Genomic DNA, 72,089 nt, shown 5'->3' with positions numbered 1-72,089 from the left:
TTCCCAGCTGCGAACATCTCACCTTCTCGCTGGACTTTTCCCCCACCTGCACATTCTCGGGAACGCTTATCTATCGACCACCTGGCACTCCGACCAATTTTATAAATCAGCTTGCCCCAGAGATAGCCAATGGTGTCTGCTCCTCACCCAACTACACCATACTAGGTGACCTTAATGTGCACCTGGACGACCCTTTAGACCCAGCAGCCACCGAACTTAGCAATAACTTACTGGCACTTGATCTTTCCCAGCTAGTACAACAACCCACCCACGAAAAGGGTCACCTTCTGGACCCTATCTTTAGCAACTGCGTTCATCTTACAGTTAGCCCACCTATCACCCTTCCTTGGTCAGACCACTTCTTGATCCCATTCACTTGGGCACCAATTGGATCCCGCCCTTCACCTCCCTCCGCACTTAGCAGAGCCCGTAAATGGTCCCAACTTAATACCAACCTGTGGACCTCCACACTGGAATCCTCCGTTCCACGGAATAACTGAGATCCAATTGTCAGCAATGACAACTTCAACAACTGGATCACAACCTCTCTTGACCTTATCATCCCACTCAAGGACCTTCCATCCAAACAGAGACCAAAAACTGCCCCTTGGTACTCACAGGACCTGCGCATTCTCAAGAGAGAATGCAAGAGATTGGAGCGGAAATGGCGCCTTGATTACTCCCATACCAGTAAAACGGAATATCGGGCATCTATAAAATCCTATAAAACCAATATATAAAAAGCTCAAGCCAGCTACTTCGAAACTAAGATTAATGAAGCAGCATCCAAACCCAAGGAGATTTACCAGATTGCTAAAAACCTACTTAAACTCCCTGACAAATCACCAGATCCCCTGACCGCTCAAACCCGCTGCAATGAACAGGCTGACTACTTCTACAACAAAATAGCCACGATCTATTCCTCCTTCCCCGCTCCCCCACACCCCTCCCCAGAACAGCAGTATACCAGACCCACCCCCCCTCCCTCTTGGAATCCTTTCCGCCTTTGGAGCCTGCCAGCCTTGAACCCATAATACTACAAGTTAAATCCGGATCCCCTAGCGACCCAGCCCCAGCCCGCTTTCTTAAAACAATTACGCCCACCATCCTCCCAACTATCCAGAATCTGATCAATAACTCTCTTTCAACAGGGATTGTCCCCCCTAAATGGAAACAAGCTACAGTTAAAGCCCTCCTGAAGAAACCTAACCTAGATCAGATGAACCCGGGAAACTACCGCCCGATCTCTCTGCTACCATGGATCACCAAAGTCACGGAAAAATACGTCAATCAATGTCTCACTAAATTCCTGGAAGCAAACAGTTCCCTGGACACCTCACAGACTGGGTTCAGCCCCATGCACGGAACCGAGACTGCACTATTGGCAGTAACAGAAGGGGCTAGAAGGATCGTAGATGAGGGTGGCACTGCGGCCGTTATTTTATTGGACCTCAGTGCCGCCTTCGACACTGTGAATCATGACATCCTACGCCACAGAATGTCAGAGCTGGGAATAACATCCACGGCAGCAGCCTGGCTCCACTCCTTTCTTTCAGACCGCTCCTTCAGAGTCTGCGAGGGCAATACCATCTCACCCAGCAAACCTCTCAGTTGTGGGGTTCCTCAGGGCTCATCCCTGAGCCCCACACTGTTTAATATTTACATGCTCCCCCTCGCAGAAATAATCCGCCCGTTCGGCATTCAAGTCGTGTCCTACGCCGACGACACGCAACTGGTGGTCACTCTAACTCATCCCTCCTCCCACCCCAGTGAACTCAGAAGCTGTATGGAAGCAGTCTGCACCTGGATGAGCCAGTCCTACCTAAAACTCAACGGAGATAAAACTGAGCTAATGGTGCTGGGCAACTCCCCCCAAAAATCCATCGACTCTCTGTGGCCCCCGGCACTTGGCCCAGCCCCCCCCGCCCAGGGATTCCATCAAGAGCCTGGGCATCTGGCTGGATATCGCACTCACCTTCGGCCCCCAGGCAATAAAACTTGCAGCCACCTGCATGGGCATTCTCAGACTCATACGAAAGATTTTACCTCTCCTTCCTTTCAAGGCCAGACAGATCATGGTCTAGGGCCTCATCCTCTCCCGACTTGACTTCGGCAATGCCCTATACCTTGGATCCCCTGAATCCACCCTGAAAAAAATGCAGGTTATTCAAAACTGCGCGGCGCGGACCCTCCTGCGCATTCCCCGCCGGCAATCAGTGAAAACGGAACTAAGAACACTTCACTGGCTTCCAGTAAAAGATAGGGTCAACTTTAAAAGCATTTGCATCGCCCACCGGGCCTACTGGAGGAAAGGGGCAGTCCTCAACCACACCCTGATCACCCCATACAACCCTAACAGGCAGTTAAGATCGTCCCTTGCCTTCCAAGTTATCATTCCCAGATACAAAAGAGAAAGAAGTGGAGGGAGAAAGTTTTCTACTAATGCGGCAAGACTTTGGAACTCCCTTCCACTACCCATCCGCTCAGAACCAAACATCCTGCTATTCCGTAAAAAATTTAAAACTTTTTTCTTGAGGAACTAATCCCGACCTGCCTCATCCCACCGTATTCAGTTCTAGCGCTAGGATGCCTGCGGGTAGCTATCGCGCTTTATAAAAACGTATTCCATTCCACTGACAAATACATTCAGAAAGTCTCAAGTCTTCATGTTCCAGCTTCAAAAGTTGTTCATTGATTGTAGAACACCCAAGTAGAGTAGGCATTAAGCAGATTACAGATTTGTTTTCTGCAATTTTCATATATATATTCTCAGGAACTTAATTTTTATTTGGAAACAAATTGGAACTAATCGACTCTGCAAAGCTTCTCTGCCTTGTTCTGTCGGTACGCCAATTCTTATATCTTGAAGAATAGTACCATAATCAACATCATTTGCCTGTCGCATATTTGTAATGAGTTCCTTGTATTCAAAATATGACCAAATGTTTACAATTCCAACACTACCCAGAGACTTTCTGGTGTCTTCATGCGCAAAAACTGGTTGTCCTTTTTTCCTCCAAATAACACGTCATACTCTGTTTTAAGAATTTGCTGCATTCATAAATGCACAAAAGCAAGCATTAAGTTTGAGACCATGCTTACCTCATCAATAATCAGAAGTTTAATTTTCTTCAGCACTCTTGAAACTTCACAACAAGCTTCTCCGGATAGCTTGTGATATTCCAATTTATTTTCATGCTCCACAGGTAGCATCAGTAAATGATGTAATGTAATTCCTTTAACGTTGTGTGCTGGTAACCCAGTTGGAGCAGTTACAACACAAGCCAAATGTGAGTCAGGTGTTTTCTGTAGATAACTGGTGATTACTTTAAATAAGAAACTTTTTCCTGTTCCAGCTTGTCCACTCACATACATTTGGATAGGTTGAAAAGATGAGCATGTACATTCTTTCTTTTCATGAAGAAATCCATGATCAATCTGTTGTCTCACTTGCTGATATATTTCTTTCTGTTCAACATTTAGTTGTTCTTCCAAGTTTGCTAATTTCGTTACATCTTCTTGAGCTTAATGCATTACTGTTTCCACCTCATTCATGGCAATTGCTGCTTCATTTTCAACAATTGGTTGCCCTAGTGGATCTTGACTCAGTGGAGCAGAACTTTGACTGTCTTGAGAACTGTCTCTAGCAATCTCAGCTGCAATAGTAGCTTCTTGATCAATTTCTTTGTTCAACATTTTCACATAATTTGCAAAAGCAGTACATTGTATGGTATATTTACAAGCATTGAAGGAATCTTCATAGCTCTGAAAATCTCCAAGTAATTCCAATTCTGAACGCCACGGTTTGAACAGTTGCAAAGAGCTAAATAGTAAAATTCCCTTTTATCAGCAGTGTCGCAACTCAGCTTCCTGTGATGAATCAAATTTCCTTTAGTTTGTTTTACCAAACATCCTCCGCATCCAATCACTTCATATTTTCCATCATTAATGTTCTCGGTTGTATTCCTTTTAAAAGTATAGTTTTGCAGCACTTCATAGAGACGCATGTTCTCAGGATGATGACTTCTGTTTGGGTAATATGCGTCCAACATATTCGTTTTCAAAATATCTGTACTTTCTGGATCTTTTTCTGCTAAATACTCAATTTCTTGCACAGATTCCAGTGCCCGATTTCGCATTGCAGACCTAGACTCACCCAAATAATTCTTCTAGATTTGGAGTATAGACTTGCAGATGATTACCGATCTGAACATTCATATGTTCCAATTTCTCGATGGTATAACATCTTCAAACTGAAACTGTATAATTTCTTACTTACTCTTTTAGTGAGAAATCTCTTCCCACATTCCTTTCAATTTCGTCTTTTCTGATTTTGTAATCTAGGACGTTACATTTCGAGCAACAGCAATAGAATTGTCACCAACATATTGAATATCCCTGTTAGCATTCCACATGGACAGAATAACCGGATTGTAGTCATTTATGTATTTTGACTCTTCTCTTCTTCTTAAATTGTAGGTATGTTTTGGAGACTTTCTTGTGATGACATGCCGCATAGCTGACATAAAACTGTGCACTCTTCCTTTGGATATTACAGGACGTGGAAAACCAAACCGACATCGGTATAAAACTTGTCCTTAGACTTGTACTTTCGTCGACAGTATTTTCCACATCGATGGCTTTGGAATTGTAAGACTTGTTGTCTTAAGTTTTTTTCTTCTGTGCTTTTGAGTACAGCACATGTCGCATATTATTCAATAAAAGACAAAATAGTATAATCTGAATCTGTTCCAAATTTTGGGGCATCCTTGATCCATAATAGCATATGTATATGAGGAGCACCTCTTGCTTGATACTCCTTTCTCCAAAAGAAATCCACAACTTCTCCAAGAGGAGGATTTTTTTTATTGCAGATAAAAGACATCATAGCTTCAAATCTATGATTAAAATACCTGCATACATTACCAGGTTTCAAAGAGCACAATTCTCCAGGTGTCTTGTATTCAATATTTTTTATATTGGAATTTGCCTCTCGAAGAAATTCAAGTAAATCATCCCAAGCGTACTCAGCACAGCTTAGGGTAAGTAACCATGTAGGAGTTCCTAAGTTCCGTAGCATACATTTCAGTTCTCCATGACGACGGTACCAATATTAATTAGTGCCACGCTGACATAACATTAGATTAATCAGCTGAGATTCAAAATGATCATCCCTCTGGTGCACTTTATCCATAAAATCCTTAGCAGAAACATTCTGCAGATGTACCCCTCTTTTCACTATGTGATTGACTGCATATGAAAGTCCAGACAAGTCACTTTCAAACAAAAGATGAAATATATAAGGGATACATTGTCTAAATGTTGGATCTTCTGCATATAATCTTGTTGTCTGATATTCAGATGCAGGAATTTGTACAGGTCGTTCATCATATCGTCCTCCTTTTCCTGTTGGAAACAACTGAGGAAAACAATGAGCTTCCAAGCTCTCTTCCCATACACTCATGGGACTTCCCTTTGCTTTTTTCATTTGAAGCAACTCAATAGTGTTCCCCATCACTTCTTTTGAATGCAGTGGATGTACACTGTAATGTCCATAGATTTCTTCACTTCTTGACATATCCACTTTTTCAATTTGTCCACTTAACGTTGCAGTATCTTCTGCTAAAAGTATTTCTTCTTCTCCGATATACACATTTTTATAGTACTCATTGTTTTTTATGAAATACAAAGTCGCCTTCTGCACTTTCCTAACATCCACTAACTCCTGCCAGATTTTCTTACTCTTAGTAGGAACGCCATTAACTAGAATGACTAGTGGTTCATTTTCTACACACTCTACACCAATAGTTTCCACGTTTTTCTTTAAATCTAATGGTTAATATACAACTCTTCCTTTTAATCCTCTCTGTAAATCTAAAGGAGGCAATTTACCTGTTTTAGGCTCCAGACGAACAATAGCCTGAAACGGGTGCACACATTGAATAAGAATAGACTCATAGCTATTTAAATCTATAAATTCTGGAGGAATAGCTACCAACTCTAGATTATTATGGACAGCTCTAGCGGGCATTTTATTTTCATCTAATTTGTTACAATAATATTTACAGATACGCTGATCAGAACCCAAATCAAAACAATTCTCCGCCAACAAATACATTGCAAATTCCTTCCACTGATCTTTATTTTCTCTTTCACTTTTTAAATACAGATCAACAGTCCTAGTTTGATTTTCATAGTGAGTTCACAGGCAACAAATACAAGAGAAATGTGGCCTTTCACCTGAAATCACCTTACACTTTGTAATTTCACCTTCAATTTCTTTTGTGCAACTATGTTCAACATTCTCTTCAACATTTTCTTCTATTAATGTCTCAGTTTCTGCACTCTCTTGCTCAGGGCCAAAGTCACAAAACTCAATTTCATCACAAATCTTCTTTACATCTGATACTGACCCACACCAAAGAGCATTATTCAACTTATTTAACTTTATTGCTGGACTTTTTGCATAATACAATCTTCTGACTAACTTCCACATTTGAGTATGATGTACTGCCAACATCCTGAAATGGTGAAAAACACTTTGACATACTTTCCTAGAAAGACAAGCCAGAGAATGACCTTGCAAACCAGTATTTTTTCTCACTCTGCTAGGGTCTAGTCCTTGCAACATCTTAATCTTTTTTTAACACTTTTATTTACTATATTCTCATAAGAAATTATGTAAAAGATCAATAGATTTTTGTTGTACACTACAAATACTACTGCAATCCCACATGTACACTGGGGCTTTAGCACGTCTGCCTAGAACTTTATCAGCTATCATTTCTTCTACATTTCTGAGAACCATTTTCTCTTTGTCAATTGGACAACCGTTTCTAACCTCATAAGCTTGACCACTGGTGTCAATTGCATGCAACAAATCATTGGTCTGAAAATAATTCTCTTTGTTAAAGAAAGGCTCTGAACTTGAACTGTGTTTCCATTCACCCAAAAAAATCACAAAAATTAGTTCTGTTAATTACTCTTTTCCTCTTACTTTTGGCCGTCATTGAATAGATTGGTTTGTCTAGTGATCGAATTCTGTTTAAAACTAAAATAAATAGTTTTCTTTTTACTTCAAAAGCCTTTTTAACAATGGATTCAATATGGTTCTTTAAAAAAGTGTGATCTCTTATTATATAATCTTCAAATCTTTCAGCAAATTATGTCCTACTCTATTATAAAATATTTTCTTTCGAATCTCTTTATATTGATTTTCTCTTCTTTTACCAAAAGTCAATTTTTTTGATTCCTCATTTACTTTTTTCCTTTCCTATTATTTCAAATTGTTTTTCTCGTTGAATCGTCATCACTACTTTCAACAATTTCAACCTTATTTTTCAGTCTAGAAATCTTACCAGAAGATGTTCTCTTTTTGGCCACATTATGTTGCTCATTCAATACTTGTTGTTGAGTTTTCTTCAAGTAAATAACCTTTAGCTCTCTTTTTCTTTTTCTACCTTTTTCAGGCATGATAACGTTATTTTATTGATGATAAACAATATCTGTAAAAAATAAGTACAAGAAAAGACACTAAGGGCCCCATTAGGATAGCGGGCAGAAAATCAGCCCGACCATCATGGAGGCAGGAAACAACCACCGGCCGGACCGCGGATAAACCGGCGGTCCAATTAGGATCAACCGCCAAAAAAGAACGACAGCGGCGGTAGAGGGCAGACCAAAACCGCCCGACGCGGGCCGTGACATCCAAAAACTAACTGTGGCGGTCGGAAATGCTGCAGAAAAGCTACAACCTGCAGCAAGCAAAGCGGAGACACCACACGGGAAATTAGGGGGGAACAGCCTTTACAACGCGGGTATTACCACCCGCTACCATTACAACGCTGCTATTACAACACAAGTCGTTACAACGACTTGCGCTGGAGGGCGCTGTTGGATAGGGAATAGTTTAGTTTTCTATTCCAACACCTTCCCTACTGTAACGTGGGCTGGATTTGGAATAGAAAATTAAACTATTCCACTATCCAGCGCTTACAGCGCAAGTCGTTGTAACGACTTGCGTTGTTAAAACAGCGTTGTAATGGCACGCATGGTAAAAGCCCGCGTTGTAATGCCATACAACCAAAATTAGGATATCCCCAATGGTCCCGCGGTAAGATCCGCTGTTTCGGACCGCCGCGGTCGCACACAGGAGTGAATGGGAGAGACAGCGGAAGAGCTGCAGCATAGCCACCACAGCGGACGGTACATGAAAAACATGGCGGACGATGCCAAAACACCACAACGATGCCAAACTCTGCACAAATCAAAGTAGCCCTGCCCTCCAAATACACAAAACACATACCATTAAAAAAACAAATGCCCAGAAAAACATAAAATTCCCAGGACAACACCCACAACACACCTGACATCAAAATCCCATTTGGACACACCCACACAGCTGAGTATAAAACCAGCCCCTTTACTGACCACAATCCTTTGCAACACTCCAGAAGAGAAGGGCACACACCAGATATGACAGGAGAGGCAAAAGAACAAAGCACGCCACCACCACCACCACTACCACCATCACTACCACCATCACACCAGCACCAACAATCCCCCACCACACAACACACCTCGCACATCAACACCACACCCACCACACACAACCCTGCACCCACAAACACTTCAAACACCACGCACCATGGCAGCACAGAAAATGCCCAAATTCACAGAGAGTGAGTTGATAGTCATGGTCAATGAGATAGTCAGAGTGGAACCACAACTGTTTGGTAGCCTGGTCCAACAGACACCATTAGGATACAAATGTGGGAAAGGATAGCTCAAAGGGTCAATTCAGTAGGGACCACCCCGCAATCCCAGAAGGAGATCATAAAGCGGTGGCATGATCTCAAGAGGGTTGTCACAGAGAGGAGAAGCAAGAACCGGGAGCTGGCTGAAAAGGACTGGCGATGGTCCTCCTATTCCATCAAAACCATTTACACCAGGGGAGGAGAATGTGCATCCTGAGAGTCTCACAGGAGTATCCGGGGGAGTGGAGGCTGGTAAGTACAAACAAATGTTAACCAACACACTGATAAGTACTTTCTTGCACAACCCAAACACCATTGCTTTTTCCACCCTCAACTAACAGGTAGCTAGCCATCTTGCATGGGAGGCCTGTTTGGGGGTGGGAGGCTTGTACCATGATGCCCACCATGCCCCCTGCCCCACAGTCCTCCCCCAACACCACCATGGAGCATGTGCCAGTCATTGCACTGTTCACCCTCACCTAACAGGTAGGTAGCTATCTTGCTTGGGAAGCCTGTTTGGGGGTGGGAGGCCTGTACCACGACTCTCACTATGCCCCCTGTCCCACAGCCTACCAAGATGGAGCACTCCCCCAACACCACCCAGGAGCATGTGTCAGCCATTGCACTGTTCACCCTCACCTAACAGGTAGGAAGCCATCTTGCTTGGGAGGCCTGTTTGGGGGTATAAGGCCTGTACCACGACACCCACCATACCCCGTCCCACACCTGAGTAGGATAGAGCCCTCCCCCACCCAAAAGCATGTGTCAGCCATTGCACTGTTCACCCTCACCTAGCAGGTAGGTAGCCATCTTGCTTGGGAGGCCTGTTTGGAGGTGGAAAGCCTGTACCGCGACTCCCACCATGCCCCCTGTCCCACAGCCTACCAAGATGGAGCTCTCCCCCAACACCACCCAGGAGCATGTGTCAGCCATTGCACTGTTCACCCTCACCTAACAGGTAGGTAGCCATCTTGCTTGGGAGGCCTGTTTGGGGGTGGAAGGCTTGAACCACGACTCCCGGCATACCCCCTGTCCCACACCCCAGAAGCATGGAGCACTCCCTCCCACCCAGGAGCACCTGGAAGCCATTGCACTGTTCACAAAACAAACTTACAGGTAGGTAGCCATCTTCACTGGGCTGGCTGTTTGTGGGTGGGAGACCTGTATCACTACACACAGCACCAATTGCATGCAATGCATCGATACCTGACATGTACGAGTAATTGATGTTCCTCTGCACCATGTAATTACGCCCAGTATTGCACTTAATAATAATAGTGAAGATCTCTTAATTGTGTAGTGTACAGACAGTCGATGACATGCAGCTAACAGAATACTTACACAGTGCCCAACACTGAACATTCCCCATCTAATCCACAGGTGATGTAGAACTCGCTGCTGAGGACAACAATGACCGGCATAGCCAGTCTCCACCCCCGGTACATGGACTCTCGGATGTTGACTCCAAGGATAATTTGGACGATGAGCTCCAGGCCGGCCCATCTGGTGTGCCAGGGACCAACAGGTCCCAGCCCCCCATCCTCCCCACCACCACGGCTGCTGCAACAGCAACAGCACAGCAGACCCCTGCAGTCACTGCCTGTGCCTCTACCGCTGCCACCTCTGCCGCCACCACCACCACCACCAGTACCACCTGCAGCACCCTCCCTGTCCCAGGGGATGACCAGGACACACCAACAACTGTGGAGGGCAGGGAGAGTGTGCGTGGAGCCACAGTGGCGAGGCAACAGGTCCGTGGTAGCAGGGCAGGTGGGAGGGCCAGGGTCACCCCCAGACCTCAGGAGGTTGGCACACCATAGCTGGACCACTTCACCAGAGTCATCGGGGCATATGAACATGTCCAGGGACAAAGTGGCCGGTCTGACAAACTATTGCGTGAGCTCATCCTGCTGATGAGGTCCATCGACACACACATTGGACAAATGGTGGACCTCATGGTCCAGCAAGTGGCGTTAATGAGGGACAGGCCTGCATCCCAAACAACACCTACACCCCCTCTGTTGTGCAGCAGGAAGATAGTGCACCATCCTCCCCTGCGGCCACAGACAGGGGTGAATCCTCAGACGCCGCTGGCCATGCGGTAGGCCCCCCCACCAAAGCGATCAAGGAGGCGTCCAACTAAGAGCCTGGGAGTCTCTGGAGGCAAAGCACCAGCCACATGCCATTCACGGAGCCAGCCCTGATGGCAACCCTCTTCTCCACTGCATTGACTGTTTGGACTGTCCTTCCCCACACTGCCTTGTGAATGGCACCTGTATGTTGGACTGGGTCACCACATCCATGTGGTGTCTACTCTTGCATCTCATCTACCATGACTGTCAACTCACTGCTCCATCACCACCTTCATGTAAATATGCCCCAACCCCTCACATCTCAACTTTGTAAATAAAATACCTTACACACTTGAATTTGTGCAGTTTTGTTTTTACTGCAATATCTACGGTGTTGAAAATGTCCATGATGTATCCAAAAGATGTACACTATATAGTCCTGGAGAATTTCGAGGCACCTAGGGAGACACAACAGAACAACAGTCACTGGCATTAGTGTGGCATCACAGACATAACACTATACAAAACATCCAAATAAGTCTACAGGCAGACAACACAATGTGCAGCAAGTGTCACCAAACAGAGTTCTGTATACGCTCACATAAGAAATGTCACTGCCACATTTCCACACACAGGTGACTCAACATGTGCCTGTCTGTAACATCCGCGCATAGCCCTTCACAACAACAGCAATCACACCAGACAATGTACAAGTCGTACCTCGTCACCCACCTTCAAGTGAAGTAGCGGGTGATGAGCTGTTGACGCATGTCAACTCCTTCCTCCTCTCCACTGTCCTCATCACTGGACTCAGGGCCCAGAACAGGTGGGGGCCTTGGGTCCTCACCATCATCCAGGATCAGGGGAATCCCCTTGTGAATGGCCATGTTGTGCAGCATACAGCATGCCACAATGATCTTGCATACCTTCCTAGGCGAGTATGACAGTGCACCTCCAGTCCTGTCAAGGCAGCGGAATCTTGACTTGAGCAGGCCAAAAGTCCGCTCAATGACACGTCGGGTCCTGCCATGGGCCTCATTGCAGAGTCACCTGTGAATGACAAACACAAATTGCAATGTTGCACAGGCAGAGGGCAGCAGGTCACACACACATCACACCATATCACTAGGCATACTCACCCACAATCCAGGCACGCTTGGGAAGCAGATTTGCCATCATCCGGGGCACCATGCTCTTCCTCAGGATGTACGAATCATGGGCTGAGCCGGGGAATCTTGCACACACATGTGATATGGTCATGTCCGCAAGGCACACCACCTGCACATTGATTGAATGATAATGTTTACAATTTCTAAAAATTTGCTCAAACGCCTGTGGGGGCACCAGACCTACATGGGTGCAATCGATGGCACCAACAAAATGGGGGATGTGCCCAAGGGGATAGAAGTCACCCTTCACAACAGCCAATTATGCTCCTCTGGGGAAATGTTGGTATCGATCCTTATATATCATCATGGCTGCAAGAACATCCCTCAGCACCAGGCTGAACATGGGTTGCAACATCCCTGCAGCGCTGGCCCTGGTCTCCTGGAAGGAACCAGTTGCAAAAAAGTGGAGGGCTGCCATCACTTTGTATGTTGGTGTGAATGCTGTTGGGTAGTGGCGATGAGGGTGCAGGTGGGGCTCCAACAGATCACAAAGGGTCTTCAGTGTCTGTCTGTCGAAGCGGAATTTGCTAATGATTGCTATATCCTCCATGCCTTCCAGCACTGTCAGGTGACGTATGAGATTAGGCCTCCTCCTAGTTGAGATGTAAATGGACAAATGTCACTGACAACCATCATGAGATGGCCACAGCACATACCGTTAAGGATGTCACGGAAAACCAAAGACTGCCATGAGAGATGCGTGGCACACCAGGATACATGCGTGGACATTTGAGACACACAGAGGGCATACCTCTCCATTACAATACACACGTGCCACAAACAACACATAGGTCAATGTGAATGCACACATACTGAACCCCACATTTCACATGTGCACGCCTTGTACCGTGCCATCCACCAATGTGTGTAAAATGACCCTGACTGTCTCATACCCATCTGCTGTACCGGTCACACCTCAATGCATCATGTGAACTTGGCACACATCCACGACCCAATGATCACAGTAGCTTGTGTGCATGAGCTGATATGAAAGCACAAGTAAGTAACAACACCATACAGTGAGACAAGCCTTGCAAAGGTCAGCACTGACCCACAACACATTGTTTTCTTACACATTATTGACATCAGCTTAACACTGTGAAGCATCATCAACCATCAAAGGCATAAGTGACATGGCAGGGACCACAGACCAATGTGCGTCACACATAACAAGCGTCCACCTGTGGATTATATGGAATAATGGCATTGTGTGCCCAATGATGTGCCCTTAACCATGTTGCTGCTGTGTACTGATGCAGTGTTCATGATAGACATTGCCATTGCATGTGCCCCAAATCGCAGTAGCTACCTCCTGGCCACGGCGGTGTGACACCAGCACCACCCCTTTCACAAGTGCGGTAGCCATTGGCATGGAGACATGGGTAGATGGCAGTGGGCATGCTCCGCCACCCTAATCGCGGAAGCTACCGCCAACCCACGGTGGTGTGACACCAGCACCACCCCCTTCACAAGTGCGGTAACCATTGGCATGGAGACATGGGTAGATGGCGGTGGGAATGCTCTGCCACCCAAATCGCGGAAGCTCCCGCCTGGCCACGGTGGTGTGACACCAGCAGCACCCCCTTCACAAGTGCGGTAGCCATTGGCATGGAGACATGGGTAGATGGCGGTGGGCATGCTCTGCCACCCAAATCGCGGAAGCGACAGCCTGGCCACGGCGGTGTGACACCGGCACCACCCCTTCACAGGTACGGTAGCCATTGGCATGGAGACATGGGTAGATGGCGGTGGGCATGCCCTGCCACCCAAATCGCGGAAGCTACCACCTGGCCACAGCGGTGTGACACCGGCACCACCCCCTTCACAAGTGTGGTAGCCATTGGCATGGAGACATGGGTAGATGGCGGTGGGCATGCTCCGCCACCAAATCGCGGAAGCTACCACCTGGCCACGGCGGTGCGACACCGCCATAGGGCATGGCTTACAGCCAATGGGAGCGATGATTGTGGTGGCATGATGCAGTTTTGAAAATCGCGGAAGCCGTGCTCCGCCACCACGGAGGCAGTCATTGGATGCTTTTGAATGAGGCAGACCTGGACAACCAATTGTTGCAGCTTTGCACCTTACAAACGACCCCAGGGGCTATACATCTGTGGGAATGAGCCTCTCATTTCCACTGCTCACAGAGCCTGCTGCCTGGGACCCTCTCCTGCCTCAAGTGCCTGTTGCCTGGGACCCTCTCCTGCTGCTGCCTCAAGTGCCTGCTGCCTGGGACCCTCTCCTGCTGCTGCCACAAGTGCTTGCTGCCTGGGACCCTCTCCTTGTGCTGCCTCAAGTGCCTGCTGCCTGGGACCCCTCACCACTCACTTCCACCACAGGTGTTCCATGTCCACAGGGATGGCAAGGACAGAGAAGATCCATGCCAGTCCATTCACAAGCGACGAGCTGGAGGTCCTAGTGGACGAGGTGCTGGCACAGTACCCATGGCTGTATGGTGGGCCAAATGTAGTGGTAAGTCATCATTAAGGGAGCTGGAGGGCAGCGGGGTGTCAGACATGTAGGTGTGCTGCTGCAGTATGTGCCTGAGGCTGTGGGGTTGTGTCATACACTGACAAACAAGCTGTCTCCAGGACGAGGGAGTCCCAATGTCACTGTTTTCCCTGCTTGCAGTTGTATGTGTGAGTGGAGTGTGTTACATTGTCAGCCATACAGAGCCACATGATGTTGGACATGTAGGTGCCAGGACAGTTATTGATACTAGGCCCAGTGCCTGCCCACCCAAACGAGAACACATCACCAAACTTACATGGTCCTTGCTCCTGTTCATTCACACTGAATAGACGATATGCACCATCTCAGCCCTGTATAATAGCACACAAACACACTTCTGTTTATGGCTATTATGTTGGTGAGCTCATGTGCCCCGAGGCCATACACATTACAAACACATCTGTTTACAGGACATGCTCATTGAATGCTGCCCAGTCATGCACACAGTGCTTCTAGACACAGACATAGGTAGATATGTGAGGTATTTAGTGGGCAGACATGCATAGGACTGGTGATGTCTGCAAGCTACTAAGGGGGTACAGTGCAGTCATCCTGCATATGTGTGAGATTATCAGGGACCCTCTACGCCCTCATGTATGCATGCAATCACATCTGTTTAGCCCATGCAGAGTGCCCTTGTGAGGTGTCCCCCAGTTTGGGATGGAGGGAGATTACGATAGGTCCAGAGTCTGTGTCTTGCTACTTTACTGATAGATGTTGGTACATGACACTGTGTAATTGGTCCTTTACCCTTCTTTTCTCTCATACCTGCAGCTCAAGGTACACCAGCGTAAGGCCATGTGGAGGGCCATTGCAGCAAAAGTGCGTGCCCTGGGGGTATCCAACCGATGACGCACCCACTGCCACAAGAGGTGGGATAACATCAGCCGGCTGGCAAAGAACGTGGCAGAGATGACCATGGGGCTGCTACCGTGCACTGGGCGTTTGGCACGGCGCAACATAACACCACTGATGGTACGCATATTGGCAGTGACTAATCTGGAGCTGGATGCACGTCTGAAGGAGCATCACCAGCAAGGCTGGGGTGAGTATTTGTGGAGGGTGACTTTGGCTGCGAGTGGATGCATGTGTACAGGGGCTGTGGCAGCGGTGGCCAATGTGATGTTCATGTGGTGGTGCTGTGCTGTGTCATGTGAGTGGCTGCTGGGATGTGTGCCAGTGTCAGGCATTGGGCCAAACTGGCCTTACAAAGCTGATCCTCATGTGGTTTCTCATAGCCAGATGTTTTAGGATCTACATGGTCATTCAGCATTGGGATAGTGTGGGGAATCTTTTAGGGGGTGAACAGCAGGGTCCACTATCTGAGTGTGACTTCATGTATGCCTACTTTTCTAGCACCATGATCAGTGAGGCCCACACATCTGACAACAAGGTGCCCCAGAGTACCACATGGTGCTTGGTATGGCCTATTTGGCATTGTGGAATGTCATGTCCTAATAGGTGTGTGTGTTGTCCCCTCCTGTTCCCTGAAGGTTTGTCAGTGGCAATGAGTGTTGTCCCCACATCATGTCCCTAGGTGTGGGCAGGGCAAGTTGTGTGTCTGGTACACTTCATCCACGGGCAGGGTGCTGTGCTGTGTGGCCTCAACATGGCTCAGTCATGGCAGATATTCAGGGTTACAGGCACTGTTGTGGTCTATGTAGTGTGTTGCTGCAATGTGATTGCAGGGTGTGGTGGTCACCATGTTGATTTGGGCATCTCCTGTACTGCATTGATTGGATTGCTTTGTCCTGATGATGACACTAACACAACCCTGCATCTGTCTCTCATGCAGAAGCGCCAGTGGACACGGAGGAACTGGAGCCGGAAACAAGTGGTGGCGAGAGTAGCACCACAGCTGCACCGGAGGCCAGTGACACAGAGCTCACCAGCGCATCTGAGGAGGACCGTAGTATGCAGGAGGAATCCATGGCTGAGACACAGAGTACTACATCATCTGATGCCAGCGGTGATGCTTCCATGTTGGCAGGCACAGGGGATGGGGAGTCTGCAACATCATCTACCACACAGCGGCCAGTGCCCAGCCTCCCATCCACTTCATCTGGTGCTGCCCATGTCCGTGTCAGTAAGAGGGGACGAGTTACATTCACACCTGGCACTGCTGAGCCTGCACCTGTCCCCCCTGCTGCCCTCAGTGCGGAGTCTGTAGAGGTCCTGCGCAAGCTTTGTGTGGGACAGACCGCCCTGCTCAAAGCCTTCAGTGACCATGACAAGAAATTAGGCCAGGTGGTTGTCTACATGGAAGGCATACACTCTGATGTGGGTGGGCTACACCTTACAGTCCAGGCTTTGTCATCCGCAGTGACGCCTGCCCTTCAACAGGCATATGCTCCCATTCCTCCTCAGGTGCCTTTGTCCACCCCCCAGTCAGTGGCCACATCATATGACAGTGACCACGGTTCGCATGCGTCACAGACACGATACAGAACAAGGAGCACACAGCAGACACAACCCAAGTGGTCCCGCCCACAGACACCATCCCCACAGAAAAGCAGAGCCAGCCCAGAATGCAAAGACAAGAGCCCGTCAGGGAAGAGCAAGGGCGAAAAAGCAATGAGGCTGACATCAAGCTCACATGCCTCAGAGGCATCCCAGCAAAGGACTCTACTGTCCCAAAAACGTCATGCAGAGCTAGGCGTGCTGTGTCTGTGCCCACTGAGGAGGTGTTGTATGGCAAGGGTACACCTACGAAGGGGACAGGGCCACATCCCCCCACCACACCAACTCCAATTCCAAGCCCAGTGAAGCAGGTGGAGGAGGGCACTGTAGGGGTTAGCCCTGGCAAAGAGGCAAAGTAGGGCACTGTCGGGGCCACCGGTGGCAAAGAGGCAAAGGAGGGCACTGTAAGTGGGACACCTGGCAAGCATGGGAAGGTGGTCCAGAGGCGTAGCCAGACAAAGCGCTCCGCAGGATCAAGCACGTCACCAGAGGGAGTGCCAGTGTCTGCACATGATGCGGGGCAGTTGGTGTGTGTGCCTGTTGTGTCATCACCAGTTCCCATTAACCCCAAGACAGGGAAGCCATTTCATATTCCCAAGAAGTGGAAGGGCACCCCTCCAACCTCTCCCACCCACACTGTCACTGGTATGCATGACTCCACCTCCAAGTGCCACTATACCACCTGGTCCCAACAGCCCTCCAGCTTGCCAAACCACTGATAGCCCTACATCACCTGGGCCTCTGTCTCCCCAGTCAAGTGTTCCTGCTGTCCACGACACACAGCCAGCTCCAAGTCCGCCTGACAGCGAAATGTGAGTGGCAGTCCTCCTCATACACCTGTCTCTCATACAGGTGTGCTAGTCCTGCCCATTGTTTGCCACCTGGGTGTGTTGCTGGTCATGGAAGGGTACAGTCAAACACACCCACTGTGCAACTTCTCATGTCTTGACTCCGCATTTCTCCCTGGAAACTTAAATTGTCATTCACTGCTTTGTTGTACTCTCACCTGTGCCATGGACACTGGCTCTGTTGCTCTGCTGTGTTGGAGTCTCCGCTGTGCAGCCTCTCATGTACTTGCTGTGCCACCTGCCATGGACTCTGACCCTGTTGCTCTGCTGTGCTGTACTCTCACCTGTGCCATGGACACTGGCCCTGTTGCACTGCTGTGTTGTACTCTCACCTGTGCCATGGACACTGGCCCTGTTGCTTTGCTTAGTTGTACTCTCACCCTTGCCATGGACACTGGCCCTGTTGCTGTGCTTTGTTGTACTCTCCACTGTGCCATGGACACTGGCACTGTTGCTCTGCTTTTTTGTACTCTCACCTGTGCCATGGACACTGGCCCTGTTGCTCTGTTTTGTTGTACTCTCACCTGTGCCATGGACACTGGCCCTGTTGCTCTGCTTTATTGTGCTCTCACCTGTGCCATGGACACTGGCCCTGTTGCTCTGCTTTGTTGTACTGTCACCTGTGCCATGGACACTGGCCCTGTTGCTCTGCTGTGTTGTACTCTCACTTGTGCCATGGACACTGGCCCTGTTGCTCTGCTGTGTTGTACTATCACCTGTGCCATGGACACTGGCCCTGTGGCTCTGCAGTGTTGGAGTCTCCACTGTGCAGCCTCTCATGTACTTGCTGTGCCACCTGCAATGCACACTGCCCCCTTTGCTCTGCTTTGTTGTACTCTCACTTGCGCCATGGACACTGGCCCTGTTGCTCTGCTGTGTTGTACTTTCACCTGTGCCATGGACACTGGCCCTGTGGCTATGCTGTGTTGGAATCTCCACTGTGCAACCTCTCATGTACTTGCTGTGCCACCTGCCATGGTCACTGGCCCCGTTGCTCTGCTTTGTTGTACTCTCACCTGTGCCATGAACACTGGCCCTGTTGCTCTGCTATGTTGTACTCTCACCTGTGCCATGGACACTGGTCCTGTTGCTCTGCTGTGTTGTACTCTCACCTGTGCCATGGGCACTGGCCCTGTTGCTCTGCTTTGTTGTACTCTCACCTGTGCCATGGACACTGGCCCTGTTGCTCTGCTGTATTGGAGTATCCCCTGTGCAACCTCTCATGTACTTGCTGTGCCACCTTCCATGGACACTGGCCTTCCTGTTTGGAGTTTGCCTGTGCAGATTATATTGCATATGATCAGCATTTTGTGCGTTGCTCGTGTCTACTGTTGTTCTACTGTCACATCTGTGCAATATGTGAATAACGACAGTTACTCCTGTTGTGTGTTTTGTCAGTGTCCTTTCTGATTAAAGTTATTTTGGTGTGTGCATTTGGTTGCCTGTGCCCCATGCTCTATCTGTCACTTCAACATTGCCAAGCTCTTTGCCCACATCACATTTTTAAACAGAGATGACAGGGTCTTCTGTCCATTCAGACACTGATACTTGTGTTATCTGTGTTGCCTCTTTTGCCTGTCATGCTGCTCTCTTTTTAGTGGTTTGCTATTGTTGGCTACGTTGTTGCCAAGTCAGCTTGGGGTGAATTGCCAGCACAGGGTGAGATGCTGTGCACAGGTTTGCATGCAGGCTGAGCAATGCCATGATATATGTGTGTTATTCCTGTATATGTGCCCAGCTGTGTATGTGTATGGTCATTTTGCGTTGGCCCTTAGTCCTGGTACCCTGGCCTACATGAGATGTGTGCTCTTGGGTGGTGAAGAGGTGTGCAGTGTGAAGGGTGTGACTTTGTAGTGGTTGTGGATGTGTGTGTGCCGCTGGATTGTGATAGACACACGTGTCACCTAGGAGCTGTGTGCCTGTTGTTTGGATTGTCCTGCCCTGTGTAAATGATTGTATGCAATTGTGTGAGTTGTCTGTTGTGCACTGTGCAGTGTGATGGTGTGTCCATGCAGTTCTGTGTAACTCTTCCTTGTTGTTTTGGTCACTTATGAGTGTGCAATGTGTGTGACTTGCACATCTGTTTTGTGTTTGTTTGATCATCAATGTGTCTTGAGTGTGTTTGTATGGACTGTGTGGCGCTGCGGCTCCTCACTGGCATTGTGTTTGTGTTTGTCATGCATTGCAGGCACATGGTGCCTTTTCTCCTCCTGCATGGCATGGTGTGTGTGGTGTAATGCCATCAACTATGTGTGCCACTTGTGCCTAGCCATTGTGGGTCTGCACTCCCTCTATTTGTGTATGGTACATGTCTACTACTGACATTCTAGTCAGTTGACTTGGATGTCAACTGTCCCCTTGGTTTACATGTGTGTGTGCCTCCCCATCACTTCATTTTTGACACTGTGCCTTGTGGTGCAGTTCTTGGGCCAAGAATGATGTTCCACTCTGGACATTTCCCCAATGGTTTATGTGTGATGTTCTTGAGCTATTTATCAGTGAGGATTGCTCATGTGCACTTCAGCTGTGTGTGCTGCCCAGTGCTCTGGTGAAGATGGTTCTGCTCTTGTATCCCAGAGTGGTGCATCCTGTTGGTGTTGTGTTGGATGTATGTGTGTTGGATGTGGTATTGCTTCATTTCCTGTGTGTGCTGTTGTATTTGTGCTGTGCTGATTTGTGGTGTGTGTGTTGAAGTTGTATCAGTCATGTCTGTGTGTAGCTGTTGTGCTTGGTGTGCACAGACTGCTTGTTGTGCTTACAGTGCTGTGTGTATGTGGGCTTGGCATTGACTGATGTGCATCCCCTGATGTCCTGTGGTGTTTGTTGATTTTTGCTTTCATGTGCATGTGTGGTTGGTTTGATGTGGCAGTGTAGTTCTGTGCAGGTGCACTTCTTGTGTGATTTGTGGTATGTTGTGTGTGTTTTGCTCTTGAGTGATGATGTTGTGCACTCATGTTGTGTTAGTGCTCCCATTGCCTTTAAGCGTGGGCGCAAAATCCGTTCCGCTCGCGGAATTTGTGAATTTTTGGCAATTTCGCGGTCCGCGTGTGGTAAATAAAATATTACCCTGGCAGAATTTCTAGGCATTAACAAAGTATCATGCATCAAGTGAGAAGCAGAGTCCGTGGTATCTGAGTTAAAATGGGCTTTATTCCAATAACTCGAGTCAAAGGGAGAATATGTTCCATCACCTCTGAGGTTCAGGAAGAGTCTTCTAGCAATTATTTACTGAACATAGTATATATACATTTCTTGTACATAGGCTAAGCAGAGCAAGGAAGAAAATGAGATAAGAACATGTGGGTGTACATGAGGGTGTGTACTTTGATGAGTCATAGGTAGGTGATAGGTAGGTGTCATAGGTGGGTGGGTACTTAGGAGGAGTTTGCATGACCAGCTGGAACTCTGCCCTACTTGTGCAACTTTGAGCATGACGTGCAATTGACGTGTAACTGGGAGGAGAGCTGACTTTCAACCTAGCAAGAGATCTCTTGTGTCAAGGCGACTTGAGCACGTCTTGTACAATCTGATATGATGGGGGATGTATTATCTGGAGCAAAAGTTGTTCGTCACTAAAAGACAGAGAGGGCATATTTATTCGTTCATTGCATGAGGGCTGTGAGCTCTTCTATGGATGCAAGCACTGTAATTCACTTAAATGGAGACAGAATGGCTAGGCCCTATCTCCCTCGGACGGGTTCTGTTTACTTTTCCTCACCGGGCAGGGATGCCACTCTGTACAGCAAACAGATAACTGTTATTCATAATACTGTCTTGGCAGGCCTCTTGCTGGGCTTCTCTCGGCTGAGCTAGAAGTATGCGAGGTCAGAGGGACGTAACTGCAGCTTCAGTGTGTCAGGAGTCATGAACTGCAAATACATGGGCCTTATGCTACCTTAACGTTTGGGAGACTTTGATGACTGGCATTTCTAATGCAGGACATGATTGCAGGGGCCTAGTGATTCAGGCCACTACGAGGAAGTGCATGGGTGACATGCACATGACATGTAACATAGGGTATATGTAGTGGACATTTTTGGTCAGGCAAAATATCATTTTCCTCATTCCCTCCTTGTCCCCTACATAACCCTTTAGGATACATCTATATTCATGAGACCGTATAGTTCATCATACAGAATCATTTGTTCATCTTTTATCCTTTGTTTGCGTGGATGTGGAATACAGGCAGTGGCACACAGGCCGCAAATCGCCGGGCCACACTGCAAACAGAGACAGCAACAAAATATCATAAGTAGAATTATTCCTAGGAAGGACATAACTTTCCATCCCCAAGCAGATATTATACCCCAGAGCCAACTGGACCAGGTCCATGTGCCTGGGTCTTGATGTATGGCATGAGCAATCTTGTGGAGCCTTGTTATTGCTTCGTACACAGATGGTGCATTATCTGGGATGAAAATGCAACAACTAGATCGGATTACTCTACAAGCTCCGCCCCTATCCGCCAAGATGACGTCTAGAACGAGGCGGTTTTGAAGAACGACAAGTCTAATAGCAGACTGTTCCTGGGTCAAGTTCGCCAGGGCAGATGCAGTTATATTTACAACTGTTTCAAGAGTCCTTGTTAACCTGCGTATCAGTTTACTGTTTTGGACGGGACCTATGAAGAAAAAGAATCCTTTGTTGAAATCTGTATATTGCTCCCAAGCTGTTTCAGTCTGATCGATCCCTGCAGAATCTGTCTCTCTCTTTTGTCTAACATGTCCTAGTCGTGAATCTCTATGATAATTTGATGGGGCTAGAAAAACGGGTGGCAATAAGAATGCTATATAACAAGTCCCACCCCAGTCTAAGGGCAGATGTACATAGGCTGTCTGACCACAAATGAAATAGGTATGGCGTGATGTTTTGAAAGAAGAAAGTCCTTTATCATTAAACCCTACTACAGTGTTACACTCGCTGTGTCCCATATGTACTGAGCCTTTCTTACTAACACATAAATCACCTTTTGCTGGCAGGACTGATATAAACGGTGGACCTGTATTTTGCTTGGGCTGAACGTTTAACATTATAAAATTAACAGATGCATTTCCCTGTTCGTACTCATCATTCTCTAAATCGGTTCCCTTTCTTTGGGGGAATCCGTCTTTGTCTGGAAAGCATGCTTCATTCATTACTTTATTCAGGTTTCCATATATCCAGCCACCTGGATAAGCTATGTACCTTCTATCTATTGAGGTCATTAAGGCAAACCATGCTCCACACGAACCATTGTGTGAGAACGGTAAAGGGTAGAAGGGCAAGACTCCCTTCGTCTCTTGATAAGGTGGCATTTGGCCACATACCCAGCAATCAGTCGCATTGCTGGTCTGATGAGAATGGTGTAACATTCGAATAAAAGTATTGTTACGTAGTGCAAGTCGATATGACAATTCATGAGGCGGCAGTTCACTAAATGTATGCTCTAAGGTACTGTTACTGGAAGAATGTATATGTGAGGAAATGGGAAAGAAAACATGTAGCAATAAACTAACACCAATTATAACAATGCACAGAATAAAAAGGATGATCAAAGTAACTATACATCTACTGCGTAATACCTTGCAGTACTTTTCCTTCTTATCTCTCTTCTTGCTATTCTCATATGTGATCTTATACATGTCAGAATCGAGTCTAACCGATTCACCACCGGGTGGGCTTAAACAATTAAACTACGTCTGACTTGCTAGTTCTTAATCTAGACCTATACTCTTGCTGAGGGGTATTTTGTAGCAAAGGTCAGTGTTCTTTATAAAAGTTCCAAAGTTCCAAAGTTCCAAAGTTCCAAATAGTGATGAAGGTGAGTTCGGCCTTTACGTGCTTCCACCAACTTCGGCGTCTTCCAACGTGGCTCAAGGGGACTTGAACGATCAAAAATCCGTACACAAGTATAGAATCCTCTGGTGCTATGGCGTGTTCCTTGACCTGGGTGTTGTCAGGGAAGGCAGCAGCAACCTGTGAATGAAAAAGAGAGTACTGCAGACATCAAGGAAGCCAGGTAGTCTGTCAGCATGTTACTGTCAACATCAGTTATTTTCTTTGGCATAGGCGTACCCCACATATATACTTCATAAGGAGATAGGCCTGTTCTGGAATGAGCTACCATACGCATGTAAAAGAGGGCAACCGGCAAGGCCACCATCCAATCCACGCCTTTGTCTGTACAGATCTCAGCAACTTTGTCTTAATTGTCTGATTTTGTCTTTCTACAAGGCCTGCGGCTTCTGGGTGTCTGACACAATGGAATTTCCAAGTATATCCTAACAGAAGAGACACTTGTTTCATTAATTCAGAGGAGAATGGCTGACCGTTATCAGAATAGATCACATGAGGTAATTCATATCTGGGGAAGTACTGCGCACTAATTGTCTGGCTGTTGTCACAGCAGTATAATCTGGAACTGGATATGCTTCTGTCCATCTAGACATTGCACATACAACTACCAAGACGTACTTGTAACCTCTACATCTGTCCATTTAGATATAATCCATCTGGAGAACCTCAAAAGGGCGGTCAGGAGGATGAAATCCGCCTTGTTCCACCGGAATGCCTTTTCCTGGATTGAACTGGCAATAGATCATACATGTTCACAGATCATACATGTTCGCACTTTCTATTTCGCTGCTGCACGTAGGTGCTTGTTAAACCAAATGTTCTGTAAGCTGTCTATCATTGCCTTCTCTCCTAAGTGTGCGGGACTATGTGTTGTGTTTATTATTATTTGTACCATTGAATCTGAAAGAAACCATGTGCTTTTTCCCTTAGTCATCCAACCTTGGTTAGTCTGGACCCCTCCTTGTTCAGTCCAATTCTTTATCTCATCTGTTGTGGCATGTGTCTGTATGTCAAGTACATCTTGAGTGGGATCCCTGACTGTCATACATGTTGTCAGTAATGGTACCTCTGTCCTTGTCGTGTCTGTTGGTGTCTGGGCTGTCAGTTTAGCTGTTCGGTCTGCCAGGTCATTACTCTGGGAAATGGTGTCTGTAACTTTGGTATGAGCTTTGCATTTCAGAATAGAAATGGCTGTAGGTAAATGTATGGCCTCTAACAGGGCCTGAATAAGCTGGCTGTGCTGAATCATGGTCCCATGGGAACTAGCTCTCTTGCCACAGGACCCCAAGATCATGAACAACGCCAAAGGCATATTGTGAATCTGTATAAATGTTTACTTTCAAGCGCTTGGCTCTTATGCAGGCTTGTGTCAGAGCAATGAGCTCTGCTGCTTGTGCAGACAGTGTGTCTATTTCCTGTGGTCACAGCATAGGCTGCTACTAATTCTCCTGCACTCGTTCTCATGCATGAACCATCCACATAGAGTGTCAGGTCAGGGTCTAGAAGTGCAATATCTGTCAGGTCTTGTCTTGGTCTTGTCACTATATTCATAACTTCCACACAGTCATGTGGTGGTGCATTTACTGTACTTGAGGGCAAAAGTGTTGCAGGATTCAGAATATTACAACGTCTGATCTCTATGTGTGGTTGAAATAATGTCAGTCCATATCCTGTCAGTCTCGCTACAGTCAAATGTAAAAATAAATAAAAATGAAAAAAGCATAAAAAAGCATAAAATGTTTACTGTAACATGGAGTCGCTTAAAACTGGCGCTTGACATAATGCTCTTTTTAATTCCTCAAATGCCAAGGTGTGTTCTTGTGTCCAAGGGAGGACAGTCAAAATGGCTGCCTCCTGTGTAGTTAACTGTATGAGTGGTTTGGCTAGATATGCATACTGGGGAATCCATTGCCTACAGTAAGAAGTAAGGCCAATAAATGGTTATGTTAGCTGTATACCTGGTGTACCCTCCTTGGAAAGCAAGTGTTGTACACCACTTGCTTTTCACAGATAGTGTAAGACTGTCAGAGATGCAATGTCACAGTCTGGTACTGATCTTGCTGTAATTAGAATGTCGTTCATGTGCTGTATCAGTGCTGTGTTGGTAGGCATGTAAACACTGACTAGCTGTCGCTTTAGTGCTTGACAGCAAATGCTAGGACCATCTGTCATTAACCTAGCAAAAACGAATTACATAAAAACAAATAAATAAATAAATAAATATTCTCAATGCAAAAGCACTATTTTTATTTTGGGGAACCTCTTTCCAAAGGCTCTGCAGTTTACAAAACAATTCCTACTCTAAATCCTGGCAATAGTATGACCATACTAACTACAATATGTCCTCCAAATGTATTTGAAGAAAACCAAAGTATTCTTGTCGTAGACAGAAGTCCTAGAGCCTCGCCACTCCTCACTCCTTTGAGAAGCAGCCCCTCCCTCTAGAATTATGTTCGCGCTCGGAGTTTTGAATCAATTCCAAGCCGGGCTACACTGTGATCTAAAATTGAATGACTGCCAGATGCTGAACCCATTGCAAGAGCAAGACTCCTGCCAATTATTCTGTTTACACTACTTTAAACTATACATTTGCAAGCGTGACTTAACTGTAAGGAAGAGCAACTATTTGTACACAAGTCAGAGGGGCTGGGGAGGTAACTTCGCTACGAACTCACTCCTTGCTCACCTACCCCTCCCCTCAGAGCCAGGAGCTGGCTCAGTGTCAAACATCACTAAGAGGAGACAAGCCTCTCACTCGTCTCTGCTTCTCTAAAATTGGGTCGCTGCCAACGCTGAGCTCATTGAAAGAGCCAAATGTCTGCCAAGTTCCTTAAAGAGTGAGCTGCAAGCCTCCTCTCTTTACATGCGAATGAAGCTAGTGTAAGTCTGAGCAGTAGCCCTCCCTTTACATAAACAAAGGGATCGCGGAAAGAATTGGAGTATGGCCAATATCAACAAGACAGGCACTGCTCGCTCCAAGAGGGAGTAGCCCTCCCTTTACATAAACATCTGTCCCTGGGAGTCAGCCAGGAGAAGTTATTCAGCCACTTCAAGGTCGAAAAACACTTTCTAAGTAATTCAAAACATAACTGTTCCCAGGACAGAGAGCTTAACCCACGTTCTCTAACTTAACTGAAGCAAACTTTTAAAACGCTGTAAAAAGTAAATTAATAAAGACATTTTTTTTTCTGTAACTAAGTGACATGCTAGCATTTTAAAATAATTCTGTACTGCTACTTAAAAGCTCCACTTTCTAAAAAACACTTTTGTCTAACTAATTCAGCTAGAAGGCAAGACATTTGAAACATGGGCATTTGTTTAGCATGCAAATTAGCACACATAAAAGAAAGGGACAATTTGCTTCTGCACACAATGCTAAGCACTTTGCAGTTGAGAGAAAAAAACGAATTATCATGGACTGTTGCGTTGGGACTGTTCTCTGCATATATCAATTGAGCCTCTCCACTAAATGTTGATCTGAAACCATCTGTGTAAGTATTGTAGCCCTGAATCAGACATAATAAATCCTATTTTCCAAGTCTTGTTTAATGAACACTGCTTTTACCGTGCAACATTATACCTTTCTATCAGCAGCCTGTCAAAGTACATAGGTGAGCCTTGAAACTAAATGAATGCAAATCAAACTAATGTAGGGGACTCTTAGCAATGCATTAAGATGGTAGTGTATTGTAGCTATCAAAAAGGGCCACGTTCATTAATTTAAAAATAGCCACTTTCCTAAGTGAGTGGGATAACTGTCACTACGCTATTCTAAAGGGCAGCTTGCATTGGGAAAAATATTCTGTAGGAACATTCCTATTTAAACAAAAAACACTGTTGCATTACACTAATTTAAAGCACATTCTCTAATGGGTCTGTTTTATAATTTCTTCTCAACCGTGAAAACATTAAAGCACTCTTCGTGGTGCAAACCCTTATCTCAATTTGACTGGTCTATTTACAACTAGACCGACCTCTGAGCCAAACACATTAAATCAAGTGTTCCAAGGCAAACCCTTTACAAACACACTTCTTTACTCTCCATGCAACATTTTACCATTCAATCTGCAAACTGAATACGCCCATTGGATAACATGGCAAATCGCACCTCCACACAAAACATGCTTTTTCCACCACTTCCACAGCTCGGATCCCTTTCAAATTTGGCATCACAGTAGTCCAAGCTATTCCCTAAATCCTCACCACTGGAACGGGTACGAATTTCCGCTCAAAAACACGCCCCCCCCGCAAACACCAAAAAAACAGCAAAATCCCTCAACACCTTGTTAAACAGCATGTTAAAACAAATACTGCCTACTCAGTACAAGATATTAACTCTTTGGCAGCTGAAGCACAATCATTCCCCAATGACTGCAGTACATGGGAAAGTCATGAACTCATTTCTCCACGTTATCACACAACACATACGCACATCTTCAAAACGTTTTCTCCAAGTACTTGAAAGAGATCCAGCTCTCTCCCGACTAACGTAATGATAACAAGCTCTGCACAAAACATAACCACATGGCGCTATTCACAAGCCATATTTACAAGAAGCTCAACAAGTCAAAAAAATGACACGCTATTCACAAGGCATATTTACAAGGAGCTATACTTAGGAAAATTCAACATACTACTCACAAGTCTTAATCACAAGGCGCTTATTCACAAATAAACCAACTAGTTACTCACAAGGTACTTTCGCAGTCCAGAAGGGACTTGTCTAGATACAAGGAAATGAACGCTTCAGATGCTGTCGACTTATTTTACATACTCTAAAGGGTACAGGTGGTGGCGTTCTCTACCTACTGGGTCTTTCTGAGGTGGTCACTTGAACTAGTTCTTCTGACAGGGTGGGATAAATACCAGTAATGACGGAATTTCTTTCTCTAACAGTCTCTTCTGTCTTGACCTGTTCCCCCTTATCCCGTAGTTCTTTTTCTTTGGCTTTATTTTTTCTCTGCTTGTTTTAGTTCTCTCTGCTTTATTGAATTCTTTCTCTGATCTCCTGTGTCACTCTTTGCGCCATAACTCAATAGCGTCTTTCTGAGAGGGTCTTGACTTTTAACACCAGGTGTGTCCCTAGGCGGGATATTAACTGACTCTTCTAGTATACCCTTTCTGGTCCCTATCGGACGTAACTTTGAAAACAGTGGCATGTTTGAAATCAATACAATGAAAACACAATACACAGAAATAAACTGTAACAAGTAACAATCATTCACACTAGAACATCATAACATGAAAACACTAAAACAGTACCATTACCGAGAGTTAAACATGTACTTGAAAAACAGTTTTGTGCACTGAAAATACAGTACAACCATACCGGTCTCAGAAATGAGACACGTCTTTACCGGGCCCACGTTTAACCGTGGGCCCGTCTTGACCGTTCTCATTTAAAATGAGCCCGTCTTGAACTTGATGCATTCCCTATAGTGGTACTCACCGGGAAAGCAGAACTTGAAACTTGAAGGCCTCGGAAACTTAACTTGACTACGCTTGCGCCTTGGAACAGGTGGACCTCTGGAGACCTCGGACCTTGCTCTCTCACGGGCTGGGCCTCTGGTTGAGATGATCCGCGTTCCTCACCGCCTCACATGGATGCCTGGTCGCAGTCCGTCCTCCTCCTGGGCCTGAGGGAGTAGCGGGAAATCCCGATGGCGTGCGCACTTTGAAGTCCGTCACGGCTGTAGAAGGGGGCAAAGACTAGACCCACAACTCCGGCGAGTGGGGAAAGGGATATGTCCCTGTAAGGGCGCCAAATTATGTGGTAAATAAAATATTACCCTGGCAGAATTTCTAGGCATTAACAAAGTATCATGCATCAAGTGAGAAGCAGAGTCCGTGGTATCTGAGTTAAAATGGGCTTTATTCCAATAACTCGAGTCAAAGGGAGAATATGTTCCATCACCTCTGAGGTTCAGGAAGAGTCTTCTAACAATTATTTACTGAACATAGTATATATACATTTCTTGTACATAGGCTAAGCAGAGCAAGGAAGAAAATGAGATAAGAACATGTGGGTGTACATGAGGGTGTGTACTTTGATGAGTCATAGGTAGGTGATAGGTAGGTGTCATAGGTGGGTGGGTACTTAGGAGGAGTTTGCATGACCAGCTGGAACTCTGCCCTACTTGTGCAACTTTGAGCATGACGTGCAATTGACGTGTAACTGGGAGGAGAGCTGACTTTCAACCTAGCAAGAGATCTCTTGTGTCAAGGCGACTTGAGCACGTCTTGTACAATCTGATATGATAGGGGATGTATTATCTGGAGCAAAAGTTGTTCGTCACTAAAAGACAGAGAGGGCATATTTATTCGTTCATTGCATGAGGGCTGTGAGCTCTTCTATGGATGCAAGCACTGTAATTCACTTAAATGGAGACAGAATGGCTAGGCCCTATCTCCCTCGGACGGGTTCTGTTTACTTTTCCTCACCGGGCAGGGATGCCACTCTGTACAGCAAACAGATAACTGTTATTCATAATACTGTCTTGGCAGGCCTCTTGCTGGGCTTCTCTCGGCTGAGCTAGAAGTATGCGAGGTCAGAGGGACGTAACTGCAGCTTCAGTGTGTCAGGAGTCATGAACTGCAAATACATGGGCCTTATGCTACCTTAACGTTTGGGAGACTTTGATGACTGGCATTTCTAATGCAGGACATGATTGCAGGGGCCTAGTGATTCAGGCCACTACGAGGAAGTGCATGGGTGACATGCACATGACATGTAACATAGGGTATATGTAGTGGACATTTTTGGTCAGGCAAAATATCATTTTCCTCACGCGAATCGTGCAAATTTGTGAAAAAATTCGCAATTCGCAAGTTGGTGGATTTTTTTGCTTGGTCGCGCTTCAAAAATACAATCTTGATCGCGCGGCGGTGACTTACCGTGATTCTGAGTTTGCAGAGTTGTTTTTCCTCCCGGTTTGCGGGTGGTGCGCCATTTTGGATCTTGCTGCGTGATCGCGCGAGACTTTTGGACCGCGAGTACGTCATAGCGTCCCGCCATCTTGCACTGCGAGAGTTTGAGAACGCGACTACATCATAAGGGCCCGCAATCACGTATCGCGGGAGTAAACAATTGCGAACACGTAGATGCGACGTGCAACTGACTTCCGGCGGGAGATTTGAACAGCTCGCTTTCCCGAACTTGCAAAAATTGCAATTCTGCACAAGAAATCTACAGCAGGCAGCATAAACCTTCTGAAAATGATGATTTGGATCAGAATAATCCTCAGATTGACATTTGGCTGCACTTTTTTGTGCAAGGAGTCCATTTTTTGGGGGGTGGGAGGAAGGAAGTGCCCCAGAGTATCCAACTTCCTGTTCCTGTCCAGCAGGTTCCTCCCAGTGCTTTGTCCATGTCCTGGTCCCTTTTCATTTGGATCTGGAGCTGGAAGGATTACTTTTTGTGATGCTGCTGGATATTTGTATCTGAGGACTTTTTGTTTGGATCATCTTTGGATTACTTTTGGATTTTGAGATTTTACAAGTAAGTTGGTGTTGTTTGTTTGGGGCATTGCAGTTGCTGCAACTACAATGTTTTAACTTTTTCACAACTTAAAAAAATATATATTGTGGGTAGGCACAGTATCCAGTAGCCCCAGGGTTAATCATGGGTGCATGATACAACTGTTTCTGTGAGTTTTGTTGAACTTAGATATCATTTATGTCATGGAATTGAATCGCTCACTGTTATATGTGGATTTTTTTCTAATTTTGGGGTGCGTGTAAAGCCACACTAGCCAGTAGGCCCAGGGTTAGTCAGTGGTGCATGGACCAAGTCTTTCTGTGGGGTCTCTTGAATTTAAAAATCAAGAAGAGACCGCTGCACTCCGTGGTGTATTCGTGGTAGGTATTTGAGGATTGGGTCCGAATTTCGTGTAGGTAAGGGTGCTCAAAGTGTTCACCTCCTGCCCAAGAGGCGCTAAGAGACAAGAAAAAGAAAATACCTTACAGGTGTAAGGTAGGACTCATGAGCACGCCTGTGTGCAGATAGGTTTTGCAGTAATTAATCCAAAGAAATAATCTGGGTGAGAAAATCAAAGTTTTCTTCACTTTGTATTCTTCCAGGTATAAAGCTTCATTGATGTGAAGTAATACAATCCAAAACGAATAATCTTCAGAACAATTATTTCCGCAAAGCGTTTGTGTTAGAACAATGACATCAGTGTTAAATTAGCCCCGATGCATTTCGAGCCGGCAGTGGCTCTTCTTCAGGGGGTCTGAAGTCTAGAAGAAAAATAAACGGAAAACAGTTTAGTATCCAGGGCCCGAGGAGACAACAAAAAGATTAGGTGAGGAAATGGGTGTGAAAACCAGGAAACATACTTTCAAAAAAACGAGTGTAGAGCGGTGCAACTGAAAGTGCCCAGGGGTGCGAGCTTGCGAATAATGTTGGGGTACGATAGACTTGGGGTGATTAGCCAAGTGGTTGAAGTCCTCCGCAAAAGCTCAAAGGAGAACTCTCACGTGTGCTCATGGTAATGTGAGATGTGTTATTCAGACATGTAAGAGCCGCTTAGGAAACATGCAGGACAGTGCACGGTGGGTTAGCGTTTTGGTTATAGTGGAAGAAGAAAAAAGCTGTAAGTGCGCGATGTGCCGCATTTACCTGACGTGGTGGTATGATAAAACGTGTGGGAACCAGATAAAAGCATGCAAAATAGTGCCTGTTGAACTAGCGCTTAAGTGAGTGCAGTGAAGAGGAAAGCTTACCAATGTGCTTAGGGAATCACGAGAAACGCCGGGTACGGTAGTTTCATCGTCCGAATGCGGAAGTAAACGCCGTGTGGTGACTGGCATGCATATAAGTTTGCAAACAGTGATCATAGACACAGGACTAGGCAACATCCCAAACTGACATTAAACGTGCAAGTAGCATAAATAAACAGTGCCTAATGAAACGAAATACTGAATTGATAAGGGTTGCCAATGGAAACAATGACAAAAATAAATGAACGGAAGAGAAAATATGGGAAATTGTGACAATAAAATGTGAATATGATGGAATGGAAAAGAAATACAGAACGTAACTCAAACTAAAATGCCAGTGCTGAACAATGCTAGGCAATGGTGTATGAGGGTATCAAGGCCAGAGTGGCTGACGGTAAATGTGAACAAACCTGACAAACTATAAGGGTTAAAACAGGTAGAAAAGGAAATGACACTAGTAGGGAGAAGTGCATGTTGAGGGAAGGCTGGATGGCCACCCTGTGGGGAAAAAGGAGAAAAGAATAGAGGTAGGCAAACAGTGGGTAAGAAGCGAGGAGCAAACGGGGAAATCAGGGGGTGGGTAAAAAAGTGCCTGGTGAATGAGATGCGAATAAACATATGGTGATACTGTGATGAGAAGTGTACAAAGTCCCGTATGAGGACGGGCAGAAACAAAAAGTGTGAAGTGAAGTGGGAATTTACAGGTTCATAAAAAAGTCGCAATAAGGTTCAGAAAAATAGGCAAAGGGAAACAGTGGGAATAAAACAGTAGGAATGAAAAGGTAAACAGTGAAAAAAGAAACAAAAAGAGAAAAAGAAACCAAGAAAGAAAAAATGAAAAGTCTTGAATTTAAACATAATTTAGGGCATTGATGGCATTGGATTGTTGTGATTTTTGCGTTTTTTTCGATTTTTCGGGGTAGTGTTGGGGCCTGGCCATGTGGGTGGGGGCCATTTTGAGGCTTGGTCCAGGCAGGGCCTAGCCATGTGGGTGGGGGTCAAGGGGCCATTTTGAAGCCAGGCAGTGTGCCTGCTTTGTGCCATAGGCCTGCACCCAGTCTGCCCATCTTTGATCCATTATGCCCAGGGGTAGTCAGTGGTGCACGGACCAAGGCTTTCTGTGGGGTCTCTTGAATTTAAACATAATTTAGGGCATTGATGGCATTGGATTGTTGTGATTTTTGCGTGTTTTTCGATTTTTCGGAATGTGTTGGGGCCTGGCCATGTGGGTGGGGGCCATTTTGAGGCCTGGTCCAGGCAGGGCCTAGCCATGTGGGTGGGGGTCAAGGGGCCATTTTGAAGCCAGGCAGTGTGCCTGCTTTGTACCTTAGGCCTGCACCCAGTCTGCCCTGCTTTTATCCATTATGCCCAGGGGTAGTCAGTGGTGCACGGAACAAGACTTTCTGTGGGGTCTCTTGAATTTAAACATCATTTAGGGCATGGATGGCATTGGATTGTGGTGATTTTTGCGTGTTTTTCGATTTTTTGGAGTGGTGTTGGGGCCTGGCCATGTGGGTGGGGGCCATTTTGAGGACTGGTCCAGGCAGGGCCTGGCCATGTGGGTGGGCGTTAAGGGGCCATTTTGAAGCCAGGCAGTGTGTCTGCTTTGTGCCATAGGTCTGCAGCCAGTCTGCCCTGCTTTCATCCATTATGCCCAGGGTTAGTCAGTGGTGCACGGACCAAGGCTTTCTGTGGGGTCTCTTGAATTTAAACATCATTTAGGGCATGGATGCCTTTGGATTGTGGTGATTTTTAAGTGTTTTTTTGATTTTTTGGGGTGGTGTTGGGGCCTGGCCATGTAGGTGGGGGCCATTTTGAGGCCTGGTACAGGCAGGGTCCGGCCATGTGGGTGGGGGTCAAGGGGCCATTTTGAAGCCAGGCAGTGTGCTTTGTGCCATAGGCCTGCACCCAGTCTGCCCTGCTTTCATATATTATGCCCAGGGGTAGTCAGTGGTGCAGGGACCAAGGCTTTCTGTGGGGTCTCTTGAATTTAAACATCATTTAGGGCATGGATGGCATTGGATTGTGGTGATTTGTGCGTGTTTTTCGATTTTTTGGGGTGGTGTTGGGGCCTGGCCATGTGGGTGGGGGGCATTTTGAGGCCTGGTCCAGGCAGGACCTGGCCATGTGGGTGGAGGTCAAGGGGCCATTTTGAAGCCAGGCAGTGTGCCTGCTTTGTGCCTTAGGCCTGCACCCAGTCTGCCCTGCTTTCATCCATTATGCCCAGGGGTTGTCAGTGGTGCACGGACCACGGCTTTCTGTGGGGTCTCTTGAATTTAAACATCATTTAGGTCTTGGATGACATTGCATTGTGGTCATTTCTGTGTGTTTTTAATTTTTTTGGGGTGGTGTTGGGGCCTGGCCATGTGGGTGGGGGCCATTTTGAGGCCTGGTCCATGCAGGGCCTGCCCATGTGGGTGGGGTCATGGGGTCATTTTGAATCCAGGCAGTGTTCCTGCTTTGTGCCATAGCCCTGCACCCAGTCTGCCCTGCTTTCATCCATTATGCCCAGGGGTACTGAGTGGTGCATGAAACAACTCTCTCTGTGTGGTCTCTCTTCTATTAATGTAAACATCCATTTTTGATTAGAAATAATTGCAATTTTTATTTTTGGACTTTCCGTTTTGAGTGTGTTGTAATAATAATAAATGCCTAGTTGCAAATATTAATTGAAGCACGACATATGCAACATTTATTTAACTGATGTTCCTCGGGCTTCCTTTGCTTTTAGGTGCACGAAGAGAACCAAGAATCATCCTCATCATTCATCATCAGTGCCAGGAAGAAGTCCTGCTACGGTGTGTGCAGCACAACGTCACGTGACGTCACGTGTGGCCACAGACAACTCTGCAACTCGTGCAACTGCGGCCTGCTGTTCTGACATCTGAAGAAGATGGGCCCAAAGAAAGGTGGCCGTAGCTCCTCTACCAAGAAAGTTACCAGTGCCACTGCCAGTAAGAAGGAGCAGAAGAAGCAAGTAGAGGCGCAAGGAGTGGCGTAAGGAGTGGCGCAAGTAGCGGCGCAAGTAGTGGCGCAAGGAGTGGCGCAAGTAGAGGCCCATGGAGAGGCGCAAGTAGAGGCGCATGGAGAAGCGCATGGAGAAGCGCATGGAGAGGCACAACTGCCCACAATGCTTGTTCCTCCAGAAGTAGGGGCACATCAGGAAATCGAGATTCAAGCGGAGGTATCATCCGAGCAAGCCACTCCTCCTGATGATCCACTGTCTTCCAGATCCCCAGCAAGAAAAAGGTCAAGGAGGGTTAGTACAAGTTCTTCTTCAAGCCCCCTTCCTTCTGATGATCTTGATGTTGATTGGAACCCACAAATGCAGTCTGAGAGGGAGGCACGACATGAGCCGACAAAAGTAGCTAAGCCTAAAAGGAAGGTTCCCGCAAGGCTTTCACTTATGGGTGATGACGACGAACAAGAAGTAGAAGTGGTGTATTCTGCTGCTGATGAACAGTTTGACAATGAAAACCCAGTCATCACAGTCGTCACTCCAGCCCCAGTGGGCATGCAGCAGACAGACATTTTGACCCTATCCCGATTTGCTGCTGAGCGGGATGTGGGCGGCGTGGCACTGGTACCACCACCAACACAGGTAACTACTACACCAACACGACCTACAGCTTCCATATTTTCTCATCAGAAGGGCCGGCAGGGACCTCCATCCAGCTCGACCTCCATTATCTCAAGTAGTGGTGCTGTAAGTGCACAACAGAGTCAAATTCAGCCACACCGATCCTTAACTTCATCTGGCATTGAAATTGAAAGTAGCACCTTCACCACCGGCAGAAATCTCCAGTACTCAGTTTGGGACTTCTTTAGTATTAGCAAAAAGGCGGAAAACCTAGTCATTTGTTCAATTTGTAAAACTGTAGTTAGTCGGGGTAAGCTTGGTACCAACTATGGTACCGGAGGCCAGAGAGGTCATCTCCAAAAACACCGCACTATCCAGTGGGAGGCTCACATACGGGAAGCCAAAAGTACAAGAAATCCAAATGTATCCATTGATATTGCATCTGATGATGACGAGGGGCTGATCATGCATGGGGGAGGTGAAGAAGGACCAGACATTTTTTCTGGTACACACAGTACCCCTGGCAGCAGCACTGCAGTGGTAGTGCCCACACCCTCTACCCCAGCAACATCTACGAGGCACACTAAGAGTCTGGGAGAGACACCAATGCGAAAAAGAACATCAATGAACCTAACTGGGTTGAAGAAGTCTGGATCATTATCATCACGTAAAACGGTCCAGACCACCATTAAAAGCATGTTTTGGTCGGAGGCGCCATTTGAACGCAACCACCCAAAGGCACGTCTTTATAATGCAATGCTGGCTAAAATGTTAGCGCTGGACCTTCTCCCTTGTTCTTTCGTGGAAGGGGTGGGTTTTCCAGAACTTGTGGCAACAGTCTGACCTAAATGGAAGGGTCCTAGCCGGTCCTATTTTGCCAGTGTTGCGGTTCCAGCACTACATCAAGATGTGCTGGAGGTGATTGGGGCAGCTTTGCAGAAGAGTGCTGTACACACTATCCACCTGACAACAGACATGTGGACCACTTGCCAAGCCCTTGATTACATGTGCATCACTGCACACTGAGTCTCTTTTGCAGGGGTTAGAGACAAGTTATATGCAGGTGTTGACAGTGACACAGTTTTTTAAGCTAGTTGGAAACATGCAACAGTAGCCATGTTTGCCATGGAACAATCTCATACTGCAGTAAACATTTTGGAGGAGTTTAACAGTAAGGTCTATGAATGGCTGCATCCAAGAAAGCGCATGATTGGTTATGTTTCCACGGATAATGGCAGTAATATAGATAGGACCATGAATGATGGTGGCTATTTCAGAGTGCCGTGTGTGGCACACAGTATTAACATTGTTGTTCAAGATTTCTTGAAAAAAGAAAACACAGTCAGCAAGTTACTGACCACCTGCCGAAGAATTTGCACACATTTCAGCCATTCTTTTAAGGCCGGGAAGCAGCTGAGGAAACTTCAACATGACCGTAGAGTGCCAGTCAGAGGACTCATCCAGGAGGTGGAAACACGTTGGAACTCAACCTTCTACATGCTTGAGCGTCTGTCTGAGCAGTGCTTGGTAATCAATGAGTATGTCTTTGCACTGAGTTCTTCTATGAAAGACATGAGGCTAGAGTTGGAGGAATGGGACCTAGTTAAAAGCCTGACAGACATGCTTCGTCCTTTTGAGGTCTTCACACGTGAAGTCAGCAGGGAGGACTGTACTTTGGGCAAAGCTATTCCATTGTTGCGCATGCTAGAGCACCAACTGAAGGTGGTGTCTTCAACGTTCAAAGATGATATTGGCAAGCAAGACGCATATCCGTTGGTGGAGAGCTTATTAACCCGCCTAGTTGACAATGAAAGGCTTAAAAAAATACATACAGAACAACATTACATTTGTGCCACTATTCTGGATCCACGGTACACAAAGGCACTGGCCAGCAAAGCATTCATTCCTTTTACTGAAGCAGATGTTTCAAAGTACAAACATTGTCTAGCTCTGTCAGCCACTCGGTTCGAAAAAGAGCGGCAGGAAATTGAAGGAACCGGCAGAAGTACTACTGAATCAGCAGGCCATCCGGCGTCAAGGTCCACTTCTGTGGCCGAAGGCAGTCACTTTCCCTCACAGCTGTTACCGACACCAGCAACCGTATCATCATCCTCATCTGCACCAGGCCCAGCCATAATATTGTTGGAAGCGGATTGGATAACTCATCAAGGGTTTGCTCGTTCCAGTGTTGATGCAAAGGCCTAAGATGGTACACAAAGTCCAGCACCCATGGATGACCTTCAGTGGATGGTGCAGGCCTATCTGGATGATCCAACAGAGGACCACATTGATCGCAACCCTTTGCTGTATTGGTATGGGAAAATGGGTCAATGGCCACTGATCACCAAGCTGGCTCTAAATTATTTGTCTTGCCCACTCGCAAGCGTGTCTTCTGAACGTGTTTTCAGTGCTGCTGGTGCCATTGTAACTTCAAAAAGGGCCGCCTCTGGCCCAAAAATGTGGAGAGGTTAACAATGATCAAGATGAATCAGCACTTCATACCACCAGATTACAAAATACGTGAATCCACGCAGGAAGAAGAGGACTCCGACTTCGGTGACGGAAGTTCTTCTCTGTGAGCTGACCTACTCCCGTCTCAATTCACAGAGTTTGAGGACGAGATCTTCTTCCCTGACACCTAGGCCTGAAATTCACTTTCTATTTTTCATCCTGACTCCTTATTCACTTTTACTCCTGTGTGTCTTTCTTTGTTTTGCAACTTTTACCACAACAAAACTCTAATCACAACAAATCCATCAGCAGCACTGTCTTAGTCTTATTTTCTTATTGAAGGTGCCATTGTCTGCAATCCTGAAGTTCACAAGTTCACAACTCAGTCATGCTCCTCTATCCTCCTCCTCCAGACTCCCCCTATCCATTTCCCTCAAGGCAGATGGCTGGATTACGCAGAATGAAGAAACTGTCGCTTCGTAGACGAGTCCCCTCAAAAGAAGTGGGACTGGAATTACTGACTATATGCTGATTGCTGACAGTTACTTCTGAAATTGACACGAGAAGCTGCCCTGTGGGCCTTCACTTTAAGAACAAGTTGCGGACAAAAAGTGGAACAGGTAATGAATAATGAGATGGCATGCAGTGGACAGTACTGGATGTCTGGCTCTGATGAAAGTAATTGCTGTTTGTTTGTTTTGCATGAAATGAATCATATGTCTTCTGTTATTATTTAATCTTTCACAAACTAAATGTAACTCAAGTCTAATCAGTTTTTTTTACCATGTTTAATTCAAATTGTACTTCTACTGCAGGGGCCACTACGTTGCATTTTTTAATATGCAAAATGTCCTTGGACTCACTGTGTGTGTAGACTACTAGACTGCGACTGCATGAACAACATTGAGTTTGCCAATATACATGATGATGATGAGTCTTGATGATCAAACTTACATAATATCTTTTTTCTTTACAATCACTCACTGGGATGGATGGATCATCATCGTCAGTTTATGGGAACAACTATGGCCATTGCGTGAGTGGCAAACAGGTAAACCAGTCAACAACAACTACAGCAGAACTACGTGTCTGTCTAGTCATGGTATGGAGTGGTCGAGCCAGTGTAGTGTTGTTATGCCAGACTCCAGACAGCAGTTCATGTAAAATTGCGGCTATGTGGCTTGCTGCATACAATTAGATATGCTTTGTCTGTCTGTGTCAAAGAATTTTTGCTAAATCAGGTTGCATCACTCAGTGGTGCCTGCCTTGACCCTCTGCATGGCCCTGGCCTGCTGTGTGCTAAGTAATTACTATCCTTGAAAAGGAGACTCAGAGTACGCACTTTAGAAATGATGCTTGTATGTAATACTGTTGCCTCTGAAACTGAAAGTGTTATTTTGCTTACCATTAGCGATCTGCAATTCCGCATCCGCCAGGCAGGCAGTTGACAGTGTCTCTGGTCACCAAGATTGCTCGACGGAGCGTCAGATGGAATGGAGGAGCATGGAGGAATGGCTGGACGCATGCAACTTCCCAAATTGAACAGGACAACTACAACATACAGTTACAGTATCCTCTTAACTTCTCCTTATCTTTTAAATATTGTTATTGTTGTGAACTTCTATGAGTGTGACTCTGTGCGTTTGTTTGCTCTCTGCTTCAAATTCAACCCTCCAGCTGTTTGATCTATTTATTTACTATTTTTAAAACTAATGTAATGTACTAATAAGTGTTTATTCTCTCTGAGGGCAGCTAGGCAAGTGAAATTGCGTAATTACTGCAGCCCTGTACTGTCAAATTGTTTCTTCATAGTTAGTAAGTTGAAGTAAGTACTACTTTTCAGTAACCTAACCATCCATTTAGCAAATAACTTCATGCATGCAGTAATGCACTTCCTTTATGTCCCTTAAAAGATTTATGGATATCTTCGTATCCAAAGATTTGTTTTTCTTCATTTGTTGTTTGTCCTTGCTGTGTTTTTTTTTCTCTCTCCACAAAACTTTCCCAAAAAACCCCATTCCCATCCAATTTTCAAACCCTAACCCTCTTCCCCCAGGCTGTGTGGTTTTCATTGAGGTGTGACTAAATGACAACAATAATTCCACACACTTGCTGGGGAGGATAAGGTGCAAGCAACCTCCTCAAATCACTTTTAAGGCAGCTAGGTGAATCCTAGGATATTGTAATTCTGCTTAAAAAAACACCAATGAGTATTTTCAAATCAATTCTGAATTTCATGCCCACCATCGATTGGATCCATCATCAACAGCATCCTCCTACACATGAAGAAAGGTTACGCTGCTGTGTCACTGTTCTTGTTGTAGCCGTAATCATCCATGCAAATATTCTTTTCCCATATTTATCTTCAGCATTGCTTAGGCTACAAATATACTGTTCCTTCTAATACCTCTCTCAGGCCACTCAATGTCTCATTTCCTTTTTTTTCATATGCTGCTACTGCTAGTGTGGTACCACTCCTACTACCACCACAACAATGGAATTTCTGTACTAGATGGATTTCATGGGCAACCATAATCGCCATTTGCCATGCAGCCAGCGCTGTGCCTAGCTCTATTCTCAAACACGAATCACAGGTAAGATAAGCATTTTGGGGAGGTAGAATAATGTGCTAGGACTCGGAGGAGAGGAGAGACTGACAGTAGTACTAGTAAAGTACTAGTAGGGCAATTGAATTCACTAACTCTGTTAGTGGCACTTTTGTACATTTTTGGACGTTTTAGATAATTCATGCTGGTAAGTTTGAGGAAACCAAACGTACAGTAACCTCCGCCCACCACTCCACAAAATAAAATGAACGCGTACACTATGTTGAAGTATGTAAAATAAATAATTATATTTCCCCTAACAAAAATAAACTATTCAAAAGACCCAACCCACCCCCCTCCCTAACCCCAACCAAGGTCCATAGGAATGTCCCTCAAAAAGTCCCTCTGAATCCCCAACGCCAAATTCCCCCCCCCAACAGTCTTTAAAAAGGGACAAGGGACAGTCACTTCCAGCGGTGTCCTGTGGACAGTTGGTCCCGCTTCTCTTTACGGAGGCCCTGGAGCTGCTCCAGGTAGTCCACTCTCCGGCGGAGACGGTGCTGACGTGCCATCCAGGCTCTGGGGGGGCAGCTGCTGTTTTTTCTGCTGCTCCGCGGCGTGGCGGTGGCGGGAGGCTGTCGGACCACGGCGCCGTACCACTGGAGGCTGCTGGCTGGTGGACCCAGGGCACTGGAGGAGGATGCAGCAGTTCCCGCCTCCTCCTCCTGCTCCTGAGCCACCAGCCGCCGATATTCGGCACAAATGGCCTCCAGCTTCCGGGCCCTGGCCCGGACAGCCTTCTCCTTCCGGGTGAGTTTTTATGGAGCATCTATATGAAGAAGGAAAGAAAAATACTGTAACTAATACTCTTTAACATTAACACAAAATAATTCCACAGAAAGTTGTCTCACAGTAACACTAGCAACTTGGAAGCACAGTATAATATTTTGGCATGTATCTTTCCGCCGTCTTTGTAAGCCTGTAACATTAGTGGGAGTTTCAGGAATTCTACTAGCAGCACTATGGACTCACTACATAGTCAGAGAGTCAGAGAGTACACCAATCTTCTTCTTTCTCTTGTTTTGCGAAAAAAATTACTTGTACGTGAACTTGTGGTAGCCAGCATAATGCCAGCTAAGTCAGCTTGCACCCAAGAAAAACAGACACAAGCCATGATGACGCAGACTCGCATTACTTTAAGCAGTACATGCAGGTGGGGATAGGGAAGCTCTTACTTTTCTATAGGGGTGGCACTGGCCATACTTGGTTACATCAAGGGCTACTGCTCAATGTAATTTATATTTCGCACTGCCCCCCCCGGGCCTTGACTACTACAAAAGGAAAATGAAGATTATTCATTTCTGATCATATATCCAGCCGATCACATGATCTTTGCTTATATGATGGATGACTTTAGGTGCTTTGTTTTGATAGATTGAGTCAACAACACCGACAGGCCACCCATGATTGGCACAGCTGAAAGAAAATTGTTAACATGGGGAGTGAGTGTGGTACCCATAATTGCCAGCGGAAGGGACTTGACTTGATATAATGTGAACTATACAATACATACACAATATATGCTGTGCTTGCAAAGTAAACTACTGTACTGTTAGTCAAGGGAGTATTTCTGAACAATCACAACTTCTAGTATTTGGATTTCCTCTGCTTTGCTACTCTGGCATGGACATGCTGTTCAAAGTCACACTCGTCATCCACTGAGCGTCTGCTCTACATACACCTCTGCTATCTATGAGGAAGAAGATACCATCCAGGCTTCCAAAGTAAAGGTCTATCATTCTTCTTAATGTCTCAACTGGACCAACTTTACTTTTTCTCAACAACCAACTAACATTCTTTTTATTTTATTTGGTAAACCACCGTCTTGACTTGCATTTGAGTTTCACCCAAATGATATATTGCAATGCACACCACACATGCATTTTCTGATTCACCCACACAGGCAGGCTTTTCTTTCTCCTTCAACCATCCTTGCTTCAAGCAGCCATGCATCTGATTCCTTCCTATCAGCCACCTCTGCATGTATTCAAAAACACGTATCGCTCGTCCTTCCTTACACCCTTCTTTCCCTTTTAGTTCATCACATCCCTCAAGTTCATCTGATCTGACTTTGCTTCACAATAAAAGTTTCACAACTGAGTTGAAGTCAAATAGAGGGGCCATTGCTTACTCGAGAACTACCGCCGCTAATGCTATTGCTAAGTCAAGGGTGACTGTCTTCTCCATGATTGGCAAAAATGTAGTTCAAAATTAGTAACTGTTCTTAACAGTACAGTGTACTTGCACTAGTGTACTGTCTGCTGTACAGTACATCATACACCCATTTGCGAGCCTACTCTAAAATGTCAATAAGTAAGGAGTATAATAACTTACCACCGTCCGCCGCTGCTGAGCCATCCCCCACAGCAGCTCCTCCTGGTGGCACTTGTGGCGCCGCCGCATCAGCCCCTGGAGTGGACGCCTGCGCTGCTGGCCCCGGCACTGATGGTGGTAGGTGCTGGATCCGATGTTGTGACACCTAGAAAAAACATGGTATATTTTTAGATGCCATACACCACCCCCTATTTCATCTCGTAATGGAAGAAAATGTTAATACAAAAACAATTTTTAATTATTGGGACTGAAAAAAAGTGACGGTTTTGCAGAGGGTGTTAACTTTTTATATGCTTAGCCATTACATGCTACACTTTTTGGCACAAATGATGAATGCTTACTTTTTAACCTGCACCATTTTTCTAGTTACACACAGAAGATTCCATTTCCCTTCTGCCAACAAGAGCTTTTCAATTTTCACCACCTACTCCTCATCACCACCAGTACTTGAAGTTCAAACAAGGTGAGGGCTCCCGCACAGTTATTATAATATTTAGATGTGTTAAGTTGAAGTATATTCTAGGGAAGGGTGTTTAAAATTTAACGTCATCTATCACCACTGCTCGCTGCGAATACTGCGCTATTAAAAATAAAAGAATTGTTTTTTTATTACTTATTTGAAAATAAAACTTTAAAACTAAAAAACACTGTGTGGTTTTTGTTCACGAGTGAGTGAACGGGAGGGTTTGCAGTTGCACTACTGCACTTTGCAAGCATGCTTCCGTGACTCTGATAGGTCGGGACTCAGTAGTCTTCTTCTGTTCTTCTGGGTCGTATAATCATTGGTCAGACACACTAAATAGTCGGTCAGGGCATTGGGGGTTCACCTTCTGTTCTGACTGAGGTATGTGGAAAGTCGAACTGCACCTATCATCAACAATGTCCTATTTATCTTGTCCATACTTCTGTATGTGCAGAATAGTCCCTGAAATACTAGCGGTATGGTATGTGCTCCTATCAAATCAAAAAGCCAACTACTAGCTTATTCTTGGTGGACATTGACATTTTGTTGTTGGAAATTGTCAAAGCACTAACATTAGGAAGACTGAAATAGACAGCTAGGGCAACCCAGAGGACTACACTCAGTGCCTAGAGCTATTGCTGGATCAGAGTTTTGTTTAACACCGTTTGCCGACTGGGCAAGCTTAGCTACCTACACAGACTGACTCATAATATTAGTAAATAGTAGTAGCACAGAGAGTGATAGTAGAGGCAGGATAAGAATGTAGAAACAGTCTACAAGAAGATCAAAGACTATTTTGTAAAAAATAGAATTAGGAAACAGTTTGGAATGAATAGGTACTGTAAAAGTTAGGAAAGTATAATTATTAATATTACCAACAGAACAACTTACTGGGGCCAGCAGAAGAGACCTCGGAGGACCGATCCTGCCGAACTTGTTCCGCCGGCATCTCTGTCGTCGTCTTACCCCTGAGAGGTGCTGATGATCATGAAATAAACACAAACATGGATGATTGCTTTTTTGAAATATTTGATTTCTTTGACCACAATCTAAAATTATCTCGGGGAAACCAATTACCAACAATTGCACTAAATGTATTGACCTATCTGATCTGGTCAACTAGGAGGATAGTACAATATTGCTGGATTCGCAGACCGTCTACTTGGAAAGGTATGTAAATCACTAACTAAACCAACAACAAAAAGGTTCTACTACGACTGCCAGCACTCAGCAGCACGCGACGTGACAGACACAGTCCGTCATCATGATTGCAGACCACTAAAAAATGTCCTACTACTAAATAACAAGTCATAATATACTCAACCTATCAATCCACCACTATCTCTTCTTAGTGGCAGCAGGAGTACAAAGGAAGGACTAGACTTGAGTCTCTAGTCTCTCTAGTATTACGCAGTTCTGTAAAGTACTACACTCATACATAATTGGGCCAAATGAGCACAAAGTTGCAAACAAGTAAGCATAGTAGCAACGCCACTGAGCAGGCGAACACCTGCAATCACAGAAGCTATTTAAACATTAATTTACCTGCAATGTAATCGAATCAGCAGCATTCTTGCTCTTCGGGAAAAACATATATTAGCAATATAACACAGAGCAGAAGAAAACAAAGTAGTTATTAATAGCTCCTCACTAAGCCCAGTGATCTCAACGCCTAGCAGGTCGAGCAGGTCCTGCTCCTGGTCAAGGATGTCCGACTACCGGTGCGTCGCCTGGTTGTAGATGCGCCGGACCCCAGACTCCCTAAACATGGCCCGGCACACCTTAGCCCAGAGCTGGTGACGCTCCCGGAGGCCATACCCTGTACCGGGTCTGCTGCCTGCTGCGATGGTCTTCGGGAGGTGGCGCTGCACATAAAAGATAAGTTAGGCCACCTCCACCGCACTAAAGATCTCCCTGGCTGTGCTATCCTCCGACCTTAAGCACCCGCAAGGGAGCCGGCTGCGTGGTGCGGGACTCTTCCCCATGTTAGTGCCGACTCCCTTTGCCATGGTTCTGAAAAACAAAAAAAGGAATAGGAAAAAGGTAAAATGAAAATGAAAGAAAAGATAGAGAGAGAGTAAAAAGTAGTAATTAAGTAAGAAAAAGTAGAAAAAAACACAAAATATAGATGTAGAAAAATAAAGTGATAGATAATGATTACAAAAGATAAAAAAAAGTTAAAAAAAGCAAAGGATTGCAGCGATTAAAAGAGGATGGAAAAAGTATGCCCAGAACCATAGCAGTGAATGGAAAATAAGATGGCCGCGCCCATTGCGACCGCGTGGGTAAGTTTGCGCGATATTTCCCCCGCAGGCACGCAAAACGGACGCGAATATGTGATTGCGGCCCGCACGTAGGAAATACAAAACGAAAGCATGCAACTGGCGCCCGGAAACGGAAATACGCAACGCGAACACTGAAAATAAGATGGCCGCGCCCGTGTACCGACCGCGGTCGGTGCGTTGAAAAAAAACCCGCGAACACGCAAAGCGCCCTGCGAACACTCAAAAATAAAAAAAATCCACAAATTTGTGGATTTTGCGGACCGCGAATTCCTTTTCGCACGAGTTTGCGTACCGCGAATTCGCAAATTTCGCCCATACTTAATTGCCTTTCCACAGTTTGACTGACAGGGTATGTCTGTTTCTGTTGGGGTTCTGTGTGTGTTCCTGTGATGTTTGTGTGTTGTTTTTGGGCAGGCATCTGTTCAGGCTTCCCTGTGTGTGTGTTCTGTTTGTGGCTACACCCATTGTGTGTGTTTGTTTGTGTGTATATGTGCTGGGAAGTATTGGCAGCCTACAGTGTGTGAGGCACTGGTGTTGTGTGTTCCTTGTCAGCCACTCCGGCAGTGTCTGTCTCCCTAGTTGTTTATTGTGTGGTGCAGGGTGTGTATTGTGCGTGCTTGTTGCTGTGCTTGTTGCTTGTTGCTGTGCATGGGGGTGCACAGGATGGGCACCTGGCCTGTGACTTGATGGGGTGTGTAGATGTGTGGTTGGGGGTGGTGTGTCCCTGTGGTATTTGTGCCCTGCCCATGCCTTGGAGTGGCCCTGCCTTCTGCATTGTGTGCATTTGTTGACCGCGGCGGTGACGTGACCGGGAATGGGGCGTTGCTGCTAGTTCGCGGTCGATGTGTGTCCCGGATGCAGAGGGGTGACTTAATGGCAGGTGGGTCATCTGTGGGTGCCCTTGTGGATGTGTTGTAACCCCCAGCAGCGTGTCTGCTATGGTTTTTCACCCTGTGTCAGCCCGTGTGTTTTGTGTTGTATTTGTGTATTTGCGTACCTGCGGCGTCGTCCGCAGCGGCCCATTTGATGGTAGTGCTGTAGCAGGTACATCACCGGATGCATATGTAGGGATGGGTCCATGGCGTTCATGACAGGGTGGAGAGGACTCTGCTATCACGCTCCGCTGTGGAGTTTCCGCCGTCTCTGGTTGGGCGGTGTCTCTGCTGTGGTGCATCTGCCTGTTTGGGCCATCCTAATTTGTGAAGCGGGACGGACGTCATTCTGCACGGCAGTGAATCTCCATTGGCTCCCACCATCGCGGTGGTGGGAGCACTTAGATGGCGGTGCGCGTCGCTCCGCGGAAGACGGGAAATGACCTTTGTTTTGCTATACTGTTTTGCTATACTAATATGGCGGACGTGAGTACCGCTGCTCGCGGGCGGAAAAAGGCATTTTTCCTCCCCGCCAGCACCACGGTGGTATCACCGCCCGACATCCTGATGGACCCCTAGGTAAATTTATAACTAGTTGAATTTTACTTTACTGAATGGATTAAAACATAGTACTGAAAGATTCACTATGGCATTGCAAGAGCAGTGACAGGGTGTTTGCTGTAGTGTAGGTATACTGACTAGAGAATTGTAGGCCTGAAACACAACTGTAAAGGTGATTAGACCAGTACATGCATTGGTGCTTGTTTATAAGCCTCTTGCACCACGTTTGCATCATTTTTAACATGGGAAAAGTGACGCAAAAGTGGCCAAGGGGCTTGTAAATCTGCCCCATAGTGTATAGGAGTTTAAAACAGTCCATGTCATAAAGCATGTTTTTTTCATTTAAAACAGAGAAATGTGCGCAGGGTGCATGGATCCGCCGCAAAAAAAATAAAAACAAAGTACGGGCTCCTGTGCATTGTTTAAAAATGAATTACCTGTGGAGGGCCAAATCCCAGGGTCTAAAATATTACATTTAATTGGGGTTCAGAGGGGCCCTGTAGCCCAAGGACCACCATTCCTCGATGCTACAAAATAAATGGGGAAGAGGTAGGGTGCCGCGGCCATGGTGACTAATATTGGACACTGGGAATCAGAGTTCGATCCTCGGCTCCGGCAGCAGGGGTCTGCCCAGCACCATGCGACTATGGGCAATAGCTCACTTAATCTTCCCAACGGCCCCCAATGCCGAGATACCTCTTCGGGGATAATTTGTGCGCTATACAAGTACTGCATTTACATTTACATTTACAAATGTGTGGGGAGACTCAAAGGTACTCCCCAGAAAAATACTTATGTAGGTCGACCTTAAACACCCCGTCCAGCTCCGGGAACTGCTACTCTTCGAGGCTTTGAAAAACAATGATCCGGAGGGCTCAAAGTACCCTCTAAACCCCATTAATCACCACCGTCCGTGGCTTTTTATATTGTAGGAGACAGGCCGCGTGGCCCCCATTCTGCAGCAGTCAAAAGCCTTGGGGAACACCACACCCCAGTAGCAACTCCTGCTGTGTCTCGGGGTGTCTACCCCCGGGATAATGCTGTTTGGTATGGCAGGGCATATTAACAAATGCCATTTCGCAGCAATTATTTAAAAAAAAAAAAGCCAAAAATGAGGTGAAAATTATATTGCACTATTTACAAGGCGACGCTAAGATGCATTAACGCATGTTAGCAGCCGGTTTGGTATCAGCTTGCATCGTATCTCCAATGAGTTGCAATGTATGTGTTCCCAGAGGCAAGGTATGTTTTTCTATGACAATAGAACATGGAAGAGGGGAGTCCGACAATAGTGTTGTATTTACAAGGTAACCCTGCACTTGAGGAACAATACCAAAACTCTTGCTAATTGCGGTTTATGCAGGATCCTAACAGCAGGCACACTAGTAATTCTAGACAAGCAAGACTACTACCTGGATTTTACCAGGAAAAACACATTAATTATATTAAAAACAAAAAAACACATGAAACTCTTCAGAAATTACTAATTTACCTTTCAAATTGATTTGTGGATTAAGAAGAATTTCAGAAACACACCAGATTTTCTTATACAGTATCTCTGTACTGCACTACTTAGCAAAATAAAAAAAATGGCAATGTTTCCCTCCCATACTGCACACATATACATGTAAATATCAAATCATATTGCTTCCCATATTAATTCAAAATCTAACAAACATTTCTATTGGTTACACATTTCAATCCACATATGAATTTTTGTCATGGAATGTAAATGGCTTACGTGTGCGAGGTAGGAGACAAAAAATTCTCCAATAGCTCAGAGACTCGCCCGCGCAGGTCATAACAATCCAGGAGACTCACTTAAAGAAACAAGAGTTTTCAGATATAATGAAAAAACTGAAATGGGTGGACAAATTCATAAGTACGGACCATAATGCTAATATCCGTGGAGTAGCTATTATCTTTAAAAAGGGAGCTAGGGCTCAGATAGCGGATTGGAGGACAGATTCGAGTGGAAGATGGCTGCTAGCTAAGGTTCAGCTTGATGGGAGGCGAGTCACCCTGGTGGGATATTATGGTCCCAATCAGGACGATCCCTCCTATTTAAATATATTACAAAACCACTTGATCACCATCACAGATCCAATAATATGGATTGGCGATTTTAATCTAGTGTTAGATCCGAAATTAGATAAAACCCCTAGTTCGAGAGCCGTTGTCCATAGTAAAATGAGAGAAACTCTTGTACACTCTATGTCCAACCTGGGGATGGAAGATTTGTGGAGACAAAGGGCCGGGAAAACTTTGGGGGGTCTCGTATCACAATCATAAATATAAACACAAATCACGTATAGACTACGCTCTATTTAGCTTCTCCATAAAAGACTCAATAAAGAACTTATCATATTTGCCGCAACACATCTCCGATCATTCTGCCATTACCTTTTCGATAACGTTAGATCAAGGGCCCACCCATGCCTCTTGGTCTTTTGACCGCTCCATTTTATTGGAAGAAGAAGAAAGAGAACTTCTGAAACTGCCTCCTTTTTGGAGTGGAATATAGAATCCGCCTCCCTGGGGATTGTCTGGGAGTCATGGAAAGCATTCATAAGGGGTCATATCACGAATCGGGCATCCTACAGGAAAAGGATATACAGAGAGGAGATAACAAAAATAGATCAAGATCTGGCCTTCTTAGAGTCTGCAGACCCAGAGTCATCGGGAAATTTAGAAAAGAAAAGGGAGCTAAAAGACAAACTAAATACACTTCTGCAGGAGAGACTGAGTAAACGATGGCAGGTCAGCAAGCTCTCCCACTTTGAATACGGCGAATCGGCACGGAAGCTCCTGGCATGGAAAATAAAAACCGACCAGGCTAGGAACCATATAAAAGAAGTAAGGTTAGTGGGGGAAGTCGACAGTAGGAAGACAGATCTCGAAATAGGAGAAGCCTTCAGCATCTTTTTTCAAGATATATACACAGATGCGACTAATGTTAATATCGGGAAAAGAACGGAGTGGTTGGATAAGGTGAATCTTCCTAAGCTGTCGAAGGCACAGAGGGAAAACCTAGAGAAAGAAATTACCGAGGCTGAGGTTGAAAAAGTCATTAAACATCTAAAATTGGGAAAGGCTGCAGGACCTGATGGTATCCCGGGGGGAGCTATATCGAGTGCTTAACCCAATTCTCACCCCGATTCTAACGAACCTTTTCAACAATATCCTAATTAGAGGGGAAGCACCACCCAGTTCTTGGGGAGAGGCAAATATCACCTTAATTTTAAAAACAGGCAAAGATCCTGCGGACTGTGGATCATACCGTCCAATCTCGCTTCTCAACAACGATTATAAGATCTTCTCATCAGTCTTGGCTGCACGTTTGGGAAGCGAGATTGGTACAATTATCCATCAGGACCAAAAGGGGTTTATTAGAGGCCGACAACTGGCTGACTTAACTTATGATCTAATCGGCGCGATAGATATCGCGTCAACCTTTGCCTTGCCTCTCGCCATAATGACACTTGATGCAACAAAAGCATTTGATAGGGTCAACTGGTCCTATCTAACTGCTGTTATGGAGAAGTTTCAACTTGGTCCTGAATTCTGCAGAGCGGTAGGGCTATTATATAAAAACTCGAGAGCCAGCCTATTAATTAATGGCATGCGTACAAATTCATTTGAAATAAGTAGAGGGACAAGACAGGGGTGCCCTCTCTCCCCTCTTCTATTCAACATTTATGTTGAACTATTTGCCCAGACTATTAGAGAGGACACTAATATTCTGCCTTTTGTCTTTTCCGGATGGGAGAAGAAAGTCGGATTATATGCCGATGATATTCTCATCTATACAACAGACCCGGTCCAGGCATTCCCTATAGTAATTAAAAGAGCAGAGGGATTCGGAAAATTTTCTGGGTTTGAAATAAACGCCGGAAAAACAGATATAATGGCTTGGAACATCATGAATCTTCAACTTCCGGTCAGGCCCTCAATCCGCTATCTGGGTATCAAAATCACAAATGATCTAAATTTTTTGATCCAGTCTACCCTGGACAGGATATCCCGCGAAGCTAAAGCTCTTATGAAGTCTTGGTCTTTTCTCCCCCTCACCATCTATGGGAAAACTAGCCTGGTGAAAATGTCCATCCTCCCCAAATATACATTTATTTTTAACTGTATTCCATTAACATTCGATACTAAGTCACTCTTCAAATGTCAACAAAATATCAATTCATTTATCTGGTGCTTCAAGTCAACTAGGCTGGCTTGGAAGAAGCTGAGAAGGAGGAGAGAAAAAGGAGGGCTTGCCCTGCCAGACCTTGAATACTATGCATGGGCGTTCCATCTGACCCATTCTAGAATGTTATTAAAGACCCCGCTAGACAATTCAAATGGCCGTATGTTCAAAGCAATGATCCTGGGCTCCATTCTCCCATTGGACGGATTTCTATTTAAGTTTGGACATCAGAGATTTTTCAAAAAAGTTAGGCTAAAGACTCTATATAGTTCTCTTAAAGAATGGACTCTAATTAAATCTAAGCTAGGGATAGCATACTTCTCCAACTACGCACCGATCTGGGACCTTTCAGGACTCTCCTCACAATATATTGACACTGTCAAAACCGCTTTGCGGGAAGCAGGAATAACACATTGGGGAGATTTAGTCGTAGAAGGGTCCTTATTGAATTGGGAACTATTTTCAGACAAGGTAACCTCACCATCATCCTGGTATATATACCTACAATTGTCCAGCTGGCTGCGAATTCAAATAAAGGGAAAGGCTAAATTTGGTGGAGTTAGTATATTAGAAAAAAATCTAGTCGAGAAACCTTATGGAGGGAAAGAAGTAGCTTTTTATTACTGGAATATTATTGAAGAAGTAGAGGGCGAATTTGATCTCCCGGTAAAACTTTGGGGTGGAGAGGGAGAACTCCAGGCAGAAGAGAAATGGATAGAATCTTTTAGTCTGCTCTATAAAATCATTAAACCTGCCTGGTTGAGGCGCAATCAACTATTTACACTGCATTGAGCGTACTATTCCCCCAAAAAGCTCTCCAAGTTTCAACCAGGGAAGTGCTGTAGTAAATGCTCCCTCCCAGCTGCCTCAGACCTACATATGTTTTGGGACTGTCCGAATATTAAGACATTCTGGCAAGATGTTAAGGCATCACTAGAATCAATTCTTCAAATCCCTATTCCTATCTCATGGTCTTTAGTCATATTTGGGATAAATAATAACATCAAGGGGCTAGAAAGAGAATTTCTATATTACGCTATCCTAATACCAAGGAGAGAACTATGCAAAAACTGGGTTAATGTCAACTCCCCGACCCATACAGAGTGGTTGTCTTCACTGTATGAAGTATCGAAGGTAGATCTGGCCAGAGCCTGTAGCGCTCGATCTCTGAGATTCTGGAACTTTTTAGTTGATTGGAGACGGGATAACTAAAGAGCCCGGGTTTTTTTTTTTTTCGTTTTTTTTCCCAGGTCCGATGATTAAGCCTAAGTCTCCATGTCCAATGGGAGGCACCCCATGCCACAACGTTATTGGACTATCGGCCGACAACGGGCTTGAATGGAGATGGTTCGTGCGGGGCTCTTCCTCATTAAGACATCAGGTCCACTCTGTGGGAGGTCTTGAAGCCAATCCCTGGCTTCGTGATGGCACAGAAACGACTGTCTTCCTGCAGGTAGAGTTTTCCCTGTAACGACAAAGTGGCCTATGAGGACAAAAAAAAAAAAAAACAAGTTGCTAATGCAAACAGCAAGTGTGCCTGACTTTCCAAAAGATCACCTAATCTAATCTAACGTTCCATTGAACCAGTTTCTCATGACCAATAAGAAATATGCTTTTAAAAAATAGAAACATGCACCCTACTTTTCAGACTACAATGTTTTTAAACAGCCAATCATTTCTATTGTTTTTTCAAAACTGCACCTTATCCACCATTTTAGAAAAATCATACTTTTCAAACTGCCATTTCATTTACAGAGACCATTTCAGTGCATCCAGACCTCCTTGCAAGATGCTTAAAGTATGGATTGTGGGAAACAGCTATATTTTCTGGAGCCAAAGGTGCGCAGAAAATGGAGCCATTGACAAAGACCTAGGTTTACCAAATGTAGATATTAAAAGGATTGGACAGAGAGGGTTAAGGTGGCACAAATTGATGCCATTGGTTAAATCCTTTTTACAGCTCCAACACCCTGACCTCATAATTGTGCACTTTGGTGGCAATGACCTAGGCACTTTGACTGGGGTAGGTCTGGAAATGCTTATGAAGAACATCTTTGGAGAATTGATGTCACTTTTCCCACAAACTGCCTTTGTCTATTCTAACATATGCCAAAGGCCAAGGGCAGAAATGGAACTGGTCCAATCAATTTTGTCCACAGATTGAGAAAGCTAGGAAAATTGTCAATAAATGTATTTCTGCTCTTCTCCAAGATTATAGAATGGGGTCCATTTACCACAACAATCTGCATTTCAATATGGATGGCATCTATAGGAGAGATGTTGTCATTTTACAGATGAGGGTAACAGAGTCTTCCTCTTACCAAAATCTCTCAATAAACACAACAGCTCTTTTTAGAGCCACCCAAAATCTAAACACATAAGCTTTATGTATATCTGCAAAATATTACTTTTTTCCCTTGGAGTCATGCACCAGATGTGTTAGAGTCATGCACCCAACGCCTGCACATCAGAGTGCCATAGCAACCAGAAATGGCGGTGCCTAGGACTGGAGGGGCCTTTGAGCCCACCTCAACTATTTTTGAAAAAGCCCCAGGGGGTAGCGTGCCTTTAAGCCCCCCACCCATCTATTTTACTGGTGTGGTGGCGGTTGAGCCACCCCCGCCACTCATTAATGTTTTAGCCCCAGAGTGTTGTGGTAAATAAAACATTACCCTGGCAGAATTTCTAGGCATTAACAAGTATCATGCATCAAGTGAGAGGCATGATACTTGGGTGATCCCCGGTGCTAGGAAGCCCCTCTGGGACCCCATAAAATTTTAAACTTTTGCCCCCGGAATTTGACCCCCCCAGTAGCTAATTATTAAAGCCCTCGCTTCCTTTTATTTGTTTGTTTATGGCAGGACCGCGCACCCTAAGCGCACTTTGCCATTTTTTAGAAAAAAACTAAACATTTTTTGGGCCCCTGGGAGTCGTTGTGGGACCCTCTAAGAAGATGTAGAGGGTCAAGATATTTCTACCCTACCCCCTTTATACGTTTAACATACTTCTTCCACTGACTTCTTCAACCTTGCTTCTACCGAGGCACAAAATGGCTGCCAACAATTCCTGGTTTTGAATGTTAACAACCACTTGGCAGCCAATTAGCAATCAGCGCGTGATCGGGGCGGTGCGCTAAGAGTATGTTTAATTCTAGTTTTCTTAGGAACTACTGAACGGATTTACACCATTTAAGCAAAAGGCACGAGGCTGAACCAAGGAATCCCACTTTACCAAATTTGGTGTAATTCCGTTCAGCCATTCGGGCTGTATCCATGATGAATGGTTCCTATGGAAAATTGAATGGGGAAAACACGTTTTGGGACCCCCCTTCTTTCTCAGCCCCCGCTTCACGAATCACCCCAAGAGTTTAAGGATAGGAGCGGACCGGAGCGCCCCACCAGTTTTGAAAATTTCGCACAGATTTGTCAACCAGCACCAAAATTATTCCAAATAGAATGTTGCAGATTTCCTATGGAAAATAGGTCTTTACTATAACTACCTACTGGCAACTGCCAGTACGTTATATATATATATATGTATAAAAAAAAAATATATATATATATATATTCATGTGAACAAGGGCTGTATAGCCCGAAACGCGTCATGGTTGGTTGGTTCACGAAAATACTGAAAAAATAAACTTACCTGGAACATAAATTGTGGTCTGTCTCCTGCTTCGCCGGTCCCGTGGGATTGGAACTGGTATGCGGAGTTCCTGCTGATATATATATATATATTCCCTGAAAAAACCATAGGTTATAAACCATATATAGTTAGGAATTAGCATTTTAAAAAAACTTACTTTACTCACACAAAACCATTGAAATTCCATATATAGTTAGTTGTACTAACTATATATCGCGCACCCGCAATCCACTGCTGATCATGTCACATATTACATCATTCATGACATGGTCAGTGACATCACTGATGACATCACTGATGAAATCTCAAATGACATCACTGATGACATCACTGATGACATCTCAAATGACATGACTGATGACATCACTGATGACATCTCATTTGACATTACTGATCACATCACTGATGACATCATTCATGTGATAATACGATGAACCTCTTCAGACTCTAATATAACCTTAGATACACTCAGTGTAAACACAGACTCACAGATTGTCACTCATCCATGAAGTTACACACACACCTAGTCAGTCATGCAAACAATCAATCACACCTCCATTTCCTTAAATATACAGTTAAACACACCTTACTTATTCAAACATATACTAAAACATATTTACTCACTTATACAATCCTGGATACAAGTTCACAATGATCCATACAGCCACTCACACATTCACTGGCTCTTATGCACAGTTATTTATATATGTCAACTCTCACATGTACTGTATTTTACATATGTACTTACTTTGACATGTAGCACTGAGATATCTATTCACTCACCAATACAGTCATGCACACAGTCAACCGCCCATACAGCTGTTTCCACATGCACTTTTGAACCCATACATCTATGCAGAGAGTCATACACCTCCCAGCCACCCATACACACTCTCAGTCTCCCATACAAATACTTGGGCAACCAATCAATAACCCATATAGTTAATCATATAGCTACTGATCAACACATGCAGCAGTTTACAGAACAACAGACATAATGATGCACAAATTAAGACAGTTTAGTCACTAACCCATGCACTCAGTGAGACACATTTAATCACTCACTCATACAGTCAGTCATGCACCTACTAAATCCTTTGTTCAGACACTTCTACATCCACTCATTCTTCAATATGTAAGACATATTTTAACTTTACAGAAACATACAGTCACTGGATGTTGTCATCAGTGATGTCATCAGTGATGTCATTTGAGATGTCATCAGTGATGTCATCAGTGATGTCATTTGAGATGTCATCAGTGATGTCATCAGTGATGTCACTGACCATGTCATGAATGATGTAATATGTGACATGATCAGCAGTGGATTGCGGTTGCGCGATATATAGTTAGTACAACTAACTATATATGGAATTTCAATGGTTTTGTGTGAGTAAAGTAAGTTTTTTAAAATGCTAATTCCTAACTATATATGGTTTATAACCTATGGTTTTTTCAGGGAATTTTCAAGGTTTTGTAAATGCTAATTCCTAACTATATATGGTCTATAACCTATGGTTTTTTCAGTGAATATATATATATATATATATATATACATATATATATATATATATATATAATATATATATATATATATATATATATATATATATATATATATATATATATATATATATATATATATATATAACATTTCTATGGCAAAATGAAACCCCTTATTTTGTTCCTTTTCAAATTAAATGTATTAAGTGTTACCACTTTATTCCAATCAAGATGACTTCAGGTGTGCCATACTTTTGTCATAAGTAAGACTGTTACCGTTCTAGTTGTTCTTTAAAACACTCTGGGACATTCTGTCACTGGGCTATAGTTGGGCTACATCTGGCTGATATTTGGGCTACATTTGTTTTTTTTTTGTCTCTGGCGGCCATCTTTGGGCTACATTGGGCTTCATTGGGCTACATTGGGCTACATTTGGGCTCCAACATATATATAGCCCAATGTAGCCCAATATATATTTTTCAAAGTTAATTTTCGTAAAAACCACTGGAGCATATATCTTGAGACATAGCAAAGGCACATCGGACTACCAGTCCCTACAATTTTGCCAAGTTTCGTGGAAATCCATTCAGCCGTTCGAGCTAAAAGTGAGTCCAACCGCCCTATGGAAAACTCAATGTTAAAAACACGTTTTGGGACCCCCCTTTTTTCTCGGCCCCCGCTTGACGAAACCCCCCCAAATTTTCAGGGGCTGCTCAGAAACAAAATGTTCCATTTTCCAGAAAATTTCAGCCAATTCCGTCCTCAAACGCCAAAGTTATTCAACATAGAATTTTCAAAAATCCCATAGGAAAAAAATCCTAACTATATATACCTACTGGCGACCGCCAGTAGGTAATATATATATATATATTATATATATATATATATATATATATATATATATATATAACATTTCTATGGCAAAATGAAACCCCTTACTTTGTTCCTTTTCAAATTAAATGTATTAAGTGTTACCACTTTATTCCAATCAAGATGACTTCAGGTGTGCCATACTTTTGTCATAAGTAAGACTGTTAGCGTTCTAGTTGTTCTTTAAAACACTCTGGGACATTCTGTCACTGGGCTATAGTTGGGCTACATCTGGCTGATATTTGGGCTACATTTGTTATTTTTTTCTCTGGCGGCCATCTTTGGGCTACATTGGGCTTCATTGGGCTTCATTGGGCTACATTGGGTTACATTTGGGCTCCAACATATATATAGCCCAATGTAGCCCAATATATATTTTTCAAAGTAAATTTTCGTAAAAACCACTGGAGCATATATCTTGAGACATAGCAAAGGCACATCGGGCTACCAGTCCCTACAATTTTGCCAAGTTTCGTGGAAATCCATTCAGCCGTTCGAGCTAAAAGTGAGTCCAACCGCCCTATGGAAAACTCAATGTTAAAAACACGTTTTGGGACCCCCTTTTTTCTCGGCCCCCGCTTGACGAAACCCCCCCCAAATTTTCAGGGGCTGCTCAGAAACAAAATGTTCCATTTTCCAGAAAATTTCAGCCAATTCCGTCCTCAAACGCCAAAGTTATTCAACATAGAATTTTCAAAAATCCCATAGGAAAAAAATCCTAACTATATATACCTACTGGCGACCGCCAGTAGGTAATATATATATATATATATATTACCTACTGGCGGTCGCCAGTAGGTATATATAGTTAGGATTTTTTCTCTATGGGTTTTTTGAAAATTCTATGTCTAATAACTTTGGCGTTTGTGGACGGAATTGGCTGAAATTTTCAGGAAAATGGCACATTTTGTTTCTGAGCAGCCCTTGAAAATTTGGGGGGGGGGTTCGTCCAGTGGGGGCCGAGAAAAAAGGGGGGTCCCAAAACGTGTTTTTAACATTGAGTTTTCCATAGGGCGGTTGGCCTCACTTTTAGCCCGAACGGCTGAATGGATTTGCACGAAACTTGGCAAAATTGTAGGGACTGGTAGCCCGATTTGCCTTTTGTAGGTCTCAATATATGTGCTCCAGTGGATTTTGAGAAATTAACGTTTAAAAAAAGATATATATCTGTAAGCGCGGACCAGGCAGCGCTCTGGTTCGCGGACTTTTCGCGCAACGGAGCTTTGTGAAGCGAAGCTGATTGGTTCTCCGGCGTCTGTCAACATTCCAAACAGTCCGTAGCGGCCGCCATCTTGTCTCTCGGTAGGATCGAGAGACAAGAGGAGGTCAAAACAAAGGGGGAAATAACTATAAGGGGGAATAGTAGATCCTCGCTGACCCCCTAGGTTTGATGTGGAGGTTTTAAAAGGGCCCCGCGGGGCAAAAAAAAATAATAAAAATAATAATTGAACGGCTGAATGGATTTGCACGAAACTTGGCAAAATATTAGGGACTGGTAGCCCGATGTGCCTTTGCTAGGTCTCAATATATGTGCTCCAGTGGATTTTGAGAAATTAACGTTCAAAAAAAGATATATATCTGTAACAGCGCTCCGCTTCGCGTAACGGAGGTTTGCGAAGCTGATTGGTCATTCTGTCACTGGGCTATAGTTGGGCTACATCTGGCTGATATTTGGGCTACATTTGTTTTTTTGTGTGTCTGGCGGCCATCTTTGGGCTACATTGGGCTACATTGGGCTTCATTGGGCTACATTCGGCTAATTAGCAAATAGCTCATCGCAAACTAGGAATGGTAAAGAATCGCTATTTATTCCTTAAAGTTCGCTATTTAGGAAATGCAAATAACTTTGATGATACATATGGCGGTTCATCTCTAACAAGATAAGAAGCATAGGGATACATTTATGATGACTGGCGCATCACCAGGGATGTGTTAGTCATTCTGTGCCGCTGTTCCGTCACCTATGGTGTGCTGCATTTACAATGCGGCGCATCATGGGGCAAAAACAGCACAGATGCGTGATGTATCTGTGCCGTAAAGGTGGCGCATTGCTGGAGTTGTATCGCAAGTGTGATGAAGCTCCAGCAAGGGTCGGGGGTGCCCCTGTCGCAGGGTTTCTGTTCTCACACAGAACTGTGGACAGAGGATTGGAACCTCGGCGAATTAGGGTGTCCCAAAACTCACGTTAGTAATCAAAAACTATTTAGCAAGCTAGGTACAGTGTCACATTGGATATAACAAACTCTCAATGTTTAGACAATCCAGAATATGAACTTATAGTACCTCAGGATACGTGGAACTCATGAACAGTCGGTCGTTATAGATTTCTTAGAAACCAGAACATGGAGTTAAGAAGAACAGATGTGTATTTGAAATGTTTATTTACTAATGCCGTCTTCTCAGGCGTAGTACCTTAGATAATAAAAGTACACATATTATCAGTAGCAAAATTACCAGCATAGTTACTAGTACATAAAAAGTGAATGGTGATAGTATGTTAACATGCTGTAAATGAATAAGAGTTAGCAACACTTATAAGCAGCCGCGGGCCGTGGAGGGAGTTACGGTGAGGCAGGGAGGCGGGGAGGGGGAGAAGCAGGGTGGAGAATACAAGTACACATATTATCAGTAGCAAAATTACCAGCATAGTTACTAGTACATAAAAAGCGAATGGTGACAGTATGTTAACATGCTGTAAATGAATAAGAGTTAGCAACACTTATAAGCAGCCGCGGGCCGTGGAGGGAGTTACGGTGGGGCAGGGAGGCGGGGAGGGGGAGGGGCAAGGTAGAGAGGGCTCCACCCTGCTTCTCCCCCTCCCCGCCTCCCTGCCCCATCGTAACTCCCTCCACGGCCCGCGGCTGCTTATATCTCACCCTCCCTAATACACATATTATATTATTTGCTAAGAAGGTCTCTTTGTGTTGGTTTAGGGCGTGCCCATACTTTAGTGTCTTAGATTTGAAGGAATCACATCAGCATACACCAGCTCTCTCTTCATGTGAACCACATCAACTGTTGTGTATGTGTGTTCGGCAAAGCAATATAAAACCCGCCTCATGCCCAGAATTGGCAGAAGTTGCACTTATGTTATGAGTATGAAGTCGTGGAGATCAGACCTCATAACAATTCTGTATCGTGTTGTTCTTGAAACTTTAGCACTCGCTGTACAGATATAGTTTAACAAGTAAAGCAGATAGTAGACCAATAACATATTATTCTCATGTAAACCACGATGAACTACTAGGTGGAAAGCTAAAGCAACAACTAAGTGTCGTGTGCAGAAGTTGCAAAAAAGGAAAAATGGCGTTTAAACCGGTAATGAGCCCATGCTAACTTAACACGGTGTAAAGATATCCAGGACCTAGATGACACCTCCTCATGATCCGGAAACGAACTGAATAAGATAATAGAAGTGCCATCTCATGAGAGCAGATTGCAAGTTTATATGTGGACGGTCCGCAAGGTAAAGCATTAAAAACTAGGAAAATTCAATGCTAAAGAAAAATAAAACAGCCAAGTACTTTATCGAGTCTTAAGCCAATAGGCAAGGTAAATAATAAAAACTTGACAAATAAGTCAATGAATTGTCAATGAAATGCTAGTACTCAGCATATCAAACATGAAAAAGGTCTATGACATAACTGTGTATGCAAAATAAGCTGCAACAGCCTCCAATAGGAAGTCACCGTCTTCATCCGAAAACAGTTCAGCCATCCAATTTAAAAGCGGAAAAGAACATACGTGCTCTCCCAGCACCGGATCCTCTATCACCATCAGAGGACAGCTCGGTGGGTTTTCAAGAAAGCTCTGTTCCAAGAAAGACTGTGCTGCCGCCAGTAAATTCCAGGGACCAAGTAGTCCATGCATCAATGCCACAGCCATAATCCTTTCGCCAGGACAAACCAACTCGTGAGTAATGATAGGAGTCATCAGCTGATTAAAGTCGACGTCAGGAGAAACCGGTCCGCAGAGACACAAATCAATGGCCCAATCGAAATCACAGGTCAGGCAGTGAAATACAGGCTGGACACAGGTGAAGTAGGAGAACCGAAAAGATAATCCATATGCCGTGCTTAATATCGCCAACGGCATTGTGCCATAATATTCTAGCATGCGATTGCGGAACAGTGTCAGCAGCTGCAGGGTCGGAGGTTGCATAGGAGGGACATCCATATTTAAAAATGTAAAAAAGCACAAGAGCGTCCGCTGGTAATGCAAGTAAAAATGCCAATCCACGAACCAGAGTGCAGAAAATACAATGAAAAGAAGCAGGGATGACTCCAAAGATTTTCTCAAATGAAGTCACGAGACCACTGGTAACAACTTTAAAAAAGTGTGCCAGGGATTTTGTGGAGGATGCGTTAAAGATAGTCGGAAACATGTTGCTGAAATTGAAAGGCAAACCTGTGTACGGGTGTTCGCTATGTGAAGTACGAAAGTTTCACGGGCCGAACTCAAGGCCACCTCTCTCTGAGACAAAAGAGCTCTTATTCTTGCCATGCCGTTGAAACGTGTCCCAAGGTTGGTATTTGTGGCCAGATTGAAAACTCCCTATGTTCATGTGTGGGAGGAAATAGAACATTTCTGCAGGAAATAACCCGTTCACTTACTGTTACGATAAAAGGAATACTTTTAATTAACTCAGAACAATCTTCATTATCGAGCATCAAATAACTACCATTTTCCAACAACTTGAACGTGGGGATGATAGCAGGAACTGGCGTGCCTTGCAACACGCAAGCCATATTTGGTCGGTGTTTGTTGCATGAATCGTGTAACTGTATGTGCCTACACATTAGTGAATGATCTGGCGTCTCAGTGCATTCCTCTCCATTCAGATAAACTTCTTGATCATCTTTGAAACATCTGTATGTGTATGGAAGCGACCAGACCTCATGAAGAAAAGCACTACCTAAAGGTTCATAACGACCTATTGGTATATATTTCATACAATTTGAAAACTTATATAAAGCAAAAGGCAGCGTTATTAAACCGTGGATAAGGCATGTTGCCAAAAAACCCGCAATCCTCTGCTGATGATGTCACTGAGCATGTCATGAATGATGTAATATGTGACATCATCAGCAGTGGATTATGGGTAATGGTATCTCTAGTTTACTCCCCTATAGCTGTCTTTCTTTTAACATAAGTGTGTGTTTCCTTCCCTTATACTTACTGTTTTTGGTTCGCTTCCAGTTCGCGTACCAGCGAGCGAACTAGGAAGCGAACTAAGAGAAATAGAGGTTGGCACAGTTCCAAATATTGTACCAATTTTTTAATAACGGGGAGGTAGTTCTGAAAAGAACTTTTTTTTTTATTTTTCTGAACATTTTTTTACTGTTTTTGAATTTTTCGGAACAGTTTTATATTTTTTTGGGTTTTTCTTGGAGGGGGCAATGAAAACGATTCATTGTAAAGGGCTCAACAGGAGCAACAAAACAAAAAAAAGAAGTATTTATTATTTTGGGCGTTTCGGACAAACTTGCATATGATAGTCAATAGCTCTGTTGATCAGAGTGATGCTTTTTTCTCCGTAGGAAATGAATCCATCGCAAAATGCGCAGGTGTGTTTTACATCACCAAATCTCATTTGTATATTTGGCACCATCTCCCTGCCCTCTGGTCCCGTTACTTCCGGTACAACAGATCTTCTGGCCATAATAGGGAGATTATCTAGGTCGTTCCGAAACTGTGCAGCACTGTAGTTGTTAGGATGCCACCTAGTCATATGGCGATGCATTGTGTAGTTTCCGAAACTGTATTTTTTGTCGGTCCCTCTGGACAGTCTATCTTGACATATAAGGCAAGTTACGTATCTTGCATTTACTTTTTTCTGACCTTTGGGAATTTAAAAAAATTGCCAAATGAAGTTTTCTTTCCGGTGAGACGTCTTGGGCTGCTCAGGCAAAAACTGCCTCTCTTCGTGCTCGTCCTCCTGTTCCTCTTCTTCTTCTTCTTGTTGAATTACAACTTGAGCAGGTGGTCCACTCTTCCTTGGATGTGGTGGAGGTGGTGGGGAAGCACCAGCTGAAGCTACTAAAGAAGCCATTGCTCAGTGATCACAAAGGGTCTTTCTCTCACAATGATGAAAGTCAGAGTGAGGAAAGAAGGAGGGATTTTCATCATTTGGGAAAAACAAGAGTTCTCAACCAATCAAAAGTGTTCATTTTAGATTATATGACCTAGTCTTACATCATTAGGAAACCAAAAGTGAAATGAACCAATGAAAAGTGTTATTACCAAGTCACATGACTTGCTGTGTTTACGTTAAGCGCTTTGCAGGGCCTCCCGGTTTGCTTCCAGAAACCTGCGCTTTGCGACTCGCTTCGCGTACCAGTTCGCTAACGTAGCACGTCATATGACGTATCACGCGACAACGTGAAACGTCATGCGGACGGGAGGCGTCACGATGTTGTTTTCTAACGCGGCACTTGCGGTAAAGAAACGTTTACCGGCTCGCGGTCTATTTCGCGGCATCAAGGTCAGCTAACGGGAAGCTTCCCGATTCGCGAAGCGGGAACGAAGAAAAAAAAATATTAAAAAAAAAAATTATTCATAAACATATAAAATATATTTTGGGATTTAAAGAAGAATACATTTTACAGCTACAGATATTAGCTGTTAAAAAACCAATGAAATTCACAGAAAAAACCATAGGTTATAGACCATATATAGTTAGGAATTAGCATTTACAAAACCTTGAAAATTCACTGAAAAAACCATAGGTTATAGACCATATATAGTTAGGAATTAGCATTTAGAAAACCTTATTTTACTCACACAAAACCATTGAAATTCCATATATAGTTAGTTGCACTAACTATATATCGCGCACCCGCAATCCACTGCTGATGATGTCACATATTACATCATTCATGACATGGTCAGTGACATCACTGATGACATCACTGATGACATCTCAAATGACATCACTGATGACAACATCCAGTGACTGTATGTTTCTGTAAAGTTAAAATATGTCTTAGATATTGAAGAATGAGTGGATGTATAAGTGTCTGGATGAAGGATTTAGTAGGTGCGTGACTGACTGTATGAGTGAGTGATTAAATGTGTCTCACTGAATGCATGGGTTAGTGACTAAACTGTCTTAATTTGTGCATCATTATGTCTGTTGTGATGTAAACTGCTGCATGTGTTGATCATTAGCTATACGAGAGGCTATATGTTTTATTAATTGGTTGCCCAAGTATTTCTATGGGAGATTGAGTTTGTGTGGGGGTGGCTGGGAGGTGTGTGACTCTGTGCATAGATGTGTGAGCAGTTGATTCACTAGGTGTATGAGTTCAAGAGTGCATGTGGAAAAAGCTACATGGGCGGTTGACTGTGTGCATGAGTGTATTGATGAGTGAATGGATATCTCAATGCACATGTCATAGTAAGTACATATGTAAAACACAGTACATGTGAGAGTTGGCATATATAAATAACTGTGCATGAGAGCCACTGAATGTGTGAGTGGCTGTATGGATCATTGTGAACTTGTATCAGGGATTGTATAAGAGAGTAAATATGTGTTAGTATATGTTTGAATAAGTAAGGTGTGTATAACTGTATAGTTGAGGAAATGGAGGTGAGATTGTTTCTTTGCATGACTGACTAGGTGTGTGAGTAACTCCATGGATGAGTGACAGTGTGTGAGTGTCTGTATACACTGAGTGTATCTAAGGTTATATTAGAGTCTGAAGAGGTTTATCGTATTAGCACAAGAATGATGTCAAATGAGATGTCATCAGTGATGTCATCAGTGATGTCATTTGAGATGTCATCAGTGATGTCATCAGTGATGTCACTGACCATGTCATGAATGATGTAATATGTGACATCATCAGCAGTGGATTGCGGGTGCGCGATATATAGTTAGTGCAACTAACTATATATGGAATTTCAATGGTTTTGTGTGAGTAAAATAAGGTTTTCTAAATGCTAATTCCTAACTATATATGGTCTATAACCTATGGTTTTTTCAGTGAATTTTCAAGGTTTTGTAAATGCTAATTCCTAACTATATATGGTCTATAACCTATGGTTTTTTCTGTGTATATATATATATATATATATATATATATATATATATATATATATATATATATATATATATATATATATATATATATATATATGTGCAAAAAAAGAAGGAGAGAACTCTGGGTAGTTCTCAAGTTTGGGTGGAAAGCAGCTCCTGTTAGAGCACTCTCAACACCAGCGACACTGTAGATCTACTCACCTCAAATATCTGTTTTTCTATCAAAGTCAATTGACTACAAAAGTGGCAGAAATTCGGACTAAGACTAAATTCAAGCCACAAACGCAATTGATTCTTGAGACATTGACATTGCTATTAAGAACATTGTTGCACTGTGGGTAATGTAGTCTCTGACTCCTGAATATGAGAAATTATATTCGGTGTGACCAAATGGGAAATGCCAAAAATGAAATTAACATGGATTTACCAATGCATCATTTAATATTTCAACCAATGCCACTGACTCCTTTTTAGAACCGGAATTATGTAATTAAGTGATTACGAGGTGATCATGGACACAGTTCTAACTTTTCATGGGTTACTGGAACAATGGAACAATGGACTCTGTCCTTCATCACTGTTGATGAATATCAGCCTTTAATGGGACCACTGACTGGCCACTATGTGAAGGCATATGATTAAGATTCATCCAAGTTGAACAACGTGTCATGCTATCAGTTTGCTGTAATAAAGATTTGGTATTGAGGATGGTGGTTGGACTTGATCTGCCTTTGAGGAGGGAGAATTTAGTTTGAAATTTAGGGGGATTTACGCGACCCAACAAGCCTCTGTCTGACAGGCTGGGCATCCCAATGCGTTGCTTTTCTTTTGAATGTATATATCATGTGATCAAGGCCAGGCTTGGCCGAAACACGTCATGGCGGACTATTAAGAAACTAAGTAAAAGAATTGGCATCAAATAACTGGTGACTGGGTCATTCGTCTACCTGAGGAGATTTGACGGGTAGAGAGAAAGCAATATATATATATATATATTCAAGTGATCAAGAACAATTTGTTGTTCGAAACGCGTTATCCCTCGACTATTGTGTTTGCCGAACAAAGATCTTTCGGATGAACTACGGGCTTGTCTGGATTCCTTTACCTGAATTCTGCTTCTGCATATATGTATATATATATATATATATATATATATATATATATATATATATATATTTTTCACGACAGGATCAATCGTGAAAATATATATATATATATATATATATATGACTGCTTCAAAAGTTCCGTAGTATTACGCTACAAGAAACAGCACTCACGGTAGCGAGCTTCAGTTTTTATTAAGCTCACGGTGTTCAGACGCGTTTCGGCATTCGCCTTCCTCGGTGTTAACATGGCGCCGCCGAAACGGCCATTATTTGTATTCAAACATCAACGTTCATGGATACAGAAAAAGGACACCACTAAACAAATGCGGGCGCCATCTTGGAGTGGAGTATTCCATCACCTTACATTTGCGAAGCAAAATCGTAATGCACACAGGTATCATCAAACTACTGAATGAGTTCATGACCCTCCCACATTCAATGTATAAATGACATTACTTTTATAGAGCCCTGAATGGGCTATTCGCATTTCATCCACAATATCCATGAGTGTAAGCAACCCCCACAAAACTCCACATTCCCCATTTATCAAAACTCATTCATATAAAAGTTACAATTCCTTTACAATTTCCAGTTTACCTAAAATCAAATCAGTTTAAATTAATTGTCCCCCAAATGTACCGCCAATTCCTCATGCGAATTCAGGCCTGCAGGTGTCTTAGTGTTCAAATCAATGATATATCTTGACTCTAACCTTCTGAGAGTCGTCAATCTATCACCTCCCCTGGGGTTCTGTGGTACATGGTCTAAGCAAAAATAAGTCAGAAGATTCCTATCCCCATTGTGCCAGTCCTTAAAGTGGCGAGCCACTGGATACGTAAGGTCCCCATTATTAATGGCTCTGGCATGCTCTAAAACCCTGATTTTTGCAGGATGAATGGTACTGCCTACATATTTCAATCCGCACGGACACTGCAAGCAGTATACTGTGTACGGGGTGGTACATGTCAGAAATTTGTTAATCATCCTAGGTTTACTCAATCCTGGTACCTGGAATGTCGAAACTTTCTTGCTGCCAGCACAGGCCTTACATTTTTTGCAGGGATGGAAACCCTTGATCACATTCTCAAAGTTCTTCGGTTTTCTCTTTTGTACATAACTACTCGTTACGCTATCTCTGACAGATCTTGCTTTGCGGTAAGTTATGAGGGGTCTTTTAGGAATATCTGATCCGATAACCGGATCCATCTGTAGAAGTTTCCAGTGTCTGTTAAATATATTCCTCAATTTGGTCGCACCTTGTGAGTAGGTGGTGATCATTCTGAAATTATTCACTCTCTCTTCCTCACCCACTCCTTTGGTGCTCACCTTTAGGAGACTTTCTCTCGTCACAGTGTCTACTCTACGTTTCGCACCTTCCAAGACCTGAGGGCTATACCCCCTTTCTCGAAATCTAGCCATACTCTCAGCCGCATATTTCTCATAGTCACTGCTCCTAGTATTGTTTCTCTTAATTCGGAGCAGTTCCCCATATGGGATACTATTTTTCAATCTAGGAGGGTGTCCGCTGTGAGCATGCAAAATGGAATTTCCCGCAGTGGGTTTCCGATATAGTTTAGTGCAAATTTTCTTGTCGACAACTGTAACTACCAAATCTAGAAAATTCACAGATGCCTCACTGATGTCAGCTGTGAATTCCAGATTGTAATCATTCTGGTTCAAGGCTCCTATATACTCAAGAGCACTCTCCTTTGTCCCTCTCCATATGACGAAGAGGTCGTCAATATATCTATGCCAGGTGACAATTTTCTCTGTCCATTGATCTTTGTCTACTGCCCAGGCCACCTGCTCCTCCCACCAGCCCACGAATAAATTAGCATAGCTGGGGGCGAAGCAGGTTCCCATCGCAGTCCCGGACAGTTGTTTAAAGTGTTGGCTCTCAAATAGAAAGATGTTATTATGTAAACAAAATTCTAGAAATTCTACCAACATGGCATTGTGCTCAGTATACTTGGCTTCTCTATTTCTCAGAAAGTACTGTACCGCTTTTACTCCTTGCTGATGTGATATGCAGGTGTACAGACTGGTAATATCCATAGATATCATTACATCTCCTTCTCTCCATACAACATTATTCAATTTGCCCAAAAAAATCCTTGGTATCTTTTGTGTAAGATCTCAATTTCACCACAAAAGTAGACAAGAAATGATCGATATATATAGAAACATGTTCGAGCAAACTACCCTGGGACGAGACAATAGGTCTCCCTGGGGGACACGTAGCGTTTTTATGAACTTTTGGGAGATGGTAGAAACAGGGCGTGACAGGGCTAAGCTTTCTCAAATACAAATACTCCTCCGTCTCCAACATTCCCTTCTCATACCATTCCTTAAGCATCATATAGCATTCCCCAATACTGTTCATATAAACATCCCTCTTCACTTTCATATATGAAGTCTCATTATTCAATTGCCTCAGTGCTTCTTTATTATATGCCTCAAGTGTTTGTACGACAACGTTTCCGCCTTTGTCTGAAGGTTTTATAATTAACAAAGGGTCATTATTCAAGCCAGCCATCGCCTGATACTGTTCTCTCGTAAAGTTACCATCCTTCTTCAAAAAGTCATTGTCATTGCCTCTCATCAATGTCAAGTCTCTTATAACATTGTCTACAAATGTATCAATAATATCATTAGGCATCTGTGGAACAAAGGTAGATACTGGCCTGAATGTAGTAGATGCACTCTTTTGTTCAATTCCTGAGGGATCAGCCGACCCCCCTTGTGACCCCAACTCGATTCTAAGTTCCTCCAAAACCTGAATCGCTGGAAGGTCTCGCTCCAGTAGAACATCCGTTCTCTCCTCTGTTCCTTTTTTCGACAATCCAGTGTCTTTTTTCGGACGCAACTTGAAAAATGTATGCAGCTTTAGCTTTCTGGCGAACTTGAATAAGTCTATCCTCGTCTGCGTGTATTCCAGTTTCCTCTTGGGACAGAACGATAGTCCTAGCTGCAACACACTCTCTTCTGTCTTCGTTAATACACGCGGGGTCAAATTGATGATGGTCAAGTTGTCAGGAGTAGTGCTACTTAACGTTTCCTGGTAAACTTCTTCCTGCTTCTGGTAAGCATTGGTGAGCCTATTCCGCTTGCTCCGGCGGCCCCCCCTCCTCGTTTTCCTGCATCTTTTTGCCCAGGTTCCGGGGGCTTCCCCCTCGTGTTGTTCTGCCACGACTGCCGGATTACTTGGAACTCACTTTGAAAAAGCCCCGGTTTGTTCCCCAAGCTTTTGCCTGGTTGGTTATCCTCATCGGAATGTTCTGGTGTCGTTACCTCAGATTCAGATGTCTCACGTTCCTCAGTGGGCTTTTGCGCTGTTTTTTCTTGCAGCATCTTTCTTGGTGCGTCATATTTCTTTGCGAACGTCAGGATTCTACCCGCAGAGTAATCCCGTTCGTCCCTTTCAAACTTTTCTTGCTTGCGGGCTCGGATTTTACCTTCGTATGTTTTAAGGCGCTTCTTCATGCCTTCTCTGAGGGTGTCCTGTTTCTCCTTGTCCGCATCTTTCCCAATTTCCAATTCGAGTTCCTCGATATCTTTACGGACCTTCATATGGTCACTCCAGGCAAAGTCAATAAGAATCTTTAGCATTCCTTCACACGAGTGCGCTGTATGCTCGGACCATTTTTGGAGGAGCAGTGGGTCGGGGTTCTCGTATGCCGGGACCGTATATATTCTCAGGCCCCGGGGGACCCTTTTAACCTCTACATAGTTCTGAAGTGAGGTGCCCTCCCACCATTTACGGATTTCCCGTTCGTATAGTCTCTCCAAAGCCACAAATTGTTTGGTCAGGGTTGTGGGTTTCTCAGTATTCTCCCGGGGCAGTGCGCCCTCCTTCGGGGTTGGTCTCTTTTTGAAGACTTCTAAGGCCGTTTCCTCGCGGTCCACGTCACAATACATTCCAGTTGTATATTCAAACACCGGAACTCCACATACGTTGTGGAAGTTTCAGCCGCCTCGCTCTGTCGGCATTCGGTCGTGTCGGTATCGATATATGTCAAATCCTTTTCAGGACATATGTCTCCTCATCCGGCACTTTACCTCTGCACGGTGCACGGGAAAATTGTATGTCGCTCCTGTGTTGTGCACCAAACTCCCAGCACTCTCGAGCGGGTGCCCTTTAGCGGGTGGTGCCCCCGCCTCTATGACTGCTTCAAAAGTTCCGTAGTATTACGCTACAAGAAACAGCACTCACGGTAGCGAGCTTCAGTTTTTATTAAGCTCACGGTGTTCAGACGCGTTTCGGCATTCGCCTTCCTCGGTGTTAACATGGCGCCGCCGAAACGGCCATTATTTGTATTCAAACATCAACGTTCATGGATACAGAAAAAGGACACCACTAAACAAATGCGGGCGCCATCTTGGAGTGGAGTATTCCATCACCTTACATTTGCGAAGCAAAATCGTAATGCACACAGGTATCATCAAACTACTGAATGAGTTCATGACCCTCCCACATTCAATGTATAAATGACATTCGTGGGCTGGTGGGAGGAGCAGGTGGCCTGGGCAGTAGACAAAGATCAATGGACAGAGAAAATTGTCACCTGGCATAGATATATCGACGACCTCTTCGTCATATGGAGAGGGACAAAGGAGAGTGCTCTTGAGTATATAGGAGCCTTGAACCAGAATGATTACAATCTGGAATTCACAGCTGACATCAGTGAGGCATCTGTGAATTTTCTAGATTTGGTAGTTACAGTTGTCGACAAGAAAATTTGCACTAAACTATATCGGAAACCCACTGCGGGAAATTCCATTTTGCATGCTCACAGCGGACACCCTCCTAGATTGAAAAATAGTATCCCATATGGGGAACTGCTCCGAATTAAGAGAAACAATACTAGGAGCAGTGACTATGAGAAATATGCGGCTGAGAGTATGGCTAGATTTCGAGAAAGGGGGTATAGCCCTCAGGTCTTGGAAGGTGCGAAACGTAGAGTAGACACTGTGACGAGAGAAAGTCTCCTAAAGGTGAGCACCAAAGGAGTGGGTGAGGAAGAGAGAGTGAATAATTTCAGAATGATCACCACCTACTCACAAGGTGCGACCAAATTGAGGAATATATTTAACAGACACTGGAAACTTCTACAGATGGATCCGGTTATCGGATCAGATATTCCTAAAAGACCCCTCATAACTTACCGCAAAGCAAGATCTGTCAGAGATAGCGTA

This window comes from Lissotriton helveticus, chromosome 8 (genome assembly GCF_964261635.1).
Source record: "Lissotriton helveticus chromosome 8, aLisHel1.1, whole genome shotgun sequence".
NCBI classification, from domain to species: Eukaryota; Metazoa; Chordata; class Amphibia; order Caudata; family Salamandridae; genus Lissotriton; species Lissotriton helveticus.
This window is presented reverse-complemented; position numbering follows the sequence as displayed.